The 72089-nt window shown below is 40.4% G+C and overlaps 1 protein-coding gene across 1 annotated transcript; it reads right to left on the bottom strand.

The window, feature by feature from the left end:
* Positions 1 to 55650: 55650 nt before the first annotated feature.
* Positions 55651 to 61387, bottom strand: mex3b (mex-3 RNA binding family member B). Its single transcript, XM_076728670.1, has 2 exons — positions 60766 to 61387; positions 55651 to 58934 (listed from the first exon to the last, which is right to left on the bottom strand). The coding sequence occupies exons 1-2, from the start codon at positions 60986 to 60988 to the stop codon at positions 57529 to 57531; spliced, it is 1629 nt and encodes a 542-aa protein (XP_076584785.1). The 5' UTR covers positions 60989 to 61387; the 3' UTR covers positions 55651 to 57528.
* Between the last annotated feature and the right edge of the window lie 10702 nt (positions 61388 to 72089).

The following is a 72089-nucleotide window of genomic DNA, read 5'->3' as shown; positions in this document are numbered from 1 at the left end:
ATGTGCATATCATTTGCATTTTAAAACGACAACACTGAGCTAGCTAAAAACAATGTAAGGTATAGCCATAGCATCTAGCATGAAAAAACAGTTTGTAATCCCTGCATGTGACTTCGAATGAACACTAACATAACATAGATAACTTGGACGTTAATGAAAACTCACCCCAAAAGAAACTGAAAAGTATTCCTGCAGACTTCATTGCCACTGATCAAAGAAGAGGTTCGGGGGTGCTTTCTTCTCGTCGGGGGCTTCTTGGTGGATGTAGTCATCTCAGAAGTAACTACTATACGTCTGTTCACTTCAAGGTGTCTAATTATTCTCATGTCCTGCCATTCTCAGCAGCTAAAGAATCCATCCATATGTTGTACATAAGCTCTGGAGAAACTTTGCGGCAGCACGACTGTGTCCCAAGGAGGGAATTCTCCTTTCTTCTTCTGAAGCTCTTGCAGTGAAACTCATGGATCTTCTCCATTTCTGTCTTTATCGCCCTCAAATGTTGCAGTAGATATAGCTTCTGATATCTTACACTCCAGCTCCTCCGCTGCGAGGCCAAGGGATTCTTCGTTGTCTTCATCTTCAGCTAAGGTGAACTGCAGAATAGGGATATTCTCCAGTGTAATGCAGTCGCTCTTGTCGATTTCTTCAGTTTCATCTTCTAGTTCGGGTTCAGAATCAGAAGTGAGATCGGCGTCAGCATAACTAGAAGCATCTGTCTTGTTGAAGAAGTACTGCCAAAGATTTGTGCTGTAACAGCCACGATTTAGCTTTTCTGCAATGCGTTTTTCCATGTCCATCTTCATTTGATGATGAAAACACATGCAGCTTCCTACTTTATATGCAGGAGCGTAGCCACGTGGTTCCCTTTTAATGTGCAGCTGATTGGCCGAAAAAAGAACAGAAGCACGTGAATAGCCAAAGAAAGCCAGTATGCTAATTTACTGTTGAATCGCCACACCCCCAACTAGGACCGAGCTACCAGCAGGAATTTCCTCTAAAGCATCCCACATTCAAATACAAAATTAATGGTTTTAAGGCCCGCAGTCCTGTTATTTGAAACATGGAGTGGCTTCTTCATGTTTTCAGCTTACACATTCTGCAAAAAATTGAAAATCACTAATTTTTTTTGAAAAATTGATTTTTCTTTGTTTACACAACTTGTGCCAGGCCGACTTGTTGCTGGTTTTCTTGTGGCTGGTCACATATTGTCTAGAATATGTCCATATTTGCTTGGTTGGATTTATTTTTATAGAGCTGTTTGTTGTCTTGGTCATAAACACATCTTCTTCACAATAAAAGCTTCTTGCTTGTTTGCTTGTGGGAAGTTGTTAATGTGAAGCAGAATAAGCAGAATTGGCTGGAAATATCAGTAAATAGTAAAATAAGTTTGATATGTGAAAGTACAAACACTGGAGTGAAACTCCAAACCACAAAAGAACTCAGAGCTGAACACAGAAGGATAACAGAGCTTTCTTGTGTGTCTCCAGCATAGCCAAACAGCAGCACAGGACACAGCTGAGGATCGGGAGAGACTCATGGATTGGCTATGGTATGCCCAGTTACCAAGCAGGACCACAGCAACATCTTTCTAGGCAGCATGAGCAGTGTCTCACCCACAGCTCATGACCGGTTTCACTGTCTTCACACTGCAGATATATTTTTGCCAGTATGATGTGTCTGTTAAACGTGAAAATTAGTCATAAATTCCTGTATCTATTGACAATCGATTTAAAATTAATATTTAACAATGCATACACAAAAACTGTTTTTGTTGTTTATGATAATAATGATGACAAAGTTTATTTGTATAGCACCTTTCATACAAGCTCAAAGTGCTTTACATGTAGAATTATAATAGACATAAATAATAGACATGGAATGAGCATAAAAACAAGGATAGAAAATTAATGAGAAATAAGTTGGACAATAAAACCCATTTGATATATTAGTATTAGTATTAATAATAGTAATACTAAGGATGAAAAGAGAAGCATCAAAAGTCTCCACACTCTTCTTATTCCTTTACTAGAGTGACAGTTGCCAATTTGAGACTTAAAAGGAGAGAACTTGCCTTGTGTGCACACTCTACCAGTCAGCGCCAAGGCCTCTGAAGACAATAAGCATAAAAGAGCTTCCCAATTTCCAGACAGAAACAGATTCAAAACTGGTCCTGATTACCTGACATAAGCCTATTTCAGCCAACCTCCCACAGATTTAACCTAACTGAGTATTATTTGTGACAGGCACAGACTGAATCTGCCCCAGAAAAAAAACCCATCGTGGTGCTGTGAGGGATAGCAAAACACACACCACACTTTTTTATAAAGAGAATGCATGACATCAGGTGGACAATAAAAGCCAATGAATAGTAGCAACAAAATAGAGTACATAGAATGCATATGAATGCATGCAGTGTAGAAGTGTCAGGCATGTATGAGGAAAGTTGTGGGTAGTTAATGGCTGAAGAGAGCTGGCTTCCCTGATATCTACAGCTAGTGTGTTCCAGAGGTTTGATTTGTAACTGACAAAGGCTGCATCCCCAATTTTCTTTCAGCTATTGCTCAGACCCTACAATAAACAAATGATCGCAGTGTTCTTGAAGGCAATAGTGAACGAGGGATTTTATAGTGTAGCTTGGGGGGGGGGGGCAGTGCTTACTAGCGGCTCAACAGTGGGGAAAAATAGCACGTGTGATAAAACAATAAAATAACTTAAGTAGAATTAAACAGCTGGATAAGACAAAATAAAGCAGCCGAAAAAAGAAAAGACAAATGAGAAGAAAGCAATGTTAATTAGATGCGTTGTAAGATTTCATTTAAAGGCAACAACAGATTTAGAACCCAGAAGATCTTCAGGGAAGCTGTTCCTGAGTTTTGGGCACATAATTAACAAAGGCTCCTCCCTGAGCTGCCATCTTATTGTGGTGGAGGAGTTTGAGAGCCCTAATGACCCTAGGTGCTATGTTGGGAAAATTTGCCTTTGGTATTTTTCCCCTGGTGGGGTCTCCATAGGTAAATTGGTCCTAGGTGAAGGGCCAGACAAAGAGTGGCTCAGAAGACCCTTGTGAATAAAACCAGCAAGGACCAGTGTACCCTGTCCGGAGGGATACTGGGGCCCCACCCTGGAGCCAGGCCTGGGGATGGGGCCTGCCAGCGAGCGCCTGGTGGCCGAGCCTTCACAGCCGACTGCTACTGGAGGGCCAAGTTTTGTCCGGCTGTGGCAGTCACCGAGGCAAAAAATCGGGCGTGGGAGGAATTCGATGAGGCCATCGAAGAAGACTACCGATCAGCTCCGAAGAGGTCCGCCACCTCAGTTGAGGGAAGAGGCAATTTGCTCACACTGTTTACAGTGGGGGTGGGGAACTACTGACATCAACCGCGGATATTGTCGGGTGGTGGAAGGAATACTTTGAGGACCTCCTCAATCTCACCAACACATATTCCTCAGAGGAAGCAAAGCCTAGAGGCTTGGGGAAGGGTCGTCCAATCTCTGGGGCAGAAGTCGGCAAAGTAATTAAGCAACTCCACGGCGGTGGGGTGGATGAGATCTGCCCTGACTATCTCAAGGCTCTGGATATTGTAGGGCTGTGCTGGCTGACATGCCTCTGCAACATTGCGTGGTCACTGGGGGCAGTGCCACTGGAGTGGCAAACTGGGGTGATGGTCCCCATCTTTAAGAAAATGGGACCAGAGGGTGTGTTCCAACTACAGAGTGATCACACTTCTCTTGGCCGTGGAACCATGGACTAGCTCTATATCTTTGCTAGGGTGCTGGAGGGAGTGTGGGAGTTTGGCAAACCAGTCCACTTGTGCTCTGTGCATCTGGAGAAGGCCTATGACTGTGTTTGGGGCCATCTTGTCCCTGTACCAACAGAGTTTGAGTTTGGTCCGCGTAGCCAGTAGTAAGTCGGACCTGTTCCCGATCAAGGTTGGGCCCTGCCAAGGCTGCCCTTTGTCACATTTGTTCATAATTTTTATGAACAGAATTTCTAGGCACAGCCAACTGGTGGAAGGTGTCAGGTTTGACCTGAGGATCTCATCTCTGCCTTTTTGCGGATGATGTGGTCCTCAAGACCTTGCAGCCGAGTGTGAAGCAGCTGGAATGAGAATCAGCACCTCCAAGTCTGAGGCCATGGTCCTCAGCCGGAAAAGGGTGGATTGCCTGCTCCGGGTCGGTGAGGAGGTCCTCCTCCAAGAGGAGGAGTTTAAGTATCTTGGGGTCTTGTTCTCAAGGGAGGGCAGGAAGGAACGGGAAGTCGGTAGGCAGATTGAGCCAGCGGGTGCAATGATGCAGGCACTCAAACAGTCCGTCGTGGTGAAGAGGGAGCTAAGCTGAATGGCAACAGATATCAAAATAAATACAATTTATTTTAAACACAAATGGTGTAACAAAAAGTGCACTCAAAAGGAGCGGGAGAGAAACTAAGGGACCTCCAACAAAGTGGGTCTGAGGCATGTCTCTCGGCTGGCATGGGAACGCCTCGGGATTCCTCAGCAGGAGCTAGTGGAAGTGGCTGTCCTTGCTGAGGCTGCTGTCAATATGATTGGAGTAATGTGGGCCCTCTGTCCTCATCAGAACATGTGCTGCTGCTTTCTGCACTGGCTGTAACTGACCAATAGCTTTCTTAGATACACCAGACAGAACAGCGTTACAGTTGTCCAGCCTGCTGGAGATTAAAGCATTATTAACTTTTCCATGCCTGCCTAGGAGAGAAATGGTCTGACTGGCAATATTCCTTAAATAATAGAATGACACTTTAGTATGTTGTTGTGTGCATGTGATGTTCAAAATTTAGGTTGGAATCAATAATAACACCAAGATTTTTGACGTGATCCTTGTTGTTTAGTAAGATGTTTAAACAGGTTCTCTCTCAACTTTTGCACCAATAGCAGGGATCTCAGTTTCGTCTTGATTTAACTGTTAGAAGTTCTTAGTCATCCACAAGCTGTAACAACTAAATTTCCCCTGTGCGGGTTCAATAAAGTCTTATCTTAAGTGTTAACATATAGAGGCTGGACAGATAGAGCCCTGCAGAATACCACGTCAGGTCTATTTTATTAGAGGGGCAATCATCCATAGCCACATAGAGGTGTCAGTTAGATAAGACCTGAAGCATTAAGAACTGTGTCAGAGAGACCAAACCAGTACTCTGTCTGCCCAGCAGAATATTATGATCTACAGTAACGGATGAAGCACTGAGATCTAACAGGACCAGCACAGACAGCTTTTTTTCATCACTGTCCATTCTGAGGTCATTCACAACTTTTACTAGAGCTGTTTCTGTCCTGTGCTGGGCCCTAAAACCAGACTGGAACTGAAATTTTTCAAATACACTCTTCTCACAGAGAAAATCATTCAGCTGTCTAAAAGCATTTTTTTTTTTTCTAAAATCTTACTCAGAAAAGGCAGGTTGGAGACTGGTCTGTAGTTAGAGGCATCAAACCAATCTAAGTTGTCTTTTTTAAGCTGTGGTTTAATTACAGTGGTCTGGCATTTCTGACCGCTGTATTGTATTCTGGAAGGTGTTCTTATAAGATATCACAGTGATGAAGTTTTGTCTTTCTCCATCTCCGTTCAGCTTTGTGACACTTTCGTTTGAGTTGGTTGATATTGTGTTTTCTCCATGGCGTTTTTTGTTTTTGAGGATTTTTTTTGTACCTAACAGGTGCAGGATGGTCAATAGCTGATTGTAGTTTTGCATTTAGATTAGTAGATACAGTAAATATAATTTTAAACTATATTGGATCTGACTATCTTATTCAGTATTAATGCACTGAAATCAGCATTTGGGCCAAACCACTTCGTTAAGACAAAATGGTATTTTTTCTTTTTTTTACACCATTCTTCACTTCCACAGCCATAGTTTCCTTGTGCAAGATTTTCATATTGATTATAAATTACATAAGTCAAAGTTTTTGCCCAATGTATACTGTTATTGTCCACAAACCTAAAATATGCAGTGGTCATATTTCTAATTTATCCAATCATTACTGGCAGTCCTCGTAATGTTTGTTTATTAACCATTTTTGCTCTGTTCTTGATTGTGGTACGTTATTTGCTGTTGCAGTGAATATAAATTACACATATGTAATAGAAATTTCAATTTTAAAGTGACAAGACCAGAAACTAGATATTCTACTCATTCATTCAGCTTCACAATTGTTTAATGGTTTGTACAAGCAATAAAAAAATTACATTATATTCAAAGAACATTTTTCAAAGGGAATTAAACAACTGTTTTTTTCTGTTGTCAGAGGCTAACAGTATGTTGTGGTTACATTGTTTAAGGCCAAACTTGCCTTTTGCAGCATTTTATTTAGAGTGTACTCGAAAGCAACACTGTCTGTCCACCAAGTGAATCCCTGCAGTACACCTACAACCACCCTCAATAATTCACTTCACTGTAGCTCCTCAGAGTGTGGGGTACTGAAACTGAAATCAAACGGTCACACACATTGCACAGTCTTTATTAGCATTTGACCCTTGTATTGGATAAATCAAACTAATATTTACCTTAACCTTTAAAAAAATAATAATAATAATTAAAGCTGGGCAGTTTGTTTTGATATGGATGTCCTCCCTGATCAGTAAACCTCACTGTCTTATGCAGACCATCTCCAGAAAAGCAAAACTGTAGATGGGCTGAACTTTTCAGTTGGCTGAAAAGTGCCTGGCTATAGAAAAGTAATTCATGTTGGGTTTGGAAGGCAATTGATTGAAAACATGCTGACAAAATGGAGAAACAGAGTTCTCAAGCATGTGTTTTTGCTATTGCTCTCAAGACTGAATTTGTGAGATTCATTTTGCAGTATGTGTCAGTTCAAACTTATTAGCAGCTGTTTCTTCCGTTGAGGCAAGGTAGTAGAAGTAGAAGTAAAGATGCAAAAACTGAGACATACAAAAACATCCCAGTTCCATAGTCCAGTCCAGTTCAGGCTTATGAGTCAATGCTCATAGACCACCACCATATCAAAATGCCCAACTTTACAGCAGAAATTAAAAAACAGAACAGTTTATTTTAGTCTCTACAGCTAATTTACCCATTCATGACAAACATATGGAGGGTGATTTTTTATTATAACTAACTTGTTTAAATCATATTAAGGCTTAAAGTCATGCATAATTATGGGTGTGGTTGCTCTGACTGACAGCTAACTGCTCACTTTTAGCAACCAGGCTTGATCTGCCTGCTCAGCTTCACCCATGCTCCACCTCTTCTTCCATTTTTGGACTCACTCGGAGTTTTGTGCAGACACTGGCAAGATTTCGATGGTGGGAGCCACTTTCACCAAGCCTTACAGTGGCACTCCAGAAACCTATGAATGACATCACATAGACTATGTCCATGTCTTATACAGTCTGTGGACACATCAGAATATATTTGTGATGACGCCTTGGCAGCTGGATTCAACCAGACAGTCAGGGCTCAATATTATTGAGTTGTTTAGAGGGATTTTCCTGCTATTCTCATCAGGCTTAGCTGAGTGGCTTTTTATTGATCACAGTTATGTTGTCTGGTAAATATGGCAGCCTTAGGGCCAGCACTTCAACCAGAGCCAGACAGAGGCATGAGGTTACAGCAACTCACAACAACAATTCTCAGCCTGAGCATTGTACTGTTCCCTTGACTGTTTGATATTTGTCTGTTAAGGTTTAGCTGAAGGATCAATAAATACACAGACAATCACAAGATTTAGATTTACTGTTGCTTTTGTGTTTATGAGATTGGATATGAACCTACATGCTTTCAATGAACATATCATCTATTGTGCACACGCATACACACACGCACAGAAAGGTACATACCAGTGTACAGAGGCATTCCCTCACTAAAGCACTGAAGCTTTGACACTTGGACCAGTGACCAGCTATTGCTGTAAATCAGGCCTTGTTGCCTTCACTTCCTGCCAGGTTTTAAGACTACTAGCAGCCAGACTACAAAGAAGCTGTTATAAGTACATTACAGTACTTTTAATGTACAGTACATACATTATAAGTGACTTACACCAGTCACTTTATCTAACACAAATGTGGAAGAATCCCTAGCCTCCTCACATGCTGTCGATCAACACCACCACTGTTCTGGAAATATGCTCCAGAAGAATGGTGTGTGTGTTTTTTGTGCATTTGTTTATTTGATCATACCATATCATATGTGTGGTGCATGTGTTCTGGATGTGCCTGCCTGTCTGTTCCTCTTTGCATCCAAAATCTAATAGACTGTACTGCCAGATGTCAGTAGTATCATTTTCTGGTTATATATGTGACTCTAAGTTCCCAAAATTCATTTTAAATAAAAGTTCTAGCTCCTTGGGGATTACAGTGCTGAGGTATTTCATTTTCTCTTGGCCACATTTCCATTAAAGTTACTTTTAATGTTAGCAAAACTGAGTCACAGCCTGTGATTTTTTTTTTTAATTCAGTTTGTAACCTGACATACTACAATGAGGGATCTCTTCAGATTTCTGATATACAGAATAATGTCATTTGCATATAATGCAACTTTTTTGTTCCTGATCTGCTATTGTTACCCCATCTATCTCCTTCTGTTGTCTTCAACTCTTAAATTGTGCTTACTATGAATATGTTCCATGTTTCTGCCCAAATTCCTTGCTGTATTGCCCAGTTAAATGTCTTACTTAAAACTAGGATGAGCTGGTCTTTGAATTCCTAAAACTGTCCTGAGAATACATCACTACAGGAACATTTCCCTGCTTTAAGTATTGTTTGTGCTACCCTTACATCTTCCTCTGATAAAGGTTGGATAAGGTCTATATTTTGTTCATCTGTAACTTTGGTACTTTGAGATTTGCTATGTTTTCTGCAATATCATGAATAGAGAGACTATTCAGGTTTTGTAGCATTCAGACCATTATTGTAATATTTGTGTTTGGTAAATACAAATTTCCACCACTTCCTTAAATCAATTATGTAAGTCAGGGTGTTGCATGTTTGCTTTAGTTCATTCAGATGTACTGAGTCCTTGTTATGTTTTTATTTTTTTGGTTATGATACCATCTATTTAATTTTGCTTTCCAATACTAAAACCTCTTTTTCCCTTTCCGTCTTTTTAAAGGAGGCATAAGACATAATTCTGCTCCTATTTCTAGACAATTCTTAATTGCTTGTTCTCTCTTATTGTTGAAAATGTTGTCTTGCAATAGAATGATCTGGTTTGTTTAATTTTGTTATTTTCTATTTTATGTTGAAGGTTTACCTTATGTGTCAAGTTTTACTTTACGTGAGCTGATCGTTTTTACCTGTGCCTCGTTAGTTTTCCCTCCCAGTTTATTGAAGCCTGCAGTCTTTACCAGTTCGTTCCATGTACATATGGCGTGAAGAGTTCCAGCCTTTTCGTAATTGTTTCCCTGGGTTTCCTGTGTTTTCGGACTTTTGCTTTGTTTTTCCCTTGGACTTTGATTATTTTTGGATTATTTAGCTCTGTCCTCGTTTTGTTGGATTTTGTTTGTCTTATGGAGTGATTACTTTTGGTTTTGATCACCTCACCTGCCTCCCCTTCTATAAGTCTTTGTTAGTTTCCATTTTATTTTAATACATTTGTCGAATTGCACTAGATCTACCTTTTTTTTGGCCTCCATTCTGGTTCTACTTCTTGTTCCTCCATTTAATAATTACAACAGTACAAACTAGCCAACATGCACCTACCAGACATAAATTTCTGCTTGGAGGAGGTAAACTTGGCATCCACTATGGACTACTTGTTCACTTCTGTGAACAAGGCTTTAGACCCCAAGGATAGGCTAGACCCAATCATTTTTTCTCAGCACTGGTTTTGGGAAATTCCATGTGTGTTGAAAGCATAAGGGGCATTGATCGTCTTAAAGCCAGGCTGGAGAATCTGAATTCCTCTAATGCCTCCTATTCTGCTCCAAGCATGGGATCTGTTAGCCCTCCTTCAGTCCCAGGTTCCCAGCTATCAGCTCAAGGCTCAGCTCCAGCTCCCCAGCGATCTAACCCACAGCCTCCTAGCCTCCTGCTAGCTCCAACCCCTGAATCGGCTAGCCACCAGCCTGCTAGCCTCCCTTCAGCTCCAGCCCCCAAGTCAGCTAGTCACTGGCCTGCTAGCCTCCTGCTAGCTCCAGCCCAAGTTGGGTAGCCACTGGCTTGTTCGCCCTCCTGCCAGCTGCAGCCATTCAGTTAGTTAGCCAGCAACCTCCTTGCCTCCAGTCATGTCCCATTCCTGATTTTGCCCCCTAGGTGGCCCCCACAAGAAAGAAGTGGGGCTCCTGACCTCACCACTAACCAGCTCTTCGTCCTCACTGCTGTTCAGCGTCAGGTCATAAAACATAAAAAAGCAACCGAGTCTCTGCTCTTTTCATACTATAGCTGTCTGAATTGCACTGTGTTGTCTGTTACTTTGTATGTCCACTATTGGACACATATTAAGATTTAGATCAGTGCCTAAGATTGCCTTAACTTTCAGAGGCTATTATTTTAATGACTTAGGTTTACGGTTAGGGTTGGGGACATTTAAAATAGGAATAGTCCCCTCTCTACCCAGTAATTGTTTATTATTTTACCCTAATTTCATTTAATTACCTTCTAGTATATCAGTGCCATTTTGTCTCAGCCTTAGTCTATGTAGGTTATTCTCCTACATCATTTTCCATTATGTGCTGAGCATGAGGCACAGTTGTACCCCTCCAAGAAATACAGTAATTAATCATTTGCTTTAAACTTGCCAGTCTTGCCCATCCTCAGGACTGGAAGCATCTTATCTTTAATAGGCTACACACCTCAGATTTCCTAAAGATAGATTTTTCAGTCAATTTTAGAACACGCAGAATAAAGTAAATACTACTGGGTTTCCTTTCTCTCATTGATCTGACAAGTTATTTAAGAAGACTGTTTATATCTCTTTAGGTCCTGTATTGTCATATATTGTTCTCTCCCCTCTGATTTAGAGTGGTCATGGACAAATGTACAATTTTGACTGAAAATATATTATTATATTATATTATTATTCATGCAGTTTGCTTCATATTGGTAAGCATTTGGCTGTCCCTTTTTGGATGGAGGCTGGATAGTCTTGATCAAAAATGATTCTTGTTTTGTCAATGTACTGTATATCTCCTTCTTTGCTCATGCTATGTTAAGGACCTGCTGGCAAAAAAATATATATATATACCCCCACTAAAAACATGCAAGAAGATCACCACCTGACCAATGGTGACGCCGAAGATGGGTCCCCGGGCGCCGGTCTGGCTGCCCACCGCTCCTGGTCTGCCGCGGAGGAGGGACGACCAGGATGGGTTAAAGGCGGAAGTCAAATTTCACCTCGTGTACCGTGCTCGCATGTGTGTGTGACAAATAAAGGGGAATGTCTCCCCCCGATTCTTCTTCTTCTTCTTCTTCTTCTTCTTCTGCATATGTTGTAGTTTAAAAAGCAAATTATGAAAGATCTTGGTCTTGTGTCCACCTTTTCTTTTAGAGCCATGGAGTAGCATGCTCAGACTATCTGTACATCTCCCAAGATGCCCAGGTTCCCCTTTATCATATTTCCAATTAGATTTTCATCTTTACTCCCTCTCAGATTCCATGTGTTCTTATATTTTCTTTGCCGCTTCAGCCTTCCAGATCTTCATATTTCTTATTTAATTCTCTTTGTGGTTGTACCACATGTATCAATAACTTAGCTGTGTCTGTCTGTTTTGGCAATTTGTATCTCCACATCATCTACTCTCCCTTCCATGTTGCCCAAGTTTGTTCAGAGTTCTTCAAATTGTCTTGCTGTTTTGGTTCAGAACTGTTGGATTTCTTTTCAGGAGTCTTTAAGTTCTTGTAGGATCACACTGATTTGAGTCTGCTTTTTGTCCTTTACCATTTGGCTCGGCATTGTCTTTACTGTCACTTTTCAAATTTTCAGTTTGGTCTGTCAGTTTGTTGCTGCACTGTTTAGTTCGTCTTGTAATTTCAGGTGCTTGCTTTTATAAATTTTCACAGATCACCTTATTTTTTGTTCATAAAGACTAGAGGTGCATTGTCTTGCAGAATCCCACCTCCTGGAGCAAACATCTGGGTGGAATATGCCTACAGTTACCAGCCACCACTGTTTCCTGATCTTAAGACTGAGGTCAGTGTCCCCTTAGCCCAGTCTTTTGTTTGACATTTTCACAGCACCTGGCAATGGACATGTCAGTCCCTTTTAAGACATTCAGCCAGCTATAAAAAGGTGGTTGACAGCCATTGTGCCCAGCCTACCAAGTGTGGCCATCCACCCAAGATCTTCCCCTGAGTTGAGTCTGGCAAGTTGGCTCCATTGTTTGTGGGTGCCATTCTCAGTGTCTAAGGTCATCAATCCAGTTACAGTAAGGTGAAATCTGCCTGGGTCCATGAGGATTCATTCCATCTACCATGTGGCTTGTGTAAAGCCAGTAGAGTGCACTGGGACCTGCCTCCAAACCCGCAACGCCCCTCCCTGCAGCTCATGGACAAGGGCCTCCTGGCTCTTTTCTGTCATGGTTCCCGGTTGGCTGGGAGTGGTATGGTCCCTAGGAAAGGTCTTGGGTTTCGGCCAGCAACATCTGCGCTTCTAACCTCATCTAGAATTTCCATCATTGCAACCCTGAACAACCTCAGCCATCCATATCAAGGGGGTCGAGGGTACTGTGAGGTCTTGTTCTGTGTATTAAAGGTCATGTTTTCAATAACTTTGTTATTATGATTATTATCACCATTTCCTGTTTTATTTTGATGAACTCACCTGTCTCCTTGTGACAGAAACTTAATTTCCTGTCTCTCACTTCTGTGATTACCTCCGCCCTACTGTGTTACACCTGTGTCTCATTACTTCACCCCCTTGTGTGTATTTGGTCTTCATCTCCCCTTCTGTCTGTTAGATCATCTTAGATCACCTTTGTATCGGCATTCCAGCCATAGTTTTCTTGTCTAACTTTTCCTAGTGTTTGACTACTGCCTTATTTTTGGGGTTGCCTTTGCCCAGTCCTTGTTATATTTGATTGCCTTGTTCTGACTGATCCCCTGTGTACCAAACCTTTCATGCAAGTGAAGTTTTGGATTTCTGACTTTTAGACCTGTCTGTGCGTCTTGCTTTTGAGTGCTGTGTCAGCTGGTTCAGTGGTAATATCTACAGCTTATCAATATTAACTAGGTTATCACTAAAAACTGCTGTGTTTCTGCCTTCTCTGTCAACAAATGATTATTACAGGGTATGTATGTATTAGGGGGTATGTATTATTACAGAGTTGTATGTGTTTTTCCAGCATGGTATGGTCAGTTAATCAATTACTATTACTTAGTCTTAGCAGGGTGATGCAATGCTATATCATGCCCAACTTTCTTTCAAAATTCATTTTTTGTGTGTGTTTCAGTGGAGCTGATAACAATACAGTTTATAATTGACATCTTTCTGTGTCTGTTGCCAGGCAGTCATAACATATCACATACTCAAGATATACATAAACATAATGTTATGTCATTGACAACATCTGTATAGTGTGACTGGCTATATCAACATATCAACATGACAGATTCCACTGCTCATTGTTTCTGCTGTACACACCAGCCGTGCCTGCGAAAATTAATAATCATGTCAGTGTTTCCAACAATCTTTATTTTCCCCATTCACGCTCTGAGGGAGTTGCAGCAGAACAAGCATATAATCAGGATGATGTCTGCCTTTGGGCACACATTGTCAGTCTGATGTAAGTAGACAATGATGGAGAATAACTTCAGCAAAAGTACAATAAATCTATATTAAAGGTAAATGTGTATTCATTAGCTCTACATATTTCCTCTAACGTTATATTTGTTTTTGGTTTTTTTTCCCAACTGCACTGAAAACATACCGAACCTTAGCTTCAACACCAAGGTAGGTACTGAACCATGATTTTTGTTTACAGTTACTTGAGATTAGCAATCTCATATCTGGATGTCTCTAAGATGGTTGAAAGGTCGGAAAATGAGTCTAAAAACTGATGGTATGCTATACAAAATGGCAGACAATACCTTAAAATAAATAAAGCCCTTGGGGTGTGGAACTTTTAAAGAAACCTTTACTTTACCCTGCATGTGTTAAAAAAAAATAATTATTTCCTCACTGCGACAACAAAGTAATATTCAACAACATTTTATGTGAAACAGCATCTTGCGTTTTGAGCTTGTGGTTCAAACAGCAGAGCGAACAGGTAAAAATGATTTAATTATTCTACCAGACTTTGCAGTGTTATATTCCCTTATAACTCATTAAAGATTATCTTAAAATTAAAATTAAAATTATGTTGTCAGTTGATACTTATTTCTTTCTTACCTTTCTTTAGTTCTATTCTGATCTTGAGAAACTGATCTCTCTATTAAAAACATCTTTGAATGCATGTTTAATATTTCAACAAACATAATCATTGAAGCTAACTGCAAAATTTCAGTAAAGACTAGGTGACACATGTCAGCAGCCACAGCTTTCAAACAAGCATGAAGAAGACTATTACAGAATGCATGCATGTCCTGCAAAAATATAGGTTCAAGTGTCTTAAAATTCATTAAGGTAAAACAGAATCCATTGTTATCTAAACACTTAAAACACCTCAACATGCATTAAACAGTCATGAGGAGGTGTGTCAGCATAGAAGGGCCAATTAAATGTTACAGTAGTGAATATAAAAAGTCTGTGTTCCCTCTCAATTGGAAGCCATTAGCGGCTTATAGTAGGACTAAAGCAGTGCAGAGCAAATCTGTTTTACTGTGCTAAGCAATGCAGTGAAAAAGAGAGATGGAAAAACAGAAGCCAGGTCAGAGTGAAGAGAGAGTAACTATGTTATAAAACGTCTTTATCAAGGAGTAGAAAGCAAGGCTCTATGTTCTCATTCAGCAACACTCAATTTCACATTCACACAGCTGGGCCTGCATGCAGACTGTAACCCTAATCTTGGCCATTTATATCAGGGGAACACAAAATTTTAAATTAAAGGTCCACATATGATATAAATGGCAGAAAAATGCAGCAACATATATAAAAGTCAAGATGGAATGAATGGACCGTACACCAGATCCTTCAAATAAAAGTCATTAAATTGTCCACAGCTAGACAGTTGGTTCAACACCTAGTACAGTTTTTGATCTGTCTCCAGGTTGATAAAATACCAGTTGTTAACTTACAAGAAAAACAAATCTCTTACTGAATCTATGCAAACCTTCAACAAATGTTTTATAATTTTTAGTTAATGCTAATCATTGTTTTTGCTAATTTGAATACCAATGTCACCAGGAGCAAGACTGTTCTCCCAAGAAAAACAATAGAAGTTCAGATCAATTGTTTCAGCAAGTGGCCTAAAAATGACAAATGCTTACTTTTCAAGTGACATAGTCCTCTAGCAACTGTAGAGATTATGACAGTAGCAGAGGAGGTAGTCAAAGGACCTTGTTATTTAGTGAGTCCACAGATGAAGGAGGAGGATTGGGGTGAATGGATGGATCAACAAAGCCTTGTTACGGCTGGAGAAATTAGCTGAACTCCAAATGCAGGCCACAGACAATGGACAATTTGAATAGTAAAAAGGATTTATGATCACCAAAAAAGGATCCACACAGAGAGCAGGCAGTTTGGTGGACTGAGTTAGCAGTTTCTATGGGTGATCCCCACAAACTAGAAGAAGCTCTCCCACCCTGTTGTCTTGCCAGTGTTTCATTTAGCAATGCGAAGAACAAAATTACCTTTGCACACTGTTCTCATAGATTTTAAAAACAATAATGTTTGTTGCTATTTTTGGGCTAATGTCTGTAACTTCAACGTGTGTCATACCATCACATTGGTAGGGCTGAAAATCAGCATCACCACCTGGGTGTTTTCATCACTGCCAATTGGAGCTTGAGTCGATAAATCCCCATGACTACTGCCAGAGTCATTTGACCTGGGACTGAATGCCATACCCTTTTCTGCTGAAGACAAAAGATGTTAGTGGGTGTTTGTAGGGTTTTTTGTCCAGTGTGAAAGGGGTATAAACCTCCCTGTTTCTTTTCCATTGGTTCTCTTGAAGTGGTGTTTTTATCAGTGACTGATGGCTGATGATCTGAACACTAACATCTGATTAATATAACCTTGTCACACGATATTTCCCGACAGCACAAGTTAACAAAGACCACTTGAAAGCACAGCTAAACAAGTAACTAGTGTCCCAGCGGATTGTGGCATAGTTAGTGCTTACATCAATTGGGCAGTGTGCGAACAAAAATCCTACATCTCGTGGCCACCTTTAGATGAGCTTTTGTAATGAGAACCCATGTTGGCTAGAGTCACTGTTACTACAGTTGGTTTCTCAGAACAGACTCTAAACAGCAAGGATTGACAGGGCAAGGGAGAGTTGTGTTTAAAGTACTCATTAGAGGTGGCTGGCAGTGTGGATGCATCAAATGTAAGTGGACTGTTTCAGGGCCAAGGGGCCTGAGGGGTCAGAGCAACTGAGTATATGATGTTGATATAGGTGATTTTTCAAAAAAAAAAAAAAGTAGCTCGTATGTGTCTGCTTGGATTTAAAAGTCTGGTAGTCTGGTTCTGCCTGTTTTGAATTTTCAGTATGGCGCTGCTCTTGAGACAGCATGTTGCAGAAGCTTGTGTAACTTGTGTGTTTTGGGGTTTTTGGTGCATCTGATTGCATTCATTATACTTCAAGCACCAAAGGGGCAGACTCCCCAGTTTATCTTTTGTTTTTTTTGTTATTTTTGTTTTTTTTTTCTGCTTCAGTGGCTCAGATTACCATGAGCTGGAATGAGCTTGACAGACTAAAACAGCAAATAACTTGAAATGATGTGCAAGTGTTCATATTAAAAAATATGAGTCCAACTGGCCAGACGGTGGCGCTGGCTCCCGGCATGCTCGTTAAAACCTTTGCAGGTGATACAGAATGCAGTGGCTTGCCTGGTATTTAACCAGCCCAAACAAGAGCATGTCACTCCACTGTTCATATCTCTCCACTGGCTCCCAGTTGCTGCCGGCATTAAGTATAAATCCTTGATGCTTGCATACAAAATTGCCACCAAAACCACTCCGACCTACCTCAACTCCCTCATTCAGGTTTATGCTCCCTCCCGCTCACAACGCTCCGCCCAGGAAAGGCACCTGGTGCTGCCACCTCCAATAAGCTCCAAGACTATATCTAGACTCTTTTCCTCTGTGGTTCCCCGGTGGTGGAACGAGTTACCAAACTCCATTCGTTCTGCAGAGTCCCTCTCGATCTTTAGAAAAAGACTGAAGACCAAGCTCTTTACTGAACAGCTTGTTTCATTACAAAAAAATAAATAAATAACCCTCTCAGCCGACTCTATGCACTTTTTACATTACTTCCTAGCACTGTCTTGTAGCACCTATGTCCAGTTGGACCAGAGAGTTGCGTTAGGGCACTTACTCTTGTTATTCTCTCTGAAGTCTATTTGCAGTTCCATATATCGATTGGTGCAAGTGCGCATGGCCTATCACATATTTACTCATAACTCAAGATGCCCTTGGCCAACTCACTAGAGACAACCTGTGCTATCTCCTGAACATACACGCAGATTCGTTCAAATCACAAATGGTGGGGGGACAAATGGTGGAATTTTGAGTGTGCAATTATTGAAATGCTGCAGGGCTTGTAATGATGAAACAAGTGTGTGATTGGTCTCAGTCCTTTAAACAGAATTAAACGAGCTTAAGTAACTTTGTCACTTTTGTGAAGCCTGAAAGCCATTTCTTGCTTGCAGCTTTAATGTTGGTTGATTGAGCTGCTTCCTTCTGTTGAATGAAAAGGGGCTTGAACTCGAAATTGCTGCTTGTGGCTATAGTTTTACTTTATTTTAACCTAATTTTGTTTATTCATCAACTGGAAATATCTATCTATCTATCTATCAATCTATCTATGTATCTATGTATCTATCTATCTATCTATCTATCTATCTGTCTGTCTGTCTGTCTGTCTGTCTGTTTATCATGAAGCTCCCACTGTCAGCCTTCTACAGGGATTTGGAAAAGTCCACATTTCTCCACATATGGCATCAAGCCAAAAGGGTGTTCAGTTGGATCTACATACATAATTGAACAGACTTTTTCTTTTATGACATTAATGGTCTTATGAACAAGAGCAGACAGACGTCCAAGATAACTGATGGTCACCGCTGTGATGTACTGACTTAATTTCTCTTCACACCTGACCTGACAGCAACTTTTCAATCCAAGGCAAACATCACAAACATCAGGAATGATATGTACTATTGAGTGAAATTTAATAATGATTAAATCATGTTACTACAGATTCAAGTGTACAGCGCAAAGCACTTCAACTCACTTATTAAGTCTCTAACATTAAAGGGCTCATGGTGCAGGACTAAATACTTTCATCTCCATATGGCTCCTGACATCTCTGGTTCAGGCTGTAGATAGGTAAAGCTGGTATTAGAACTATGTTTGGGGTTAAGATCTGCCAATCCAGACAAAAGAGATGTTAAGAATGAAAGCTATGTCTATTATAAAATGCACAAGGACAGGATGGCTTAAATATCTCCTTGTTTTTTTAGAAAGTAATGAATTAAAACAGGAAAATTATTCTTTTTTGAGTAGGACTTTATTTTTTGATAGTTTACTGGCATCATGTCACCTTTCAATTATTGAAAATTTTCAACTGTGGATATATCACACATCAATCCATCAATATGAGAAAATCACATGACTGATGATTTTATGTATTACATATGTATTGTGGTGATGTATTACTGATACAGACATCTTCAGTGTCACTGGCATTTTAAGTGGAGTTCAGAGGTCACAAGGTGAAGAGAGGGGTCACTTTCTATTACCTCCAGTGTCTGATGTTAAACTGTTTTCACACCACCCCATAATCAACACACAGTAGTTCATTTCCTATGTTAAAATAGGAACACCTTGCTCTACCCCATTTCTTGGGCTGATGACAAGATTTTACATAGCCTGGTGTCTGCCCACAACACTTTCAAATGCTGTTTTATAGCCTATGGGTCATGACCAGTAAAAAGCTACATTTCCGCCTCATTTCACAACAGGCCATTATTCCTCATGCCATCCTCTTGTGTTGAAAGGGAGCCGTAATGCAGGTATGCTGCAGTTGTTAGAAGATCAGAACAGGCTAGTGTGTTCTGTTGTTGATAAAAAGAAAGACAATAAAAGTCATTAAAGTGATTAGGAATTGGAGAAATTATGAGGAATTAGAAGTTATTATACCGACAGCTACGTTGGGGTGGGTGTGTGTATGTTTGTGTACTATTTTGCACTATCATGGGTGGGTGGGTGTATGTGTGTGTGTCTGTGTGGTTGTGTTCTATTTTGTACTATCATGTTTTTATCCTTTGTCAAGCACCTTGTGTTGCATTTTTATGTATGAAAGGTGCTATACAAGTAAAGTTTGATTGATTGATTGAATGATTGGGCAACAGTGTTGGGAATACACCTAAAAGTCCTTGTTAGGATGCAATAAATCGTTCTAGCGTCCAAAGAGATTAGATTTTATCTAGTCATCAGTGTGAATTTTGCCACCTGATTTTGATTTAGTGTTAGTTTTAGACTTTCAGTGAACATATATATTAGTTGAAATCACAATTAGTCATAATCAAATTTTCCTCAATGACATTTAGCTTTCGTCACCTTTGCTGTTTACAGTTACTACGGTTAGAGTTGTTCTCATTTGTTTGGAAAATAACTTTTTAAAATAATGCTAAACTGTTTCTCATTGCCATTTTTACTCACTTTACAGCTCTTTTGTTGCTGTTTCTTCAATAATTTTTCCTTTCAATGACCAATAATATAAGCTAACAGGACTGGCAGAAACCTAATGCCACTGAGAAGCATGATCATTCAGAAGCTGCATTCACTCACTTGTTCACTTCTGTTCACTATCTGGATTTAGCTTCAGAGGTGCAGCTAAAATATTTTTAATGCATTAATTCCTTTAGCAAACATTTATAGAAATATGTGCAGCTGACACCTGACATTAATCTTGCATTAATTCTTACCAAAAAAAAAAAGAAAAAATAGTCAACTGAAAGAAATGTTAAAGTTACAATAATTCGTATTTTAGTATTAGCAGTGGATTTAATTCATGCAAAAGGCTGTACTACCCACAGAGAATATGACCAACTCTGCAGCTTTCAACTTTGAACAGCAGCAGTTAAGTTTTTTCAAAAGCGCTAATAAACCGACAGTATGATACCTGTAAAGCACCAAAGAACAGACAAAATCAGCAAAAGGAAAATAAGGTGGACAGTGAATAATTCATTAAGGTTTTCACTGGTTAAATTAACACTCTCATTATTTACTATAATATCACTTTATATAAGCCAAAACATGGATATTAAAGATGTGTGAGTACGCACACACACAGCAAAGTGGGGTTCTCATATGCTGCACACTCTAACATGTTGTGATCAAGGCCACATCTGCCACACACAGCCATGGATCTATTTCTGACACCATACGGCTGCACAATAATCACAATAATAATTTTAGGCCTTGGTCAGTGTCAGTAACAAGACTGAGCCATCATTAGTATGTGAATTGGGCAGCCACTGTATGGGGTCATGGAGGGGATGCTGGCATGATGCTAAACTGCTGAAGCAAGACACTGAGGATGGTTGCATTGTAAGCCTGGCTTTGTTGAGGTTCTTGATGTACGTTAGCTGGTCAAAGTCATCAATCAGATTCATTATGTCCTGTAATTTTAGTCAGTCATTTCAGGTCAGTAGCCATCATAAATAGCTGGTTTGTTTGGGGTTGGTCAGGGCATGGCTGATGGGGTGATATGAGATTTACTGATGGTGAAAGCAGCATTCACAGCCACAGACCTTGCTTATCCCCCACATGCTGCCACCTGCTCCTCACTGGGGGGTGGGATTGTGAAAATCTGCAAGGGGAAGCCAGGCGTGGCAGGGGAGCTTAGTCACTGTGGAGTAGCTAAATCCCAGCCACTAATCAGCACTCCCAATCGGAGAAATGATCAAGGGTTTCTGGAGAGTGCTTTGCCATTTTTGATTTCATCGAAAACAATCAAACCTGCCAACCTGTCCACTGACATGGGTTTTGACAGGAGAGCATTGCTATTTCATTAAACCCTTGACAGTTTTAGCATGTGCTGAAATATAAGAGGCACGATACATCTGTTGCATCCTCAGTTTTTTTGTGTATTTTCTGCCTGAGCTGACACTAGACAAGCCCACCACCTGTCTACATTTAATGCCAAAAGGATATGTGTGCACACATTCATAGACAGGTACACATGTACACACTTAAACACTGCATACACACTGCAGCTGCAGCCCACTCTGCACCTCTCAGCGCAGCTCTCCAGGAGCAACAGTACAAATGAGTCAGGAAAATGTGTAGGTGGACTCTACATTCAACCCAGCCATTAGAGAGATGGAGGTGCATGTGTGTGTGCATGTGTATGTGTGTACATGTGCAAAAAGAGGTGGGGGCACAGGTTCTGAATAGCTTTTAATTTTGGTTATGCTTGTAATGTTCCACTGTGAGAAGCTGTTCATACCCCATGGATTTGTTTTGGTTATTGCAATTACTGTGCTCATCAGTGTATCTGGGGATAAAAATGTGCTGTCTTTTCTTTACTAATTAAAAGATGTGTTCACCCAAAGTCCTAAAGAAACATAATTTCTCTCTTGACTCTTGTGGTATTTAGTCGTGCAGGTATTTTTGTTTTCTGCACTTAGCTCAGAAACTGATAGCATCACAATCTGTCTGCCTACACCATGATACAATGGAATTAAATAAATAATGGAGCTCACAGCTTAAAAATAAATAAATAAATAAATACCATTAATGTCCCACACACAGTGTTGTTGTTGTTGTTTACTCTAAATAATCCACAAATTATCAACTTTTCACTGGAGGTACTCTCTTGAATATTTTAATTGTAATTTCTCAAAAATGTGAACACAAGTAATTTACATTCACCTGAATAATTATCATAGATTGTAGAAAAAAACATGGATGTCATCTCTGTGACATCGCCCAAAGGTTTCTAAATAGTCATTGTGAGGCTCAGTGAAGTTGGCTCTGGCCATCACCATCTTGGCAGTTCCTCACCAGACTCCCAGCTAATCCAAAAATGGGCAAAGAGGTGGAGTGTGAGTGGAGCTGAGGCGCATACAGTTGTAATGAATGGGGACATTAACCAAAATTGGTTTTTGGATCAGACTGCAAACATATTTCATTCTCCTATAAAGTTGAGCACTTTAATATGTGGGTCTATGGGGATTGACTAACTTTTGGAACCATGCTCAAGTGGCCATTCAAGGAACTGAAGCTTTTGACACTTTGCGTTGGCTTCATTTTCCAGTGCCAGAGCTTGCCACTTTGTCATTATGCACGACCATTAAACAAAGCTGTGATTATTCCTATATAATGTTTTATCATTAGTTCAACATATGTTCCTGTAAACCATCGTAAGCAGCATCGCAGTGTAGTATCTCAATCATCATCAGGTTTTTTCTGACATTTGATGAAGACTATTTAATGTACAACAATCATGTTGAAACAGACAAAGCAAAGTGCTAAATAAAAATGGAAATATAAATTGAGAAAAAAAGACCTTCAATATAATAAATCCAAATTTAGTTTGTACAGTGCCTTTAAAATTTAAGCAACAGTGACACAGTGTGGCAGAAAACCACACACTTTCTGTTGCCACTGAGGCTGCACTGTTGACTGCTATCATCTATAACTAGGCAACAACCAGGAGGGAAAAGTGTAATAATAGCATTCCTACATTCTTCCCATCCAAGTCCCTCCACTAATAGTCTTCATATTTTGAACTGGTTTGACCATGTGCCTGAGTGCTGAGGAGCCTTTGATACACACACACACACACACACACACACACACACACACACACACACACACACTATAGTGGTGGTGGTGGTGGTGACAACATGAATTAATTAGTGACTTAACCTTTAGAGTGAGAAGGATTTATGAATGTGAATTATATATGATCATGTATGGTCCATGGTTATGACAGATGCAAGGCTCGACATTAATGTGTGTCTGCTTTCCCAGGTCAGGTAAACTGAAAAATAAATGTGATGTCTTTATCTGTCTCTCTGTGTCAGATAGCCATCCATGATGCCTTGGGTTCAGACTGTCAACCAATCAGAGACTGCATTTCTGACTGTGCGGCAGCTATGATCTCAAACACACCAAATAATGAAATAAGGAATGACCATCTTGTTTTTATTTTAAAATGCTCCTCCAGCCACCCAAAACTGGTTCTGACCAGGGGAAAGGCATGATGTTCTTTATCACCTGTCAGCAGTTCCCGAAGAAAGCAGACATGTACGCTGAAATAAAATTTACTTGCCATGAAATTATTTTGAGGCTTGAGTGAATGATTGTTGATGTAAAATTACTGTTACATTAACTAGATTCTCATTTTTCTTTTCTTTGCTAACTGATATTAGTGAGTCTATCTGCTATCTACCTAGTTACAGCAACCTCACAACATCATGTACACTGCATATTATGTGACAAAGGAGGAGCTGCCATTCACACAGTTGAGGACATTTCATGGCCTCATCAACAGGACTGGAGGGAAACTTCCAGACTGTTATGAGTCTGACAAAGCATATGTATAGGTTGTTACCAGTGCCACATTTCTGGATTAAACACTGATAATGAAGATTAAAATGACATCCACTATAATATTATAATAGATTCTTTTATCCATTGTTCAGATTCATTGTGGACATTCATGACATAGACAGAAAAGCTCCTGAATAAAAATCAAAAAAGCTTGTTGCATCTCCATTCAGATTGCTGGGGTGATGGACAGTGCCACTTTAGAGAATGAACTGATCCATGTTTGCTGTCTATCAGTGGAGGGGCCAGTAAATGCTTTCTTGTCCTTATAAGATGTCAAGCATGGATGCTATCCAAGCAGGTAGTGATGATGGCATAAAACATTGTCTTGAAAATCAGAATTTTTCCCTTATGTTAATGTTTCTTTACACTATAATGATTTTTTTTTTCAGCATTTACGGAAGCTGGCATGAGTGATTGGAAGGGGCATTTGGTGGGGTTTGGCAGCACTGGGGCAGAGTTTAACGTGCATGCCTGTCTGCAGCAGAAGATGAACCATCTCGTCTCCATCCTCTGCGTTGCCTGCTGATTAGAGGTTGGGGTTGTCAGAACTATCAAAACCCACCTCAAGATGGAGGAAATGCAGATGATGTTAAAGAACCTCTATGATCAATATCACTACTTCCCCAAGGCTGCCAGTGAGCTTCAAGTGATTGCTGAGGCACTTGAGGAAAAGGTGCTGAAACGGTCCAATCTTCACAGCGCCCAATGGCTGCCCTTTAAGGAGGTGCACCTTTATCGTTCCAGTAAACACAGCAGTGTGTGAGCATGGGTTTTCAACAATGAGGAGAGTGAAAACTGAATGGAGGTCAAGTCTCTCCTCCCTTCAGCTGCAGAGGATGATGTTTCTCTCAGTGGAAGGGCCCCCACTGGAGAAGGTTAACACTGAAGCTGTAGTGCAAATGCAATGGACCACCTGCCAAAGACAGTGTAGGCCTGGGTTCAACCCATGGGCATTTAGGCAGGGGATGGAGGAGCCTGTCAAAAATTGGACTTTTTTTTTATTGTGTGTGTGTACTGGGGTATGGGGCCAGCTAGTTTGTTTGGCTTGCTTGGGCAATGTTTAACTTAGAATTGTCCCAGCCATTTCACCGTTACCTACGGTGGCCCTGAAGTGCAAAACGCTAACGCAAAAGAGAAAACACGAACACAAATGAGAAAACACGAACGCAAAAGAGGAAACACGAACGCAAATGAGAAAACACGAACACAAATGAGAAAACACGAACGCAAAAGAGAAAACATGAACGCAAAAAAGAAAACACAAACGCAAAAGAGAAAACACGAACACAAATGAGAAAACACGAACGCAAAAGAGGAAACACGAACGCAAATGAGAAAACACGAACGCAAAAAAGAAAACACAAACGCAAAAGAGAAAACACGAACGCAAATGAGAAAACACGAACGCAAATGAGGAAACACGAACACAAAAGAGAACACAAGATTGGACAACGTCACTGCCCGTCTCTTTACCAGGAAGTAAACCTACCTCAACGCATCGGTTTCAAAACATGAGCGCGATTGGTGATTCAGACTTAGTTGGTATTATCAAAGAGTACTTTGATGCCGGGCATACATATGACGTCATACTAGATATGCTGTCAACTTTTCACAACATTAAAATAAGTTTGCGTACACTGAAGAGTCGTTTAAAGGAAGCTGGATTGTTCAGGAGTCGTCCAATCAGCGTCAAGTCATGCCACCCGAAGGTACCTACCTCTTCCGTTAGAGTTAATGTTGTTGTGTTTTCTCATTTGTGTTTGTGTTTTCTCATTTGCGTTTGTGTTTCCTCTTTTGCGTTCGTGTTTCCTCTTTTGCGTTCGTGTTTTCTCATTTGCGTTCGTATTTTCTCTTTTGCGTTTGTGTTTTCTTTTTTGCGTTTGTGTTTTCTCATTTGCGTTCGTGTTTCCTCTTTTGCGTTCGTGTTTTCTCATTTGTGTTCGTGTTTTCTCTTTTGCGTTTGTGTTTTCTTTTTTGCGTTCGTGTTTTCTCTTTTGCGTTAGCGTTTTCTCATTTGCGTTCGTGTTTTCTCATTTGCGTTCGTGTTTCCTCTTTTGCGTTCGTGTTTTCTCATTTGCGTTCGTGTTTTCTCATTTGCATTCGTGTTTCCTCTTTTGCGTTCGTGTTTTCTCATTTGTGTTCGTGTTTTCTCTTTTGCGTTTGTGTTTTCTTTTTTGCGTCGTGTTTTCTCTTTTGCGTTAGCGTTTTGCACTTCAGGGCCACCGTAGGTTACCTGTTTATTGTGTTTTATACATTAAAAATTGCGGGTTAGGGTTATGGTTGTGGTTGTGGTTTTGTACATTGTTACATTATAATGACAAATCCTAAATTTCAGACAAGTATGTTTGGTAATCTGGCAAGTGGATGAAAAGGCATAATATCAAGCCCTGAGATGTACTGTGTTTAAAGAAAGAATATAATGCCTTCAATCATGCTATGGTGTTCTCCAGTCTGCACTCCCCCTCAAGTCAATTTGTTAATGTCATATTATCGAGTCTAAAGAATGACTGAAGTGACATCATCCAGGCACCTCAGTTTGGACTTGGAAACTACAAATTCATAAGAGGTACCAGTGTAATCCATTCAGGGACAGGCTAATGAAAGATGCAAACTGTATTATGGGAAATGTAGGATCAAATGTTTTGGAGTTTGACCCATACAAGGGACTAAAAGTCAGGATATTTCAGCCATTGCTGCTTTGATTTTCTCTATTGTTTTTTAAAAGGGACAGAATTTTGAGCTCATTCTGCACTCAAACAGCAAATGTGTATCATTCAAACAGTTCCCAAAAAAATGCACTATTTCCTCTCTGAGTAATGTTTACTAAAGATTGCTGTACCCAGCTGTTGTTCGTGAGCCTTTAAAAAGAAAGAAACTGTATTTTGGTCACCCAATTTTGGCAGAAGGGAAAGGAAAGTCAGAAAGTATTGACAGATGGACCAACACAAACTGCTGGTTTTGGCTTTCATGGTATTTGTTAACAATAAGAAAATTATAGAATATCACCACCAGCCTTATCCTTGATAATGATAAGGCTGGCACATAGTGGCCTGGGGAAGTTACCAAAAACTAACACATCCAGATGCACTTTTTCCTTTGGCAAGGATCAGTTCTGGACCCCTGCACTCCACCATAGGACATTCATGGGAGGATGAAACAATGTGCCACCCCTCAGGAGGACAGAGTCTGCACCAGGGATTTTAATTACCCTTATCTGGCTCAGATGCATAAGTTCTTAACAATTTTAAGGACACTATTGGTTTATTATTACGGTCTTTGACTACAAATGAAATGTGCAACGTTATCATGGATATGTACATGCTCCTGTTCTGAAATGCATATTCTGAATTACTTTCATGAGATGCAACTGTGTCAACACACTGAGCATTTCACACCCCACATAGAGAACAGTTGAATCCGTAGAGATCAGATATATGTGGTGTGGCCAGTTTCTCATGTTTGAGAAATCCTCAGGAAGATTAACGTACTGTATCTGCGACTGAAAACAAAATGGTTGAATGTTAAGACGATGCAAGTGACAATCCCAGACAGTGTTGGGACAATTGAGGGTTTGCTCTGTTGTACTAGAAAAGCCATCTTATTGATGTCAGTGATGAGTTACCCAGCAACTTGTGTTCAGATATTTTTTTTGTATTACTTGTGTTTTTTGAAAGTACATTATGTAAAAAACACTTTCACACTCTGCTGCTGGGGTCATGTTGCCTTTGCTGCATTCCCCTGACTCTCCTTAACATCTCTCTGTTTTTTTCTCACATACAGTCTGGCTGGTCTCCTGAGTCTGCTTTGATTCCAAAAATATAAAGAGGAACTGTTTACTGAGTGATATCATATTCTGGAAAAGGACAAAGGCCTTAAAAAAGCTCTTCAAGTTGGACTCTTTTTGTTTCCACCCACCTGTTCATTCCTCAATTCACATCCCTGTCTTCATACTCCACTCGGCTCTTCTTGCTGCAGTACATCTTGTTGTCGATACATGTATCTTACTGTGACATTGCCAAGACAAAATACAGTACATTTATTCTGCTAGGTGCATAATTTATTTCTGACTCTGCTATGAAGGAACAAATGGTTCATACCAGCTGCTACATGTCTGTATAGCAAAGGGACATATGATCACAGTATTTCACTCAGTGCTTTGAATATCTGAAATGTAACAGATGTTACAAATCTCAGGGGAGTGTTCACAAAGAGTGGATTGTGGCTGCTTATAGTACCACGAATTGCATATCACTTGCAACCATAAAACATATTATGCTAATAATAATTACAGTGCGAACATGAAGTTTGTGGCTGAGTGTAGTTTGCCCTTGTTTTATGTCTGCTTGTCATTATACATGTGACAACCTGTAAAAGATACACTGAAATGACACATTAGCAATGCGTGTCAACATTGCGGTTTTGAAATAAGGGACATTTTCCAACCGCGACCCCCCTGTCCATTCTACCACCCTTACCACTGTCCACATACCCTTTACATAATAGACAAGGGACACACAGTGAATCCTAAAATCACCACCATGCAACCATTTGATTTAAAATATCAGAGCAATACCCAACTGTTCGAGGAAGATGGCCGCCCACCCAGAGCCTGGTTCTGCCTGAGGTTTCTGCCTGTTAAAAGGAAGTTTTTCCTTACCACTGTCGCCAAGTGCTTGCTCCTGACGGAATTGTTGGGTCTCTGTAATAAAAAGTTTGATCTGTTCCAGCTCTATATGGAAAGTGTCCTGAGACAACTTGTGTTGTGATTTGGTGCTATGTAATTAAAATTGAATTGAAATGAACTGAACTGAATTGAACAATGATTGAATTAACTAGTTCCTACATTTAGGTTGTCAAGAATGAGACCTGGTTGAAAGTGTCATATTTTGAACATCCCTGCATTATATGCATGAAAACACAAAAGGACAGGTAAATTCAGCTCTTAGTTTAAATAGGTTTTACTTGAAGGATATGAACCCAACTTATACATCATGCCTCAGTTGTGATTTTGAGAGAGGCTGCTGGTGAGACAGACAATTGCTACAAGACGGTAGTATAGAGATAGTATAAATGCAGTCAGTGGTGGGGCATGTTTCTGTGCTCATACTTGTCTCTTTTCCCCATTGTATGATGCACTAAAATCCATGTGGCATATTTTACAAAAGGCATGACTTTGACTGACATTGCTCTTCATGTACGGGTAAACCTCCTCCATTGGTGAGACACTTGCACTTTTAGCTTTTTTGGCAGGTACTCCATTTCTCTCACATTCATCAATCTTCTTTCATTGGCGGGTGTCATTTGAGTGAATGACTTCTCATCAATAGACATGAACAGTTACAGACACTGTTACACATACTTAGACCAGCTGTACCGGAGAGGAATGAAGCAAACATGTCAAATAGGTGGTTATGCCTCGCATCAACTTCATAACCAACCTTTTTTTTTCTTTTTTTTTTCCAGGATAAGAACGAGAGGGTTGACAGGTCTGGATTGGCTGACAGAGATCATGACAAAAGATTAAACGCCCCTCATCAGCTGATACAAGGAAGCAGGAGAAGAGAGAGAGAGGAATGGGAATGAATGAGTAACATAAAGATGGTCCTCCTGATTGAACTTGCTTTAAGCTTCATTTCAATCAGGAGGGACTTCATAAGAGTGAATCATTTGTTATTATTTAGCAGTGCCCAATAAGGATGATAAATGTTAAAAGTTTTTGGTTATTAGACCCCATCACGACACAGTTTGTAAATGTGCCTCAGGCAGCTATTTTCTACCAAATGCACCCATGTGACCCGACTAATTTAAATATGTGCAAATAGCATGAAAGCACTGAGATGCTACTTGCTTGGCAGCACAGTTAGCATTGCACGGCTTCTTTTTGTCTTATTTCTGCAGGTTTACCCACTGCAAAAGCCATACAATCCTTTTGTGAATTTGCCCTTCTGTGTTTTTAAGCATCAATATAGAGATGTGCTTCCTGACTCTGACCTAAGAAGACACACAGACGATCACATCGACGTGTATGATTTGTGATTTGAAATACGGCATACAACATAACCTTACAAAACAGTGTGTTGCACGGTTCACTGCATTTACATATATAAGGATGGTAATTGCTTTTTAAACAATCTCTTTTTTAAATATTTTTGTTTTATTCACAGCCTTCAACAAATACCATGCTGGCCTAAAACTGTAGGACAGGGAGGGCTGAAAAGATGAAGATATTTTTTAGACAGCAACGATGGAAAAATTAGATTACAAGAGAGTATTAGTAGATAAAATGCATAAGGCAGAAACCAACAGTTTCAATTATTCAATGTTGTGTTTTACAAACTAAAAGAGGAGGAAAGAGACCAGCACTGCAAAATTTTTCGATGTGAATTGACAATAAATTATTGGATAAGTTTTGCATGACTTTCACAGTAAGGATTACAGCAATATACTGTGAAATGTACTTACGGCAATTTACTGTAATTTCACATCTGTGATATTACAATACAATGCACAAACTTCACAGCGTCAATGACAAAGCAATTACTGTGGTATTACAGTACATTACTGGGGAATTACAACCTTTTGGTGTGTATCATTACAACAAGGCCCTGTACTTTTACATTGTGTACTGTGAAACTAATGCAATGAATTTACAATGTATACTGTGGAAGTCATGCAAAAATTGGCCAGTAATTTACTGTGAAAGTAATGCAGATGAAGTTTCCATTTACTATGAATTTACAATCATTGTACAATTAACCCCCCCCCCCCCAACACACAACTCTGAGGTAAAGTCAATGTTAGCCCAATGGCATATTTATTTGCAAATAAAGGTTATTCAACATAAATGGCAAGAAATTCAAGAATTCAAGACATTCAACTTCCTAGTCCTTGTCAAACATTCCAAAGCCATCTTAAAACGCAGAGAATTTGTGCAGAAACTTGCGATTCAACTGCTGTGTCACAATAACAGTAAGAGGATGGGAATGAGGCCTACATGGCAAGGTGAAGGGATGTCGTGAAGGGGTCAGACGTTCCTCTCAGTCTCAAACATTCTATAATCCACACGCAACAACGTTGTACAAAAATCTTGTAGTGCCAAGTTGTCTTCAACTGCTGCAGCGAAAAAACTATGATGCCCACTCAAAGTCAATCAATTTCCTCAAAAGGGGTTAATTGTTGTCCGCTTCTTGGTCTTTGAGCCTCTTTCAGGATTGATGCCCAAGAAGCACCTGTTAATAAGCAAAGATAGTTTCAGTTTTAAACAGACTTATGTATTGCAGGCAGCATTTATCAAGGTGTTCACCTGTGCCTTTTCCGATATCACACCCTAACAGATTTATAATCCAAACTTGTTGGATCTTCCTCTCACCATAAAATTATTTTTAGCCATTTTTAGCCAAGTTTGTCTGATCCAGGCTGTGGTAAATAGCAAACGCTAATGTTAGCTAGCTAGCGTTAGCTAGCCTATATCAGACCACATGGGCAAACGATACAGCTAGGTAACATTAGCTAGTTAGCTAATAGTGCTAATATTTGGTAATGGTGTTACTGGCAGCCTTTCGCTAGGTAGCTACCATTTGCCAATTACTCCTACATACAGTACTTGAGGCCTTGTCCTTAGGTGGCACGGTGGCACGGCAACACTGTCGCCTCACACCAAGAAGGTCCCGGGTCCCAGGTTCAATTCTCGCTGCGTGCACTGGGGGTGTGTCCTCCACCATGCCTTCGGTGCCTGCTGCTCAAGGGAAAAAAGGGCCTTTCTGTGTGGAGTTTGCAAGTTCTCCCCGTGTGGGGGATTCTCCTTAAAATATACCCCCACTAAAAACATGCAAGAAGATCACCACCTGACCAATGGTGACAACGAACTGGGTCCCCGGGTGCCGGTCTGGCTGCCCACCGCTCCTGGTCTGCCGCGGAGGAAGGACGACCAGGATGGGTGAAACGCGGAAGACAAATTTCACCTTCGTGTGCAGTGTCCTGCATGTGCATGTTGTGTGACAATAAAGGGGAATGTCTCCCCCCGGTTCTTCTCTTCTTCTTCTTCTTCTTCTTCTTCTTCTTCTTCTTCTTCTTCTTGTCACATCTCCAGTAGCTAGCTAAGCTAACCATCACTATTAGCAAATGCTGTGAGAGAACACTCGACAGTTTTGGGCACTTGCTAACAAAATATGAACTGTGTCATGCAAGAAACATTCATTTGAAAGTAAATATTATTATCATTTAAAATAACATGGGTGTACTGCAAACAGAGGTTATGTATGCAGCTCACCTTCTCCATTCAGCCCAGAGGAGAAAAGGGAAATGACATCTTCAGGTTCAGTGCCGAGTTTGGTTACATCATGGGAATATTTAAATACAATATTTCACTGTAATAATACTGCTGAATGCTGTGAAATCCTTGCATTTTTTTTACTGTGTTGCTGTGATATTACAGACCTTGTTGTGATATAACAGGGGTTTTTTGATTGCAGGATTTTACTGTAAAATAACAGTTTAATGCTGTAAAATCCAGGGATACTGTAGTTTTTACAGGTATTCATTGGGATATTACAGGGGAACTTAATTACAACAAGTTACTGTAAAATAATACTGTTAATTATTGTGAAATGCTGGTAATTTATTACAGTGAGTGTTTCCCGTACCACTGCCTCCCAACCCCAGAAAAACAAATTTTGTTGATGTTATTTACTTAATTTATGTGCAGTTCTTTCATTTCAGCCCCTCTCTGTGCTGTTTCACCATGGGCAAGTGCAAGCAAATCAAAGTATTGGACAGATGAACAACAGATTAATTCGGATTATGATGATGAATGCAATTCTCAGCAGTAAAAGAGAACCATATCTGAATAAGTGCAGATAAGTTTACCAGTCAGTGATGTCTATTTTGTATCTCTGTTTACAGCGAAAAAGGATTTATGAGAAATCTCACTGGAATGACAGAACTCGCAGGCACTGTGTTCCTTTGTCTTAATGTTTGTTGTCCATTGGACGAACGGTCAGCAGGTTGAAGTTTCACTGTTGGGCTCTGCTTATATTGTACAGTAAATATGCTGAAACAGCTTGAGGCAGTGCTATAGTATTGTCTAGTCTTCCTGCCATCCTGCAGCTCAACCATCCATCGCTCCTTGCTGCAGTCCCAGCTGCTCCTGCAGGGACTTGAGCTCCACCACCTCCAAACTTCCCCAAACTCACTTGCCTCCTCTCACTTTAACTTTTCTTTTCCCCGCTGGTGATTGAATGGCTTGATTTACAGGCAAGGAATGGTTTGGTTATTTTTTTGTATCCAGAACACAAAACAAATCCAATGTCTGTTTCTTCTCCTTATTCCTCTGCTGTTCTGTTGCTGAGTATCAGAGGGAGAAGGTTACCAGTCTATATTTACCTCAATCAGTAACCTTCCAGCATACAACATGATCCACAGTTACATAAAAATGGAAAATCAATACCAAGCACATACACTCATACATGCCTTCACACAAAACCTTGAGTGGAATCTCAAAGCAGGATTTTTTCACACAAAAGTATATATTCACATACACCTTTATGTATACAGTACACTACATTTGATCACGGTGTCTGTCTTCCTCTGTCTCTCAATCTGTTTTGTGGCTGATAAAACATGTCTGTTATGTATGTGTGGTTTTGTTTTGTTTTGTTTTTGTGTGTGTGTGTTTTGTTCGCTGGCAAATTAATGTAAAGAGCTGCTTAACTACTCTCCTGAATCTGGATAAGCTTGCTCAAATGAATTTTCTCCACAACACCATGTTTAGTTTATTTCAGGTTAACCTCAGTTCAGTCGCTCATCTAAACCATTAACACATGCAGATACTGAGCGGAGTTGGCTGTCAGGTGTCATTAGATTGTGAATCAGCATCTGTGGTCAACAGTGTTTAAGTTTTCACAGGTAGTTGTAGTCTGCCCATATCAGCATCCATTCAACCTTTGGAGCTTGAGTCTGCAGTGCTGAGAGCACTGTCTGTCTGGACACTAAGCCTGCTCAGAGAGGAAATTAACTCCTTAGTGCAGTTTCTCAGTATTTTGCCTCAGCAAAAGACAAAGAGCTGACAATACAGTAGTTTTATTTGTCTTATCAAAATGTTTGCAGATCACTGACCGCAACCACAGAAAATACCACTGTTGGGCATTAGTGACATACATTTCCCAATAGCATTGAGGTATAGTAGCTACTTTCAACATCATATCTTGTTTCTTGTCGTAAGATTTTTAGCAGGATATAACTACCAAATTTATAATCTTAGAAATTATTGCACTGCATCGCACAACTACTTGCACCTCCCCATCTGCTGATTCAAACAAGTAGCCATTTTTGACATTATGGAGAAAGAGAAAGATAGTGGGACAGCAAACCTGACAACAAGAATGATAGTAAAACTTTACTTATCTAGTAATTCTGTGCTGTTCATGTATGTATATTGGTGTCCCTGAACACATGCTAATTTTTTTTGTTGCGTAAATTATTACATCACAATGTGTAGATTGAGGTATGTACTGTACGTATGTGCGTGTAAAGCAATACATGTTCGATCAGTTGACCTTTGTTGATGCTAGTTGTACTTGTATGAGACATAAACTGGTTGTTGAACGTGTTGTCCGACCATTTTGAAAATCTGTGTTTATTTTCTGAATGATGAAACTGGAAGGGAGGCTGAAAACCCAGCTGTCACGAAGAGAGAGGGGATACAATATAATTTAAATATGAGGATAATTAAACACATTTTCAGTCTCTCCTGGAAGTGTTGTACTCCGTTGTTCATATGAAAAGTGACAGGAATAGCTGTGTTAAGGATAAGGAAAAGAGAACTAGAGAAAGAAGTTCCAATGGTAGCTCCTTTCACATTGCGTCAATCATGGCATAAAGCAAGTGTAGTGGCCTTATTAATGGTTTCACAGAGGTACAGAATTTATTGGATGCTGTTGCAGCAGATACTGCACACTCTGGAACCTGACAGGATGCATGTGTTGAAAGAACACACCTATGAAATTAAGTTGAAGGCAGGGTTTAACAGGATACTCTGCTTTCAGCTGGAGTTTGCAACAGATTGCCAAAACTGAAAGCAGCAGAAGCCCTGCTGCTTGCTTAAATCAGGTCATTATTCCTCTTGCGCCCCAAAAGCATCAATTACACTAACCATTCTATCCTCACTCACTCTCAAAGCTTTAGTTTAGTTCTCACAAACCTGTCCCAGCATGCTCTCAAAACCTGGACTTACATGTTGATTCATGCTTATGTTCTCTTTTGTTTTCACCCAGTAGTTTTGTCACTAATGCACTTCCATACTTGCTCGCATACACAGCAGACACAACTAATATCATGCAACTAAACATACTCAGCTGGAGGGAGCTGACACACACACAAACAACAACACACAGAGAGAATGGGTCTTCCCATTTACCTCATGTATGTGTAAGCCCTTGTGCCGCTCTCTGAGCCGGAGGGGGTGACTCCACAACAGCAGCACAGCACAGCAGTTTGCATCACTTCACACAATGTCTGATCAACATAAGAAATGGGTCAATGGGATAGGGCCAGGGATGTGGTGAATCAGTGGGGGTTGGAGGGAAGGGAGCATGGGAAATGTTTTACAGTAGGAATGCTGCAAGGAAAGGGGACATGAAAGAAAGAAAGTGGTGGAAGGGAGAAGAAAAGGAAGAAGAAAAGGAAGAAGGAGATAAGGGGGTAGGAAGGAAGGAATTACAAATTATGTTCCTTGGTGTCATTATTTTCCAGCTCACCACTGCTCTTCTGTGGTGTAACCACTGTGGAGAGGGACAAACCACTTATCTGTCCACAAAAATTCCAGTTTGAATATGATCAATAGGAAATTGGTTATATGGAGGCTTAAGAATGAATATTGTCAGAATATGAGAAGATCTCAAACACGTGTTGGACCATAAACCTATCCAAGACCCACCTACGAATTCCTGGTATCCATGGTCAATCAATGGTGAATTCATAGCATATTCGGACAACATGACACCTACCATCAATTGTAATGTGGTACATCACTCACTCACTCACACAGCGCTTGTGAATTTGTAAGTTCTTCCAAAGGCGGTAGGTAATACTTTGAAAAAGTACAGGAACTTTGGGGGTGGAGCTTTGAGTACTTGCAGCATTTTATTTCAGCCAGTATTTCAAAACATTTACAACTGCATATCAGTTTGTCAACCGATAAAAAGTAGTTCCTGGGACTAGAAGTAGTGGGTATGTTGGGTGGAAACGTGGCCACTGATATGGCATTCTGAGAATATTTCATGGCGTACACAGCCTCTTGCATCCAGTTTATCCCTGAAATGTTCCGGAACATTTCCTATATGCGGTCATGTGTGAATGGCAGCAGGGACTGCTATTCAGGGAAATTCGTGCCACCAATTTCCCGCCTCAAGATGTAGTAACATTTGAGAGAAAATGCCAGTATGGTTGTGTTGTAAATGAAATCAGTATCATTGCAGACACAAGTACATTGAATTATGTCCATCTGACAAAAGACGCTTTCAAGTGAAGCAACCAAACCAATCACAAGGCTCCACTGATAAGGTATCTGAATCTGATACCTGGGCACATTATTATTAAGTCTTATCTTCAGCTTTTGTTTTGCTCTGATGAGACATCTGTAATTTGTGTCCATGTTGGTGATGCTGGGTCCAATTATGGGGAGAACGGTGAGTCTTTTTTAACTCACTAAAAACAGTGTGAATAATTCATTGAGACATTGTGGTTGTCACTTTTTGTTGTCCCCATAAGACAGACATACTCTGATGCAAAGCTTGATTCATCACAGTAAAAGTAGCAGAGAACAGAAAATCGGCTGAATGAAAAACATTATCCTGGCTGATCAACTCCTGTGGCAGCAGCAATTACTGCACCATCAAGCCAAGCCAATCAAGAAGGCAGGCTTAAACACAGCTTGCTTTCACATGCATGCAGCACCCTGGATAGTCATCTGCCAATCACTGACAGGAAGGCTGAATGGAGGCATTGAGGGTCCATACACAAAGCAGCCATGAATTAACTCCTCGTTTGCTTTTTGCTGTTTTTAATCAATCAATCAACAGCCCCAGACAGGCGCAGAATGCATGTTTGAATGTCTGTGTGTGTGTGTGTGTGTGTGTGTGTGTGTGTGTTTGTGTGTGTGTGTGTGTGGGAGGTTGGTGGGAAGAGCAGGCACTGCATGATGGCAAGGTATCTGGGGCTCTGGCCTTTGATATGGAAGACCACTCAGACCTGTTGACAGCTGAGTATGTGAACTCCCACACACACACACACACACGCACACACGCACACACACACACACACACACACACACACACACACACACACACACACACACACAGAAATGCACACACTCACTAGGATATAGTGACAATGGCAACTAATCAGCAGCACTTTCCCTCCTTAAATCATAACAGGTTGAGCTTCCATCAGAGGGATTATTGTCCTTTCATGACTGCAAATACAGCAGCATTCCTTCCTCTACAACTAAGCCTCACTGAAATCCTGTCCATAGACCTGTTAACAGGGGAGAACCCTCACACACACTTGTACTTGCACAGTGTGAATGCGTACTCAGACATTACACTCTAAAGCATAATGCACAGTAGTTGGTGATTAGCTGTGAAGATTAACTCTTGAAGTCAGCAGTTTCTAATCAAACACAAGAGTAATACTTTTTCTTCTGTGTACGTATCCCACTGTGTGCATGTGTGTGTGTGTCAGGATTATTAACCATTGCCTGGAATTTAAAAACAAGCCATAGCTGCAGCATCAAAGGCTCAGGGCCATCTTCTGGACTCCAGTGTCAGAACTAAGCCAGTGAACCCATTGTCCTGATTGTCTGCTCCAGATTAGCTGCTTTAAAAAATGACATGCACATGAGCACATTATGAAATTATGACTCAGATTTGGGAGAATCTGAAAAATTCAGGCTGTTGGACAACAGTTAAAGGAGGTTTTCTGAGAGACGAAACCAACAAAAACAAACAATGCCACAGCAACGCTCACACACACACACACACACACACACACACACACACACACACAAAGAAACAGCATATCATACAGAGCAAGACCACAACATTAACTTGATCTTATTAAGACAATTATCAACACATATCTCATTTATCACCAGGCCTAACAATGATGTAACCACATATTTACACATAAAAAGGCTGTAAAAAATATTGAATCATAGTTCTGATTCAATATCTGAGTAGTGTGGAAAGCAAAAAAATCCTCAGACTCATCAGAATAGGTATTTGCAAAAACAAATGTAAAGGAATCCACCTCATAAAAGATCAACATCGTCCTGCACAACAGAGCAAGCGCTTAGCTGACAGCACAACTTCATTTAAAACACATCTTTTGAACCTTGTTTCAAAAGACAACAACAACATGACAATACCAAAGCAAATAAACTGCTGACTCAGATTCTGGAGAGCAGAAACAACATTCATCTGACTCAGCAATGCCCCGAATCTTAAACACTTAGCAACCACACAATTATAAATGATTAAAAAAAGAAATTTTAGAAACGTATCTGCTGTTGTCATAGAAGATAAATACAAATGATACATGATTTACTTAACCTTCTTTCTTTTAAATTAATCATATATTTCTTATAGTAAGCTGCCGTTCAAACAGCTTTGATATCGCACTTTTATTTTATTTATTCGTTTTTTTTGCGTGTCCAATCAGTTCTTAGTCAATTAGTAACAAGTCGTTATATGAATGAAGAGAGCAGAGAACGTGTCAATGATCGCACCCAATAAGTTTCCCATTACCACCCACAATATAATTTATGAAACTGTTATGTTTTTGCCATTTGTTTGGTCTGTTTCCTGTTTTACTTTGAAGGTTACTCTCCTCATATGTCATGTTTCATTGTACTTCCTGTCTTTGTGTGTTTACTCACCTGTTTCCTGTATCACCTGTGTGTGATTCGATAGTTCGTCTCTTGTGTATGTAGTCCATGTGGTTTGCCTCTGTCAGGTGTTTGCTTTTGTTACCTCCCCTTCTCACCTGAGTTCTGTCTGGTTTGTTCTTAGTTCTGTTGCCTGGCTGTTTTTTGTGGATTTCTATTAACTTTTCATTATTAAAGTTCACTTTTGTTTCTTCAACCTGCAGGACTGGTCCAACTCCTTGCTTCCCTGCACCCCCGCATACACAACTGTGACACAAATATTGTGATTAAAGATTGGTTTCCCTTCAATTACAACGTCAGAGCGTAGACATATAATTTGCTTTAAAATTGTATTTCTACTTTCTTCTCTCTTACTAGAGCATGAAACTTAAAGTCCAACTAGTATGGACTGCTTCTTTGAAAAACAAAGATATATTTCCAATCAAGTTATTCAGGTTCTGTTTTCTTACAACATAGATCTGTTTTTAAACAAGCCAGGGAACTCTATTAAGTCCATTAGTCAATGAAAGTTTAAATGAAATCAAACTCAATTAAAACAGTCAGTTATCTTAGATTTTTTATTTTTCACATATTTAAATAAAGGGATTTGGAGCCATTTGGTTTATATTTATGGATGTGACAATTTATTTTATGACAAAGAAGCAAAAGAACTTCAGCAGCCACATCAGCTGACAGAATCTCCTAATTTCACCACTGTTTTAGCCTTTAACAATGTGATTTACAGAATATGTAAAAACATACAGTTACTCCAGAGATATCATCAAGCTTTTTATTCCTCTACATTCTTCTTCCTTCTTTTACCTCCAAAGGATGCAGCACATTGTGAAACCTCAAAATAAAAGTACACAACAAATAAACAGCAAAAAATATACATATGATGTACACAAAATATCCTCACAAAAATGAAAACAGAATTTAAATATACAGTTATAAACTACAAGACCTTTGTTTAACAACCTCAACAACAACTATACAATGTTAAAATTGATTCATCATTCATTCCCCTTGGATGAAACTTCTGAAATTGTACACTGAGAAATCCTTTAGTGAAAGAAGTTAATGTCACCCCCTCTAAGCCCCAGATTGACCTCATCAAAACCAATAAATGATAAATTCATCAGTGAATGTTTGGCTTAAAAATGCCTGGCTGCTGAGTGATTTACGTCTCCCCTTTTGATGAAGCTGTGGTCTTTGATGCTGGTTTCACTTGAGCGCTTGCTTTCATTTCTATGTGCTTTTTGGCATAGAAAGCTGATCATATCACATTTTTGTTGTACAGGTGCATGAGCTCTTCAGTCTCACCTGTGACTGGATAAGTGAAATATTCAGTTCAAGCCCACTAACCACGACACACCACATCAAATTACATAAATTACTTGAAAACTACATTATTTTTTGCGATATTTGCTTATTAGCTCCTAATGAAACATATTAAGAACTTGTTAGAACATTTTATTTACACATCAAGCAAAGACAGAGTAACATTAGCATTTTAAGTCATGTTGCTAGCGATCTGATAAGTTCAATATTCACTCTCCTTTTAGCTCTGGTTTGTTCTCTACCAAGTAATATTGATTACTACAGCTCTCAGAAATAAACCAGAATTTAACCACTTCAGACTTTGTTTTTTCAATGCCACAAAATAATGTCAACAAGAATGAGTGGGTGGTTAGAGCAGGTCTCTGACATGAAGTCCCTTCGAAATGTTTGGCTTTGTGGTCTAGCTCTACATGAGGGTAAGCTTGATGCTGCACAGGGCCTCCCTCCTCGACACAATACTGTACAAGCTGATATCAAGAGAGAGAAACCCTGCAGCACTGAGCACAGACACAAAATACCTTAGAGCACAGACACACTCTGAGGAAACACACAACGATAATTACTGATCCAAAGACTTACTACGCCTACTTAATTGCGCTCCCTGCTTACAAAATCCCAGGGCAAGAGGAGACAAAAGGAGTGCATATGAAAAATGCATCAGGGAGACCCTCTTATCTTTCATTAGGATTGCTTTGTCTTGTTCTGCCAGCCACCCCTGTTATTACGTTTCCTCTCCTCCAAACAGCCACACACTAATGACTCATTCTGCTCTTTCATAAACTATTCTTCTAAAACAACAGCCAGACATCCTACACACATATAATCATGTGTATAATCTCGGGATGATATCTCTGAATACATTTTTGGAGCTTATCATTGACAAAGAGATGTTTAACACAGAAGACAACAGGCATAGTATCAGTATCAGCATAGATTGGAGGGACAGTGTGACAAAAGGCATTATAATGTATGCTAGGATGTAAACATACTGTCTGCAACTGTGTTCAGCAGGCAGTGCATGACTTCAAAAGCGCAAGAATAGAATTCAGCAGGAGATACTTTAGTAAAGGAGGAAAAAACGATTCAGAGCATTTCTTGCTACAGAAAAGAATACCGGGCACACAGTGGCCTCATGCTGCGTAGGTGTCATGATGCGATATGCACACCCTCTCCATTCATTCTAGCCTCTGAAGCCATGTGGCTGAGTGATAACATTTTACCCTGTGAGATCTGTGTTGAATCTCTCTGACACCTCCCCCAACACCTTCTTTCTCTCTCCCCTCTCCTTCCAGGTTCTTGTTCCGGGGTAATGAAAGAGAGGCTGCATCTTTCTCATGAGATATGCAGTGGCTCTCATTCAGTAGCCCGAGACAATTTACTTACTAATCTGTGCCACAGTAGGCCTTTTGCTGTCTTTGCGTGGTGGTAGAGAGTGGGCTTTGTCTCTGAAATGCCTGTTGTATTTAACCCTGAGCGTTGTTCCTTCCCCTGAGTTCCTGCCAGCAGCCAAACATTGGTAATGCAAAGTGTCTTCAGCCATGCTGACAGATAAATTAGTAAAATCTCCTTCTGCAGTGGAATCAGGGAAAGGAAAAGATGGTCTCTGAGCAACTGTAGACAATGTGTTCTGTGTGCTATGTTTCTATGTTTTATGCTTTTTATGCTCGTTGCTTTTTTTTTTTTTTTTTGTAAAGGCAAAACTCCTATCAGAGTAACATTCAAATCATGCCTCAAGAGCTAATTTGAACTACAGGTGCATAGTGAAACTTCGGGACTCTAAAGGTACCAGTATGAGAATGAGAGGTAAATTGTAAAGTTGGATAAAAGCGCTACATAAATGCAATCATTTACCATTCAACTATTTCTGGCACCTTTCATGTGAACAACCAAGTGCAACATAGTGAATGCCTTCCAGGTTACACTGTTATCCCCATATTTAAATGATAACATGTCTCCCCCTTTCAGTGATGGCTGGCTTTTCACTTTGCCATCAAGGGGGCCATTGACAACAGCTATAAACACTTTACTCATACTCTACTCATCTATAGTTCCAGGTTGTTAGAACTGGGCTCTTTTATTTGCAGTTGTCATCAAGGAACAGAAGAATAATAAACTATTAAAAGAGCAGATAAAGCATAAAAAACAATCATAATAAAAAGATGCTAATAATAATTGGACCCTCGTGACCTGGCCACCCTCAGTGGCCACATGAGGTCTCCTACCATACCACCTTAAAAACACCCTCCCACCACTCATTTATTCATTTTCTATCTTATCTCTCCCTTTTCCTTTCTCTTTTGCTACTTTTCTATTTCTTTGCAGACAACTACATCCACCACACATGCAGACACACACACCCACACAAGTCATGTACAAAGTTACCCACAGCACTCATGTTTTTAGTTCACACACTAGCACTACTTTTCATTGTCAGTTATGATTGAAATTGTGAGTTGTGTTCCACTTATTTTAATATTATGTTTTCCATATAAAAATGGAAAAACGGAAAACTGTGAATCTCACTCATAATCAGACTTGAAGATTCCACCTGTGCAGATTCAGGAACATAATATGGACAGCATTTTTATACAGTGAGTCCCTTATATGACCTTAAATGCCTGAGATAATATACCAAACCATACTGAAACCACCGGTTGCATCTTTGAGTAAGATGTTTCAATTTAAATTTTTGTTTTTTCTTTCCTACTGCCTTTCTCCAATGTCTCCATACAGGGAGATTTCTGAAGCTATAATTTAGTTATACTTCAAACCAAATCTTTAAAAGCAGCTCCCTAATTTACAGTTTGATTTAAAAAAAATCTATTTAAAAGCAATTTCCTAAGACAGCTAGATACTGTAGTTCCTCCTCAAATGTTACTGAATCAGGAGGAAATGCATTTGTTGGGGACTATTTTCAGCTGTGGATTATTCTGCATTTGGTTTTGGTTGGTTTTGGTTCTCGGGTGCAGTGACTCCCAACGCAGGGGTTTGGACACCCCATTAGGTTGCAAGATAAATTTGATGTGTAAAGCAATTATAAACAACATAGGAAAGAAGAAGCAGAACCAAGCCTGATGGTTCTTAATTTTCACTATTTCAGGGCTTCTAAAACATCAAAATGAAGCAAGATGAGAAAGGAACGTGACTGATTGGTGACCTGCTCACAGCTCAGGAATCCTTCCCTTAATGATGGTCACAGGCAGGCATTGTCTCGCTGTAGATGAAAATTCACAAGCTCAATTTGAAGTTATTATGATTCTTCACTTGGGGACCACGAATGTCTATGAAAAATCATCCTTCCACTGACTGATTGACTCAAGTTAGTTATTAATCCTTGACATTTGCAAAAATGAACATTCTCCCATAGAATTTGCTGACAAGGAAATGGAGTAGCTTTGAAGGAGGTGCGCTGTCCACCAGGTATACTGAAAATCTGAAGTGTTCAGTTCATCAGAGATGTTTGTTCAAGTCAAGAGGATAGCAAAAGAAAGAGTGCTCGCTTTGTGAGATGTGACACAGCTCAATTCTGTCTCCAGCCTGCAGACTCACTTTGACCCACTAGGAGAGTGTTGCATGTTGAATTGTGCTGGCCATTTGCATTACTTAAATTCCACTCAATTTACTGCAACAAGCTATGTCACTGACACCCATACAAGCATATAAAACACTTTTTTATTTACATCAATCAATTAGTCAATCTTTATTTTTCACAGTATCTTTCATAGTGCTATACACATGATAATAGGACAGAAATGAAACAATGTGAGACTAATGCACACAAGAAATAAAAATGATCCATCCACTGTTGAGGGTGTTGTATGTCTGACTGAGTCAATATAATCTAAAGTGTGTGTTTGTGGTAATGAAGGAACATGTCACCCATTGCAACATTGATGTATTTTTAATAGGGAGACGATATATCAGGCTTTGATACAATCATAGTACTTGTGAAAACTAGTACATACATTATAGTGATGTAAAGGCAGAAGTGAAGTAATGTAATCCTAATAATGGTCGAATAAAGCGCAATCATAGATAATTGACTGATAGATGATAGATGACTGTAAAGGATCATGCCAGCTTCTCTTCACATTACCAAACCTGAGATCAAGTTTAATCCAACACTAAATTATTTTTATTTTAGTGGGACTAACATGTCAGCAACACATTTCTGTGATCTAACCAAGGAGTATGACCCCAATATAATGATAGGCTGGGGATGTAGCCGTTGGGTTTACACCATACACATCAAAGTGCTGAAACGACTGTGCAGACGTCTGCCAATGAACAGGCCGCAGCTTATACTGTACTGTAAAATTACAAACCATGTGACGTCTCAGTCTTGAAAGAATTAACAGAGGCTGCCTGCAGGCATGCATCACTTTGGCATGCAATGGATACATGTATGGATAAAAGTCTGCCTGACTCTGGCCAGCAAGGGCAAAGAGAGATATGTTTCAGAGGAGATACAAAAGGAGCAGACTGAGCCACAGAAAAGAAAAGTAAGAAAAGAGTTAAGAATGACAAATGGAAAGGCTAAAATACTCCACAGACAGATTAAGATTAACAGATTAATTTAAGACTTCATGGAATGAACTTCATAGCGTCATAGCAAAATAAATCTTTGCTGGACATTTGACAAACTAATAAAATAAGTAATGCTACACTTCAAGAATAGTTCAATGTGTTTTTTTCAGGTAATGAGACGAAAAGATCAACAGCAGTATTTGATGTCTTAAATGTATTCATGTATTACGTAATGAGTCAGGACATGGTTTTCCTGACTTAGCATATAAACTAGAGGCAGGAAGAAACAGCCAGCCTGACTCTGTCCAAAGTTCAAAAATACTTCTACCAACAAGGCTTTCATTAAATAACATCACAGTTTTTGAGTTGTTCAGGAGTTTCAACCACATTTCTCAAGACCATGAGAAAGCTTCAGAAAACTCATTTAACTCTTCAGATTACCTTAAATCAAAAACGAAATATTATGTTCACCTCATCTTATTTACACAATGTATCACATGTATTTAACATATATATGAACGGGAGAGTTATGCAGGTCTAGCTCTTTCTTCCTCCTCTTATACTAATCTAGGATACTCATGTTGAGGACTGCTCCATAACCAATGCACAGACATAAGATTGATAGTGATGTTCTCTTGGAAAAACGATGATTTCCCAAAACGTTAAACTATCCTTTGAAATCATGTTGACCTAATCCTTGCATCAACATTCATGAGTACACCATAAAGCTGTTATGAAGCTCCCCATCAGGCATTGTGAATGTGTATTCAAAACTGATGGCAGAAAACCAGGAGAGAGAAATAGAAATTGCTGTGCCCCAAAAGACTGTCCCACTCTATCAGTCTAATTTCATCTAATCTAATTCCATCCATCAAAGGTGTAAATGCAGCAGTAGAGGGACAGACTGGATATTTTTATATTCTGCTTGCTGCCATGTTGTGACTGAACCAGCAACAGTAATGGCATTTGCATACAGCCCTTCTACCAGGACAGAGTTCAGCTCACATCTTGTGAGTATGGGCAACGATCATACTGTAGTCAGCCACAACACAAGAAACATTTGGAGGGAACTTAAATGTGGCATTTTAGCATATATAAGGAGGGGTAAATGTAGAGGTAATTAAAAAAAAAGGCATATAACATGTAATGATTTGCTTCCATTAAGAGACTCTCACAGGAGTGCATCTTTCCTCCCACATATAGAGTTCTCTCACTATTTGTGTGTGTGTGTGTGTGTTTGTGTGTGGGTGGTGGTGATGGTGGTAGGGGGGTGAGAGGTGAAACTGGCAGGGAGACAGAGGTCGCCACTCTGTGCGTGTGTGTGCGTGTGTGTGTGTGTGTAAGTGTGTGCAGAGATATAGAGACAGAGGGCAGACGTTGGCCTGGTATGTCTCCGCAGATACACACTCTGTCTGGCATAATAAAGACCATGTGGAGTCAGACAAACTGTGACCGCTGTGCTCTGTGAAGGATAAAAATCTATTATGCACATAGAGGCAGGCACGCAAACACACACACACACACACACACACACACACACACACACACACACACACACGCACACAATTCTACACACACAAAGACACATATAGAGAGAGAGAAAAAGACACAGGGAGAGAAAGAGAAAGAAGCAGAGGAAGAGAGAGGAGAGGGAGGAGAGGGAGGAAGAGACGTGCCTCAAAACCCTGCTCATTTATAATACATATGCTGAGCTTGGGCTTTGAACAACAAACCCAGTTCCCTCCCTCCTCCTCCTCCCTTAGCAGTGGAGGGGAAAACCCACAGCCTGATCTGACTGCTTCTTACAGGCAGGGACATGCTGGAGGAGAAGGTTTAACCATTGTGAGGTTTTGAAGTCAGCTCATATGGACCACACAGAATACCTAATATCAGATTCTGCATATAAAGATTAGAGTGAAATATATGCAAACATATTTTTTTGTCTAATCTTTGCTCTGTATGAGTGCTGAAGAACAACACAGAAGTACATGTCCCACATCATCTGATGTCAGAAGTCAGATGGGGCAAGAAGTTTAAGTAGTTAGATGATCAGAGAGATTGTTAACAAAGGCACAGGTTAGCCAAACTTATTGAGAAGACATCAGAAATGTGAACAGTAATATCATTACCCAAATTATATGTTGTAAATATCCATTACAGAACAACTTCCTAGGTCAACGTCAGCCCTCTTTAGTCTACTGTATAGCTTTCCCATTCAAACCTGCTGGGGAGACACAACTCAAGGTGTCCTGATGAACCTAGAGTAGAATGCAAGTATAGTAAAAGACTGCAGTAGAACATTAAAGTGATGGACATGCAGCTCAAAGTTATTCCATTACCTGATGTTTCAGCAACGTGTCCTTGTCAGAGTTAAACAGAAAGATTTATTTGTTTTATAGAGATGATTTTATACCTCCTTGCCCCATAAGTAAAAGACACGTTGACATCCTTTAAGTCAAAATGTTGTCATGCTCTGCCTTAAATTTGGCCTACTGTACTTACCTTATAGTCAGTGATTTTCTATATTAGCAGCTATATTGTTGCTTTTTATTTCTTACTGACCATGCACTTTTCAGGCTAATACAATGTGGCCACACTCTGTCTCTTTTGCTCCTCCCCCTGGGCATTAGGTGTACTATCAACAACTACTACTTGCAACACATATATGTATATGCATGGACTCACAGGACAACGGACAAGGACAACGGGCAGACTCAGGTACTGAAGGTGATTCATTTCTTATTAAATTGCATTTGAAAATAATTAAACCACACAAGTGGCTTGTGTGAGAGTGAGGCTTTATGCAACAAAATGGCCTTGAACTGCAGCAAGACACGGTGTCAGAAATTGCACTGTGGGAAGATCATCAGCTGCTTCTCAATTATATTTTTAATGTTTTAACCCATTGATCATAATTGCCGCTTTTACTAGTTTTATACTATTTATCACAGCTCTTTTGTTTTTTGAGACATCCCTGCTTGCATTCTTATTAGGTTACACTTTCTTTACTGTTGCTGCTACTGCTTGCCTAGGCTCGTTGTTAGCTTGGTGGGTAAGCTAACAAAATAACTATGGCCTGTGAGGGTGATATACTCAAGAAAGCTAACAAAAAGGAGGATATTCGACAGCTTTATGATGAACTGCAGAAAAAAGACTCTTTAGGCAATACTTGTCCAGGGCCTTCCTCCTGCTCGACATATAACCATCAGTTGTCTTGGGACGAAGTGGTGTTCTGCAAACACTATGGCTTTCCCACCATTGGTAGCTAGCAGCCTTCTGGTGGCTTGCTGTTCCTCTGTGAGGCTCGCCTACTCAGAGACCCCATCTACAGTCAGTGACCTCAACACACAATGAGGAAACAGGTTATTCAGTCTCCTGTCATGAGAACCCACAGCCATCATGTCCTTGTCCCCTCTATCCCCCAACCATGTAAATAGTGGGGAATTCCATAATCAGCAGCCACTCAACATTTCCATGGACCCACGGTCCCTGTCATCCTGGATAAACTCCCGGGGCTGCTGTGCTCACCCCCATCCTCTATAATTCATGTGATTGTCCATTTGGGGAAAAACTGTGACTTTAATGACCTTTTAAGCTTTTTAAGTACTTGTGGAAAGTCTGTTTTTATTTCTGGTCCTGTTCCCACATTGGCCTGTATAGCGGGGCTAACCCTCAATCTCCACTCTTGGCCATGTCCGCCTGCAGAGCACAATATAGGTTTTATTGACCATTTTAATCTGTTTTGAGATTGTTTCTCCCTCTTTTGGTCTGACGGAGTCCATCCCATCTGGCTGGGAGGCTGCATGCTAAAGGCTAACTTGCAACATGCAATGTACAATGAAAGAATTGGATTTGAACACTCACCTGGCCTGTTCCTCCTTAGTCATCCCCAGTACTCTGCACATCATCATTTATTAAAATGATTGACTTTTACTTGTCTCCAGTTTCGTCTGTCTGAATTGTGGCAACCTTTAAACACCAAACATAACAATTAGAAACCCCACACTATGAATTGCTTTGCCTAGTGAACTCAGACACACTAAGTCTCTGGCTTCTTTTAAATGTCTTCTTAAAACTTTTCTCTTTTTGAAAGCTTTTGGAAATATTTGATATATGTTTTATTTATTTTCTTATTCAATTTATTTGATCTTATCCAGTTAATTTTATTGTCTTTTCTTCCTCTGTGTCCATGTCCTATGCCTTTTTCTCATTTGATCTGCCTTGTGTTTTCTTTTTCTTTTGTAAAGAACTTTATAACATTGTCAAAAACAGTATTGTATAAATAAAGCTTATTATTATATTATAATTAGATATGTATAGCAGAACTACAGATCCTAAGATCTCAGTAATTATTTCAGTGAAATTATGTCTTCATTAACAAATAGTGGCTTAAACAAAGTAACACCAAGTTGTAATAAATTCAAAATCTTTAAGAAGCAAATGCTGAGGTAAAGGGCTCACTGTTTTGCCCTCATCTTCGTTGTTATAACCTGTATTTTGCACAAAAAGCTGGATGTGCGAGAGCTGTTTGTTGGGAAAAAGTGTGTTTAAATGGGTGAATCACATCAAGTAATGCTAGACTACAGAGTGGTGACAAGCTGGGAGTGCAGCATGAATAAAATATAGACATTCACTCTGCAAAGGCATGTAGGAAGATTTTGTGTGTGTGTGTGTGTGTGTGTGTGTGTGTGTGTGTGTGTGTGTAGGGGTGTGTAGGGGTGTGTACGTGTCTGTATGTGTGTGTGTGTGTGCGTCTGTGTGCATACGTGTATGTCCAAATGGAGATCCATTAAACACGAGATGTAGGTCAAAGCATGGAAGATGCCAGACATGCTCTGTTGTTCCTCTACTGTTAACACAGACTGGCACACCAGACATGTTCGTCTGCAGCCAAATGCTCAGCCAGATGGAACTTTTTAAAATATACACCATGGATGAAGAGTTGTCATCTCACTCTGTTCAAGTCTATCCAACTGATGGCTCAAAGATCAAGCCTGCCATTCTCGCTCTACTCTGTATGTACCCATAGAAGAGGTACTACACGCTTGAAAGGACGATTCACACCAATTTCATTTACTAGCTTTTATCATCTGTCTCACAGAACAAATACTTCAGCCTTTATAAATGTGTCACTCAGAGCATCACACTGTTCACAGCATTTCACTTTTCACGTCCACCTATCTGATTCTGACCACCTAACTGTAGTCACTTAATTAATGTAGGAACTATCCGAATCCTTGATGCTCTAATATTTTAAAGCAAGTGGTTGCCTAGATGTAATTTTAGGATTTACTATGTTTACCGTTATCTAAATGTATGGGGTATTTGGACAGCAGTAAGGATGGTGGGACAGCGCAAGATGGGGAGCTGGAAAATTCCCTTATTTTCATATCCCAATGCTGACAGGTATGTATTAGATTACATTAGATTAGATTAGATTAGATTAGATTAGATTAGATTAGATTAGGTTCAGCTTTATTGTCATTGTCAGAGTGCAACTCAGAGACAACAAAATGCAGTTTAGCATCTAACCTTAAGTGGAAATAGTTAAATGACCAAAAAAAAATATAAATACGTGTAAATAGTGCAAGTGGCATGACGTATACACAGTATATACAGTATGAGGTAGGTGCAGGTAGTGCAAGTGATTTCATTCAACCATAAAAACATGTGCAACATGGTATGTAAACAGGTGGCATGTGCAACCAGTATAAGTGGCAGATGGGGTATATATAAAATATAATAAAGTGATATGTGCAGGATGTGCAATATGGCATGGGCTTGGCAATGTTCTTCTTGCTGTAGTCTCTTGGTGTGGAAGAGGGAGGAGACAATGTCAATGGGAGGGTGGTGGGGGGGTTGGAGCGGGGGCCACAAGGTGGTAGAGGGGGTGTCAGTGTCAATGGGAAGGTGGTGGGGGTTGGAGGGGGGGCTGCTGGTGGACAGAGTTCAGCAGGGTAACAGCTCTGGGGAAAAAGCTGTTCCTGTGCCTGCTGGTGCAGGAACGGAGGCTCCTCCTACCAAATGGTAGGGGGGCAAACAGTCCATGGTTGGGGTGGGAGCTGTCACTGCTGATGCTGTGTGCCCTTCTTAGACACCACTTGCGCTGGTGGTCCTTGATGGCAGTTAGCTGGGCACCAGTGATGTACTGGGTGGTTTTCCCCACCCATTGCAGAGCCTTCCACTAGGAGGCTGTGCAGCTGCTGTACCATACTGAAATGCAGCTGTTCAGGATGCTCTCTATGGTGCAGCGGTAGAAGTTGACCAGGATCTGACGAGCCAGGTTAACTTTCCTCAGTCTCCTCAGGAAGTAGAGGCGCTGTTGAGCTTTCTTTATCAAGGTGGAGGAGTTGAGGGTCCAGGAGAGGTCCTCAGAGATGTGGACGCCCAGGAACTTGAAGCTGGAGACACGTTCAACCTCAGCCCTGTCGATGTGAATGGGGGTGTGACTGCAGCCTTTGGTTTTCCTGTACTCCATGATGAGCTCTTTGGTCGTCTTGGTGTTGAGGGTCAGGTTGTTGTCGGCGCACCACATCACCAGCTGCTGAATCTCATCCCTGTAGGCTGACTCGTTGTTGTTGAATCATAGTAATGTGGACTCATTCCTTGGACCATGAAAATTTGTATTGGATCTATATGAGAGGATTTTTTGTGTAACTTACAAGTTACTTCCATGTTGTCCTGACGTTAAAATCAAGAATTTATGATCAACTACTCATGCATATATTGAGCACTGAAAAAACGAAATATTAGGGTCAGGTGTGATCAATTAGGGTTGTTCTCCAAGATCAGAGACACCTGTTTAACAGTGATAAGAAGATAAGAAATCTGGCTGCAAAGCAATTCTTCAGAGCCTTGAGGATGGCCAAATCCTTACACCAGAACAGCTGTGTCAATGGTACAACACCCTTGTCAAGAATGTAAAGTTTGCCTTTGTGCCAAAGGACACCATGGAGAAACCAAGAAAGAGCTTGAGCCATGGTTCAATGTTGCTACGGCCATCCAAGGTACACAAGACAACCATTGCTTCATGCCTCAGGGACACAGCAAACTGAGGATCAGTCGATGTCTGGTGATGAGACATTCTTCATCTCAGAGTCTCCACAAGCCCCACAACAGGAGATCCAGGTGGTCATTATGTCACTTGTATGATGACAAGTAGTGACTGGGATTCTTCATTGACTTGACTGAAGAGGACAAGAATGTGATGAAAAAATGTATGCACCCAAGCTGGGCCAGCAGCATCCTTTAAGTGGCCTTCAACAGATGATTTGTGTAGGATGCCAACTGTATTTGTTCTGTCTGCTATCCCAGCTCCAGCTATGATTGGCAGGAGAACACTGTACAACCTGGACATGAAGACCACCAGAGACATTGAAATGGCTTTTGAGCGCTTCCTTTCTACAAATAAGTACAATTGATTGAGGAATAATCACATTTTGCATTATTGTTTTCCTTTGTTACTTGTAGGGCTGCATTCATCTCTACATTATTTGCAAAATTGTTACATCGCAGTGATGTGTTTAATTAAACATTACCCCCTGCAAAGTGGCACACAGCACAAGTGCCATTGTTAGTTTCCAACAAACACAATTGCTTAAATGCCCAATCTGTGAGCCTATGGATGTGTTGATCTTAAAGAAGAGGTTTAGTCAGGTGCATTGTTGGCACATTGCTATCTTAAAGTAGCAGAAAGCGATTGTGCCATTGAATAAATGGCACAATCGCAAATAGGGCAGTAAGTATTATGAGTAAGTTTATCATTTCAGTTTCTGTCTTCATTGCTCATTACAGGTCTATGCATCAGTAGTCCATTGGGCATAATATGACTCGTATCTTGTTCAATTCAAATATGAAGACAGAATTGAAGAAACCTGTAGCTGTGTGCACAAAATGCCCTCATACAGCCCCTTTCATACAAATTTTAATGGTCCTAGAAATCCACACCACCATTTCAGCATCTGAAATTGGTATCAAATTGCAACCTTGGCTTGTCATTCTTACTTTATTTTACACTCTGATCAATCATCAAACATTATGGTTTTTGCAAGAAATATGGAAAGGTTCATAAGTATAAATGCTGGGGGACTGCCTGGGGCCCCAAAATCATCCATTTGCTCTTTTTTTCCATTTTCAAGGGCCACTAATGTAATATATGACATCTTCTTGTGCTTTTCAATCATTTGAATATGTTGCATGCAATTTTGTCAATGCCCCCACCAAATTACATGGCTCTAGGAGTTGTATTTCTGAAGATACTCTAATAGAGAGCGAAATGACAAACATCCCAGGAGCAAAGAAGAACTATGTAATTCTCGAAATTCAGTAAAAGTACTTTACAGAGTTTACTTTTTGGTATCAAAAAGAATATGTGTAAAGCTTGTAAAAATTCTAAAATGTAAGCAAAACCTCTATCTAATTTGACACAGAATGACCCTAATGTGAAACCCGAGACATTTAGCACACTGTTTTGCGCTATTTCTCAAATTAGTCGAACTAGTAAAAGCTGGCTGCTGTGGTTTAGCTTCAGTTTGAAGGAATGGTTACAGTTTATAGGAGTTCATGGTGATTGCCAGTGTTATTATTAAGGATTTGCAGACTGACACTTGACACCGATAACATCTGAGCAAAATCACGCTAATTCCGAGGCTTTATGACTCCATGTAATAGATTTTAAAAGACAAGAGGAAACGCTATGTATGTTGCTAGTGAGCTACAGCTAGTTAAAGGTTTTGTGTGAATAAACAGACCCTGTAAAAACACTCCAACATAGTGGTGCAACCAAAGCCTCATGAATGCCAACAAATTATGAGTTTTATTATTGTAGCTGAGGAGAGACAGGAAAGGAGAGAGAGAGCAAAGGGCTGTGGGTCTGAATCAAACTTGTGACTGGTGTTAAGGACTCAGCTTTGATACATGGGGCGCTACTAGATGAGTTACCCTCATGCCCCAGTTTTATCTTTATTAAAATGGCACAGTGGCAATGCTGTTTGAGACAAGACCGCAGTAAATACATATTTTAATTTACAATGCATGTACAACAGCTGCATCATTTGTCAGCATTTCAGAGAGACAGAAGAGAGGAAACCTCTGTAAGACAATACAACGTGGGACAAAGGTGAGTGCAAGAGAAGCTATCTTACTGTGGTGGAATGTTGGCTCTGGATATGCACTGCTGTCATGTGGTTTATTCCAAGCATTACTTCAAGGTTTTAATGACTCATTAGCAAGGGTGGAAAAAAAGATGACTACTAAGTTACAGGAGACTTTTTCTTCTTTAGATTCATTTGAGATTTGATGCAGGTTATTCTCATCACACAAGTTATCTTATAATACTACACCAAAATCTCTAGTGCATATCTTAAATTGTTTGGAAGTTAAGAACTTTTAACAAAAATGATTAAATGAGCCTATGAGGTTACAAAAACTGAAGCAAATGTACAAAAAAGCTACACAGCAGTAATGTGAGTCAGGTCTGTACTGTATGTTATGCATTTCATTCCTTGACTAGGAGAAGCACAGGCCTTCTTTGAGACAATCTTTGACCACTGGAAGCATTATGTGAACTCCATATGTTGTGCACTTGGCTAAAAACACTTGTCAGCTCTTTTCCGCAGTGGTAAGATTGCTTCCTAATAATATGGTTTATAGGGCCAGTTTTTGTGGGCCTGCGTTGGATGTTTCCATTTTAAACTTATCATTAGAGCCGGCTCTCTCCACATTTACTATCTTGCAGCAAAGCATGTGTTTAAACGTCAGTGTTTCCAACAGAACCACATGAGATGAGACTGCACTTCAGCACAAGAGAAGGAGATGGGGAGGGAGGAAAAAGCAAAGAACAGGAACTGTTCTGTTATGACGGACAGAGGAGTATTCTAAGTGATGCCAGTTTTCACACACACACACACACACATGCACGCACGCACGCACGCATGCGCACACACACACACACACACACACAGTTAGCTTTTAACACATCCAGCAGATTGCAGTTAAAATTAAATCAGGGTGTGCACAGGTGACCCAGATGCAGATTTTGACTAATGGCTTTCAAACACCTTTGGAATGCAGGAGTCATAGTTGGTACTTTACTTTTATATTCTATGCATTAGTAAAGGATCAATCAACATGGATTTGGATACAGGATTGAGGCCTGTTTCGTTCAGTCTTTATACTACAGTTCCAAGAGTTCTCTGCTCACTGACAATGCTTTTCCTTGAACCATGGCCTCTTGAACAACATTAACACCACCATAGGACACAAAAACATCCAGTCAGTTATTTCAGGTCAGTTAGCAGCTCCTCAACACCAGAAAGGTTAAACCGTTGTCAGCTGATTGCTGCATGTTCACACCCTCAAAGTCCACTTTCTTTTATCACAGAACAAAACAAAAACTCGCCTCTTCAAGCTAAGTCAGTGATCCATTGTTGCTCTTATATGCCAGGCCTGATATCGTTCATCAAACTCAGGGCTCAAAGTCCTAGAAACCAACTGGTATTTCGACCTTAGCAGAGACAGAGAGAGAGATTTTTCAACAAAACATGCCAAACATTCCCTCAGCCCAGCTTCTAATTTGTGAGGATTTGTAGCTTTCTCTATCTATTTTCAAGTGAATATTTTCAGGTTTTGGACTGTGGCTTAGACAAAAAAAAGTTGATTAATGGAAAAAAGATTACCACTTAAGTTTGTCCTTTAGTGTTGCATATTGCCAAACCAATATTCCCACAATTTACCATAAACACATTGCCACAAAGAAAACATGGGGCCTTTGCCTGCTGTGCATGGTTCATGATCCAGCCACAATAAATTTCTTCTAAAATGTTGCTTTAAAACCTTAATTCCCAATCAACCTTAGTTACAATACAGCATTAAAAAACAACAAAATTAGTATTTAAAATCAGCAAACACCTGATCTAAGTAAGCAACTCTAGGAATCTGATCAAACACTTGCTGCCAACTTTGAGTACACACGGGGGCTGCCACTAACAATTATTTTCATTACCGATTAATCTGCTGATTGTATTTTTCAACAGATCAATTTATGACTGTCTATTAAATGTAGTGTCTGAAAAATGCTCATCACTTCCCTGAGCTGATCTCTTGAAATGTCTAGTTTTGTTTGACCAGCAGTCCAAAACCCAAAGATAATGAGTTTACAAATAAATAAACCAGAGAAAAGCACTGCTGTGAATCTGGGGCCACAAAATGTTTGGAATATTTCTTTACTTCTTTTTTTCTCATAAATGTCTCATAAAACATTTAACTGATTGGCAAACTTGTCTGTGATTTTTTTTTTTCCGGTAACTAATTGTTACAGCTTTACATGAAAGTTTTGAGGAACTGGTGCCACAATAAGGTTGTTTCTCAAAATATGAGAACCAGCTTATTATAAACCAACAGTGAATGACATTCATCAAAGATCACATTTTGTCAAAATTCTCAGTATCACCATTAACCGTTTCATTGGTCCATTACCACCCAGGAGAACCCGATTATTGTCTTTGTACCAGGCTGTATAAGAATAGGTTCACACAGCACTTCTAATTAGTGATAAGGCAGGCCATGTCCCCTCTGTCTGGCCGCCACCACCTACACTCAATAATTAGGCCACCATGATAATCCTGCCACCTCCAAGCTTCCATTAGGAAGCAGAGAGGGGTTAAATGTTCAGAAACTACTAACAATCCTCAACAGCCTCCCTGCTCACTTCTGCCTGTGCTGAACTCCAGCAGAACAGAACCCAACAGGTCAGGAAGAACACGAGAAGCAGACACCCCCTGAATGTACCATTTTTTATTGGACTTATATAGAAATACTTAAAAAAACATGAAGTAGCACCATTACTTAAGTTTTACTTTTTATCATGTATAACTTTAAATGTCAGAAAAATAAAACTCTTGATACATTTTCAAATCTTGTCTCAGCAAATATAATATTAGTATTTGACCATGAGGTTAAAGGCCCTTTATCATAAAATAAAATATACTTTGTTCTTAAATTTTGCTCAATAAAGTACATTTACGCTCAAGTAACTTCACCTACATATACATAAACAAGTGGTAAACAAATGTATTAAAATAGAAATACTAAAACTATAGTGGTGCAACAGAAGCCTGTAATTCCCACTGGAATCTAATTCATACAAATTTTAGAAAGCATAAACAGTTTCTTTGTGTTCAACTTACTAAGTTTTGTACATTTCAATGTTTCATAATAATATAGAATAAAATATGCTTTATATTACTGAATAAAAAATATGCTGGGTGAAGCAGATTTAAAAGACATTTTTTGCTGAACCTATAAAAACTCCATCCCAACAGAATACTGTCAAATGCAATACACATTTTGTGGACTTGGATTTCCTCCCACAGTCGTGTGATATTAAAATAATACAGTGATCAATGCCATAAGGCCATACTAAAAAATAAACAATATTTCAACCCAGCTACAAAAAGTTCACTGAACTTAAATTAAAATATCTGTAAACATCTTTGCAATAAGAAATATAATCTTTCAAGTCAAAAAAGAACAAAATACTTCAATCTGTATTAATGTCATTTAAAACTTTCAACTTGTGGAAATTGATTCTATACACGTAGGATATGTTGTTGCTCTCCCTCACATGGTTTCTGACCTCAAGCTGCAGTATGTTTGTAAGTCAATAGTCCTGTTTGGCTGGAAGCCTTCCATGTTTCCCAGCCATGGCCTCCCCTCTTACTACATTCGATCGGCAAAACTGGAAGGCTCAGCCTGCTAACAGTCTACAGTTTGACCCACGTACCTCTGCCCTGACCCCACTGTGCCTCTTCACTTCATAAATATAGGGTACAATTTACTAGAACTATTGATTACTATGCTGTAATATTTAAAACATGCACTTAGATGTTGAAAATATTTCCCAAAGCTACAGTATATTATAAACAACTACAACTGAGCCCAAAGAGGGTGTCTGTCCCTTCTCCAGGATACTGCAGCCTCTTTCATACAAATGTACTGTATATCTATGTACACTTTCCAAACTGATGATTGGGTGATCCCATTAAAGCAGTATGAAGAGTCTGTTGTTGCTATTGTAGCCAGTCTCGCTGATGAGACTGTCAAAGTGTTACACTTCTTATGAAAATATACGTATAGCCTGAGTGACGCCGGTGTGGCAGACAGGGCATTTGGGCTCGCTCCTCTCACAGATACGATTGGCACATTCCATACAGAAGAGGTTGTGCCCACAAGGGACCAGGGCAGCGATGACCTCGCTCTCAAAGCACACCGAACAGTCACGGCTGCCTTTCCGGCTGGTGCTGGATGAGGTGGAGGAGGAGGAAGAGGAGGAGGACGACGAGGCTGAGGAGTCACATGGAACCCCAGGGAGATGAGGGCCCGGCAGGGAGGCGATAGTGTTGGAGTAACCATTGAAACTGAGCGGGCCTCCACCTGGGTCACTGCGCACCCTCCTGGCTAAAGGGTGCTCGGTGGGGCCTCCAGTGTGGCTGTGGAGAGGAGGTGACAGTCTGGGCTGTGGTGTACAACCATTACCCCTTCTCTGACTCACCACTATCCCATTAGCATTAGTGGAGGTGTTGGTGGAGAACATGGCTGTGGTGGCGGTTGGGGAGCTGCCTCCAGTGGAGGAGGGTGTCATGCGACTATCATACTGGGACCACAGGAGGCCTGGCGGGGCTGGCGTGGGGTCAAACCCAGGCGAGGAGTCAAAAGTCAGATCAGTGCAGTCAGGAGAAATTACCTCACTTCCGTAAACAAACCCGTTGCCATTGGTGTTGACGTTGATGTTGTTGTTATTGTTGTTGCCATTGTTGTTGGTGGTGGTGTAACTGAGTGCAGGGCTGGGAGGGCTGTAGTCGGCCATGCGTGAGCTGTTGTTACCAAAGTAGGAGTCTGTGGATGCGCTGCCCAAGGAGGAGGATGAGTCGTTACGGTAGTTGGAGAAGGGTTTGCGCACTGAGGCGGGGGTCATACTAGCACTGGGCTTGGACCAGAGAGTCGCATGCCCATGCAGGTCAAAACCCACATCTGTCCCATTTGCGTGGAAGTCATTTTCATCCTGGAGTTCAATGAGGCCCCCAGTCCTCATTGCGATATGGGCTTCAATCTCTTCACGTGCTCGGTCCACATTCTCTGGCATCCCAGTCACCTCGAACACTGGCTCTTTGTCTCGGCTGGGTGTCACAATGTAGGTGTGCGTCTGCTGCTGGATGCGCTTGATGGTGGCACCCTTGGGGCCTACAACCAGCCCCACCACACGGTAAGGCACCCGCACCTGAATGGTGGTCTGTCCAGGCAGGTTAGGTGGTCCTGGGACTGGGGTGCCACTCCCATTCAGGCTGGTGTTTTTGTTCCTGGAGGCTCGGATCATGGAGAAGTGCTCAGCAGCAGAGATGATCTCCCTCCTGGCCATAGCCACATCCTCCCTCCTGCCTGTCACCACAAACACAGGCTCCTCGCCTCGAACCGGGGTCTTGATGTAGGTGTTGGTCTTTGCTCGCAGCGCTTTGATCTTGCAACCTAAGGCATGGAAGCATAATGCAAAAGTGAGGGCACGTTACACAATAACAAAAGTTTGAAATATGTCATGTGTTAAACTATTTATTATGAACTATTCAAAACAGCTGCTGGGTGTTCATCATTGCAAAAGGCTAGTGGCTTCAGAAATTGGGTGAAACCACCTTTTTGGAGAAGAACAAATTCAAACCACATGCTGTACTACCATGAACATGCAGCAGCACTAAAATAACTCACACAAGAAGACTTTATGATAATCCTTGTTTCATTAACTACAATATAGATGACATCTAAATCAGCTGTTCTTAGACTTGAGTCTTGTTCTATTCTATCTGCATAGTGGGGAAAAGCTACTTATGCACTTCTTAGTCTGGCGCTGGTTCATAAAGTTGGATTCCAACACCCTCAAGCACATACACACATCACTTCATGATCAAAATGGGACCAGCTGAGGAAACAGCCACAGAAGAATGACACAATTAGCAGAGCAAAGCCAGCTGAGTGGGACACGGTAATGTAACCAGGGACCTAGAGGAGGGTAAAACCACCTAAAGACAGTATACACAACCAATTGAAATGTTTGACACCAATTTATAATGAGCAAGTATCAAATTGATGTAGGTTAAATGAGGACAGGGTCTCTTTTATGGGGTTTTAAAATAATCCCAGAGCTCATGGTTAATCCACATTAATTTATTCCCCATATACTGTCTAACCTTACAAAGGAGGATGGTTGGTGGAAAAGGTTACCTAAATACATACACATATGTCCCACTGTCGCTTTAAGGTTGAGGCTGGGAGTTAGTGGATCCTTACAGTTACTTTGTTTTTCTGGGAACAACAGCAGCAGGAGCAGCAGCAGCAGTATTGCAGGGAGGGGAAAAGATTCCGCATATGTAACCAGGCACCAGTACCGCCCTGCAGCCCTACAGCTGGAGGACTGTGTTAGCAAGGTCTGTGCCGCTATGGGCGTCTGCTGCCTGTACCACAGTAAGATCACGACCGTTAGCCTAATTTGATCCTGCACTGCTCATCATCATAATCGGAATCGATTTGCAAGCAGCTTCTCAACAAAGCAAGACACACATCTGGGGTCAGCGAGTGCCAGCGCTCCCTCTGGGCTCTCAGCTCGGTGACCTACATGTCCTAATTTACCAGATAATGATGAAACTAACCTGTTATGTCAGCGGTCATCGCTTCACATTAAGTGTTTTTTTTTTCTTTTTTTAATTTAATTTAGATTAAGGGAGTTCACGGAGCTCCGGTACGTGTCGGTCCCTTTCATCAAAACTCCATTCAAAATTCTAACAATTTAATGTGCCTTTGCTTGCCTACAAAAGTATGCACACCATGAAATACGACTTAATGTCTTATCAGAGGTGGTACATGGTACTCTTTAAATCAGCATAGACAGAATCATCCCAATCGGCACTTTTTTCACGTAATTGTCAACTTCTTGAATAGATTCATGCTTCCGCCCACCACTGTGCATATCTAGAGGAACAGTGTATAACAGTAACAAAGTTGACGTGTTATTGAATCGCTGTGCCGAATTCACGTTCGGCTTCTCTATATAATTAGACATATTTAGCCTACATATTTAAATGTGATAAAGAAGCCCTGTTTAAGCCCTAGTGCAGACAAGCAAGACTGTGTAAACACAATGCATGCAGTATTTGAGTGTGCTGGCATTTTGTTCCTCCCACACAGAATATCTCGGGACGTGCTCATACCTGAAGTGTTTGGGTGCATGGCCGTCCCTGTACTGCACAGCTGCATGACATGAATATATATATATATATGCTAAAATGTGTAGAAACACTGAAACACACACCCTGTCTGCCCACAATCTCAGCCACATGCTCGGAGCTGGGAACCGGGACGCATTCGGTCATGTTGACGCTCTTTTTCCGGGGCTCCTGGTTGTTGTCGTACAGTGGGTTCTCGTCGTTGTCCAAGCCAAGCAAGGAGAGCTGATCCAGGGCGATCTGCAAGGCTCTCTGGTCGTCCAGTGCATCTCCCTGAACGCTGCTCTCTGCGAAGAGCGAGCTGGGCATCTTTGCGACTGTGCAGCGTTGCGGGATCGGATAAAAGGCAAAAGGAAGGAGGGTAAAAAAAAAAAAGGGAGTGATCTGGGGAGAAAGAAAGGAGAGAGGAGGAGGGGAGAGGCACCGCACCCGGTTTTCAGAGACAACTGGTCAGTGCAAATAAATCAGAGCGGCTGAGGGGGGAAAGAAAAACAGTGCAAGGAGCTACAAAAAGCATCCACCCCCTTTGTTTTCCCGATAGAAACCGGATGTCCCGGTCCGAGCCGATCCGGGCTGTGCTGTTGCACGGAAAAGACAGCGGAGAAAAAGCGTGTTTATTCCAGAGCCGGCGGTGGGGATAGTAATAATATTCCTTCCTGACAAAAAGCCCCTCCCCGGCTGGCTTCCCTTAGGTCCTCTGTTGCTTCTGTCTGAGTCCTTGCAGCAGAGCCAGACGGAGATGTTCGGGTGACGTCATCATTTGGGCAGGGACGATGCGGTGCTGTGAGGTCATTTGCATATCCGCGAGCCGATTGGCGGGACGGGCGAGAACTGGGCGGAGCTGTGTCTGAAGACACGCCCGCCTCTTTGTTGTCAGTTTCTGTCTTTGTCTCTCACTCCCTGTCTGTGTGTTTGCTCTTCATTCACACAGTTCTTTAAGATGTTTTGTTGGCATAAAATATATAGTATGAACTGCCATGAACAAGAATGGATATTATGAGAAGTGAGACGATCAATAAATCAATTGGCATATTTATGACACACATAATCTGTAATCTGTTTTTTCCTCCAGGTACCATTTGTCCTGTCTCAAACTTGTTAGGTACTGGGATACAGCATGTTCAGAAATATTACATATTGCATATAATAACATTACATATTATTACTGTACTGTATTACTGTATGTTAGCATGCCTGTTTGGCCCACAGCGGCCACATGCTGTAGCCCAAGAACAGTTAGAACATAAAGAGCATGGGATGATACAAGCTGCTCTTTCACAATATTTTAGAATCAAAAAAACGTATTTTTCAAATAAACTGACTTGTTTAGACAAATTGAAGGACTAAGTATTCCATGCCTGGTTGCAAAAAAAATCATCCTCTATTTAAGCTAAATAAACTACATGTAAAGGAGATATGTTTTCTCATTGCAACAACATAGTCATTTTAATTTCCCCTAAGTCAAGTATTCTTGTGTGTCAGCAGTACTCATGATGAGTTTAAAATATTTTCATGTTACTATCACTTAAGTGTTCTGATAATGTCACTTTCCTACAGAATTTTTAAACATTTATTATACAGTGGCAATATGTAATAAAGTTTGAAAAAGGAATTTAATACACCGCAGATCCAGCACTGCAGTCTTGGTGACAAAAGCCACAGGCAGTTTGCATATGATCTGCCTTTTCTCCTCGGTGTAGTTTGGTATTATGAAGCCTTAGAACATTGCAGGGGTGATGGGTTGGTGGCCTTTGTGGATGACCATAGACAGAGAGAGGCAGGAGGATGGTGGAGGTGGAGGGGGGTGGCCAACACAAAGGGGATTTCAAGCCTATTCAAAACCGTTGAGACCAGAAGCACTTAGCTTTGTCACCTCACTCCTGGAGCACAATACCAATGCTAATGAGGAACTGCTCAGGAACTAGAGGAGGTGATGGGATGGGACCCTCTTGTTAATATTTGACACATCAGCTCCCATTACCATCCCCTCCTCATTCCTAGCAATCCTTATTCTATTCACTCTATGCAGTGAAAGTGTTTCCCATACTTCTTAAATACTGGTCTACAAATAGACAAACACCAGAGAAGATTTTGACTCATGGAGAGGATTTCTGTTTCCAGCATTGAATTGGTGCAGAATGATTTGGGTATCCATTCTATGTTTAAAACTTTCATTCCCAAAGAGACATCATGAAATTTCTGGAAAGAAGCATACTATCTTTTCAATCCAAATGTTATTTCCTAATATGAAGGTCTAAATGTGTTTTTCAAGCCTTAACCACACTGCTAGAAATTAAACTTGAGGTGGAGAAACCTAAATATATTACGAGTACCAATCAGAATGAATCAAGTACAGAAGTGTTGACACTTTGTATGAAATGCTTGGTCAGATTCTTGGCTGCTTTATCCTTGATCAGATATTTCCTGATTTGAATCTGAATCTCTTTTAACTTTTCTTTTTCCTGAACTGATCCATTAAATTGTTCATGGTTTTTTGTTTAGTTTTTATTGTCTTTTTTAAACAAAGAAAGTCAAATGTTTGAACATGCTCAGTATCTTTTAACCCTTTGGCAAAAGACGTTACATGGGTGCATATGTCTAGCGACCTGTTCAACCAAAGAAGAAGTAAAACTATCCCATAATTTAAAAAAAAGAAGTAATGACAAGAGCAAAGTGTTAAGAAATAAACATACAGTAACTTTGTTTAGAATGAAAAAAAAGCAAAACATAATTACCCAATGACATACAGCATACTGTAGTCTTTCTACATGAAAATGAACCTTACAACCACAGTAGCTGTCTCCACATGGAAAAAAGTAGCTGGCAAACGATCTCACTTCAAGGTCCATTGCTGTTGTGGAGGATTGTCTCAATAGCACACCATCTACATCAGCACATGAAGTCATTAAGTTGTCACAGACATGTAGATGTTCAATTTTCTGTTTTTCTAAAAGAATTTCGTGTTCATGTTTGTCTTAAAAGTTGTGGCTCATTCTTGACCTTGTAATAATCAGATAATTATCTAGCGATGATATCTAGCTAAACCAAATCACACCAATGCAGAAACATATATAAACCTATGTTGGAGTAAGTCAGGTTCAACACTTATTGCGGCTGAGTTTATCTACATTTCCATCTCTCTACTGTTTATTTGCATGATGAAATATAGTTCTACTGAACTGAATCAAGAGCGTCTTTTGTTGTGGTATTACATAGGCCCACACTGTGTCCCACAGCTCTTCCTTAAGCCCAGACGGATGCTGATTGCAGCATCATTGCTGATATTTGTTGTTTGGTATTAGACGTTAGCCAGCTGCTTAGAGGCGATTACCCGTATGCCTTTTAATGAGAGGAAGAAAAGCTTAGCCTGCTCTAACCCAGAGAGCGACGGAGGCAGACAGGGCTTAGTGACCACTCTGACAGTCACTGTGCTGTAGCTGCAGGGCTGAAGACACAGACACTGGGTCACGGTAAACAGCAGGTCAGAGGATACAGAGTAGCCTGTCTGCACACTGCTCTGTCACACTCTGACCTCATACACATACATGCATACTACACATGCTTCCTGCGGCATCCATGGGTTATGTAGATCACAGTACTGCGTTATTAACAGACCACGTGTGGCTGGTTCAACTACAGTATTCAAACAAAAGCTACTCCACAGAACTACAAACACACTCCATAATAATTTTTGCCTTTAATGGACTTTGAGCCAGACCAATTTTCCGGTTAATGGGTCGAATAATTTAACTTTTTAGACTGTTTTAGCTCATTTTTGGGGGGGTTCTGTGGCCAACAAACACCTCTTGTTCACCTTATTTCCAGTAGCAACATCCATGGAATCAATGAGATGGTGTGATCTGACAAGTACCTGGGTGTTCACCTTAATAATAAACTGGACTGGATGGACAGTACAAAAGTACTGTGTAAGAAAGGCCACAGCAGACTGCATCTACCGAAGAGACTCAGGTCTTTTGGAGTACAGGGGGACATTCCTGAAGATCTTTATTAACTGGCACCAGTCATCTTCTATGGAGTGGTCTGCAGCAGCAGCGGCATGTCGGAATGAAGAGACTTAATAGGCAGATCAAGAAGGCCAGCTCTGTCCTGGGATGGCCCCTCGACCCAGCCCAGGTGTTGGGAGAAAGGAAAATGTTGACTAAGCTATCATCCCTGATGGAGAGCATGTCCCACCCTATGCAGGACACTCTGATAGCTTCAGGCAGCTCTTTCAGTGACAGGCTGCTTCACCCACGGTGTGTGAAGGAGAGAGTCTGCAGGTCCTTCCTTCCTGCTGCTGTCAGATTTTATAATCAACACTGCTCCCAGTAGACACACACCCAAACTGACAAATTCACTCATGTGCAATATCAGTGTATACCAAACCGGCCAAGATCAATATTTCTTATGTGCAATAATGTTATATTCAACTGTTGTCTGTATTACTTATTATATTGTTTAATTATTTATCATATCTTGTTTTTTTTTTTACTGATGATTCATACCAGTGCACTATCCTGTTTGCTGCTGTTATACTGCAAATTTCCCTGCAGTGGGATTAATGAAGGATTATTTCATTTTATCATATAAGAAACAGAGTTCGTGCAGAGACCAGGAAGGCAGTAGGATGTTAAAGTGAGAGTGTATGATGGCAGGGTTTTCACACCGCGTTTGAGTGAGTCCATTCAGGACATTCAGTCATTAGACAAATGACAGCTGATACAAACTGGTTTGTTTGAAGCACGCCAAGATCTAAAGGGTTCCATCCATATTTTCATAGTTTTGAGGGCATCACTACATATCAATAAAAAAACATTTTCCCAGTATTTTTGTCAGAGCAGAAAAGCCTCAGGGACAAACCTACCATAGGACATTGAAAGACCCCTAATGAAACCCAGCTGAGGAAGGTTTCATTGTGTTACAAACTGCATTTCCTGAAGCTGTGGAGTAAAAAATGCAGGAACCTCCATTATATCAGAGGTGGGTGGCACATTCTGCGCTGTGTAACAGACAGAGAGGAGAAACAGCAGGGAGCAGACACAGATGGAGATGGAAGGATGCAGTGCGCTCGTGTGGTTTATGGACCGGCTGGCATGTAGCATACACACACACACACACACACACACACACATAAATAAGGTGTTTTTCACTGTGTTGCAAACATTTCTGTTCTGGTGCTGAAAAATGAGCTATTGGTTTGTAGCAGGTTAGAGGGAGAAAATTGAGGTGTGTGTGTGTCTGTGTGTGAGAGAGAGAGAGGGAGAGAGAGAGAGAGAAGGAGAGTGTATATGTGTGTGTTTGTGTGTAAACCACAGACTGTAACCTGATCCAGACTCAAGGTTTGATAAAGGAAAATGGGACATATTAGTTTTGGTTGTGGTGCATTTTAACACAAGAAAGCTTCTTTCCTTTCAGGTTTTAACATCGCTGAAAGCAATCAGTGAAATGAGATGATCTTTGTTCTAATCAGGGGAACCATTTGTGTTTTAGTATTTAACTTCCCACCACTAATCCACACACTGCAAAAAAAACAAAACAACCAAAAACCCTCGAAAGAGTTCAGTTGAAAGATGATGTCTGTCAGTGAAGATGTCATCATCGGGAAGAAACTGTATTTACATCAAGAACATAGTTGGTACATGTCTGTTCTGCACGGAAAGCAGGCAAATAATGGATGACAGGAAATTTCTACAAATTATTTGGATGACAGCTGGAGAGGTAAAGGAGGTAACTGAAGTTGTGAGGTCATCAGTGTGCATGTTTTCTCTTTATGTGTGCGTGTGTGTGTGTTTTTTCATATATTCCTAGATCCTAGTGTTGAAAAGAAAAGATTTTTATTCCCACTCCATGCAGAGGGGCGGTCTGCTCTGAAATGTTTGAAGCTATAGAAATGGTGCAGGCTGTATGCTGAGATTTGCAAGTATGGATTTAGCACTGTTTGCCTCTCCCTCCCTTTTCTTCCTCTGCCTCCTCCTATTTCCATCCCCTCCATCTGCTTCTTCCATGCCTCGCCCCTTTCTTTCTCTTTGCGCCCTCCTCTCGTCTTCCTTACATGTCAGTGTCTCCTCCCTCTCTCCCCTCCCCTGTTCGCTCTGACACACTGAACTGAAGTGGCACTGCTTCCCTGCACTGTGATTGGCTGCCTGCCAGACGCTGGGTGAGCCAAGCAGCACAGCGGCAGGGCAGCTGGAGCCGTCGGCCCACAGTGCATCACAACGCAACGCTCACCCTCCTCCTCTTTCCCCTCGACAGCAAGCCACATCCAGCCACAACTCAGCTCTTTGTCTTTGCTTCCTTCCCTCTCCTTCTCCTCTCATATTCAGTCAATAGCTGATCAGCTCATGGTGTCATGTGAAAAACCCACAATTCCGAATTGACTGATTTTAGCCCTAACTAACGAACCCGAAATAACAACTGGCGTCTCTCTGCTATGGCACTCTCTCTGAAGCAGCATGATGTTACAACACAATACAAAACCCATGAGGGAATAAGTCAGGCTCAATTTTTGGGTCATCAGTAGGTATGAATTTTACATGGGAGACCACAGCAGTCAATGTTTGCTTCTTTTAAACTTTACCATGACCTTCCTCCAACCTTAATCAAGTTGTATTTTTTTTAATCCTGATTGCAGTTTTTTACGTTTTCAGAAATAACCATGATCATTCCCATTTTAAACTTTCACCCTTTCTATTCTTTGATCTCATTTACATTTATTCCCTTTCTAATCATGATCTTGAACTTTCCCTGTCGCTGTCTTTCCCAAACCCAAACATAACAAAGTAGTTCTTTAACCACAATAGCAATTTTCCCTTGATGATCATGATCACAGTTTTCAGTTTGCTTCTTGCTATCCTTGCCTATCTTTCACTACATTTTTAAAAATTGTGACCTCGATCTTTCCCTTTTTATCCATGATCACAAACTTTCTCTAGGCTAAACTAAATAGCATTTCCAACTTTGATCATGATATTTTTTCAAACATGACTGCGATCTTTCCCTTTTTGTTAATGATTGCAATCTTTGCATTTTTATCAGGATATTGATCGTCTTATTTTTAACCATTGCTTATAACCATCTTTCCTAACTGTAACCAAGTTTTTTAGAAGCATGATTGTGATCTTTCCCTTTCTGTTATGATTGCAACAATTTTCTGGCCAGAACCAAATTTTTCTTCTAGATTATGATCTTTCCTACTATTTCCTTAAAATTTCCAGTTTCGCCATGATTGCATTCTTTCCTTAACCATAACCAAGTGTTTTAGTTGCCTTAACATACCATAACCATAGGTGGAAGGTCAGTTAATGCTTATATGAATCCTTTTTAAGATGGCCGTATTCATTGTTCTTGAATTCTTCACACTGACAAACACCCTATTTTGTCATTTAAGTATGCGGACGAATTGGAATGAAGACGAGAGGAACAAAGCTGTTTTTCTCAGTTCTCACTCAAGCAGCAGCAAAATGTTCTAGAGTGAAACGCTAATTTCCATTTTTGCTGAGCTGAATCAGTTCCCTTCCACCAGAACCCCATAACCACCCCCACTTGCCCCAGACACACAGTGCTCGCCGGTCACTAGGCAGCCCAGTGGGAAACCTCTTCCCTCTTCCTCGCCAATTTCTCTGCCAAATGAATATACAAGGCCGGTGTATAAACAGTAATGGGATGAGGAGGAGAAGAAGAAAACGCTCCATCACTTCTCCTCCTGGTTCAGCAGAATTTAGTGATCTACACTTGTGAATGGAGCTGGAAAATACATTTTAAAAAAGCAGCAACACTTCGAAAAGATATTTTTCTGGGCATCTGGCCCTGTGAGACGAGGTGTCTACATGTAATGTGTTTCATTTTCATATCCTGGTCAGTGATGGATTCATGTATTTAGTGCTGCAGTGAAACATATGAATAGTTTTTCAGATGTATGCTGCTGATACTGGCCCGATTGAAAATCAGCTTGGGATGGAAGCAGCTTTTTCATCCAATTGTGATATAGATATACTGCAGTTATCCTGACAGTTTTCTGTTGAACTGGTTCTACTGAAACATCCAGATCAGACTGCACAAGTACACAAGAACACTACCAGATACTTAAACTCTATCAATACAATAAGAGAATCCACAGTATAGATACTTCATGACATTATTCTAAAATCCATGTAAAATGCATAATAAAAAGATGTAGGAAAATGAGACAATATCTGTATCTAAACTCACATAATGTTTACCAACTAATGCAGTACATGTACTACCCTCCATTTTGTCAAAATTCTATCCAAATTCTCAGTGTAAAATAATGTATTATAAAGGTACCTAAAGATTCCAACAATGGAACAAAATGTTCCTAAATGTTTTTTGCTAACATTGTGAAAATGAAGGTTGTGTCAGTGATGATGATTATTCGGTGTCTGAAATCCAAAATTCCATAGCCTTCTTTAAAACAGCACAGTCTGCAAACTAGACTGAGGGGCAAGTGACAAGTTGTTTCTGTAAAGCTCAGATGAAATACTACCACTAAAAGACTCAACGGGTCACCAAAGTCATCAAGTTTCAAATTCCACTGGTTCTAGCATTAGAGATACTATCAACACTAAAATTCAGCTGCTGGCAGTTTTAGAGCAAGAATGTCTATATTCTCTTGGAAAAAAACCCACTCCAAGTGTTACTCTTACACAGCCACAGTATATTATACACCAACTAAAGTAAAACTATTGGTATTGTTGCTGGCCTTAAAATCCCCACACTGGTCAAATCCCCCTTCCACAGCCAGGGCCGCAGGCGTTCCTATATAAACATTAGATCATGGTTTCTGGCTTGCTTTGGGTGGAGCTGCCGGTCCAGCTGCATGCGGAGATGAAGGGATGTGAGGTGGATGGATGATTGCTCTGGGCAAGCTGGCAGAGATGTTACATTACAGACATGGAGACAGAGAATGGGCTCTGAGTGATGTTTCCATGGTGGAAATCGGATCCTAATGGAGTAGAGAATGGCACCAGTGGACAAGATACAGTACAGCTAGAAAATAGAGGCTGCATCCATTAGTGTGTGATAGAGATAAGTTGCAGTCAGCTTTAATGCCTCTTTGGCGACTCCTTAAATCACAATGGAAAGATGACTCATGATCATGTTTTTGTTATTTGTGGTGCATGGTTGCATTATATGCCAGGTTTTAAAAGTATGCAGTGTACATTGTATAACAATAACAATGATGATAATGATAATAATAATAATAATAATAAGAAGAAGAAGAAGAAGAAGAAGAAGAAGAAGAATATATACTTCTATACAGTTTAAACATCATCAATGTTTTCATTAATGCAAAGTGTCATGGTACTCACAGTACAGGGGTGATGGGAATGTCATTGATTTGAAGGTTTTTTGTCAACCCAATTTACCAAAATGTTGGAAAAAAATAAATTTTGATCAGATGTTGGCACTAAATGTCAAGTGCCAGGGTTCCCTTGAAAAAGAGATTTTGATCTCAGCGGGACTTTCCATCTTAAAGCCAATAAACTCGTGCTATAAACAAAAACTCTATGGCAAACCTTATCAGTATCACCATTGTCACATCATTTAGACATATTAAATATTTAATAGGGAAAGTTAAAAAAAACGAACAAACATGGACTAATCTCTAATATTTATAATTCTGCATTGAGCATAGAATGGCATGTAAGCCACTTTATCAACCTCATGGCCAGTACTTACTGGAAAAACAGGGCAATTGCCAACTGTATTGTTATTATTTTCTCAGACTTAAGAAAGCTCCCATTCAAGCCATGAAAAAAAAAAACGTAACTCAATTGTTTCTACAAAGACATATTACTGTTGAAATGTTATATTTTGCTGCGAGAACCACAGATAAAATTCCATTCACCTCCACTGTATTATGAATGACAGATACCTCATAAACGTGCAAATAAAACTGAGCATATCTGTATGACAGGTGATTTGGTAAGGTGATGCTTCCAGGAGCTGACATAAACACTCTTTTAGAGGGACTGACAAATGCAAAATACAGTAAACACTGAATAATTACATTTATTGCTATGAAAATGGTTACATTTAAACCTAATAAACACATGCTTGTTGTGTCAGCCACAAATCACTGTCAAAAGACTGGCCTTCAAGAGTCTCTTCATGACAAATACTCAAGTACTGCTACTAAATGATTTAACTATCCAGTCCCCCTGCCAGCTCCAAATTCTCTGCCTTGGGCCACTGTGCTGAATGGCTGCATCTACAAGCCCCTGTGTAATTAGAGGGGACTCCCACCTGAACTAAATGTGGGACCCTCATTTGCAGAGTATGAAGAGGTCTCCACCCTTAACTCAGGAGCAGCTTGGCCTGCACTGAAAGAAAGTAATTTACTGCCCTGTTTTGCAGCAGTTTTTTTTTTTCTTTTAATTGGAGGCGGATTGTAGTGAATTTGGCAGCATGAATCCCATCTTTGTCCAGGTGACTGCACTTGATTGCTATTTTGAACTGCTTTGTAGTATGCATGCATGTCACTGGGTCCACCAGTGTTGGATTACTCCGAAAAATGTATTCTGAGTTGATACTAAATCGAACTTCAGTCCTTTCCTCCACACTGCCTTTTGAAGATGTAAAGCAGACCAATCAATCACAGTCATTGACAGCAGACCAGGTCTACAAAGGGGAAGAATATATTTTACTCGAGTGAAATGTGCTCATTTAAAGTATACACTATTTAAAAAGATAGGAAGGGTGAAAAACGATTGTTACGTGATATATATATCTATATATATATGTAGATAGATATATATATAGATATAGATATATATAGATATAGATATATATATAGATATATATGTGTGTGTGTGTGTGTTTTGTTTTGCTTTTTTGTTTGTTGAAAATAACCAATATTCAATTGTTAAACAATATTAACAATAAACAAGGTATTATTATAGGTATTATTTAGGATCCTACTCTTGGGTTCAGAAAGCACATCCAGAAGGTAAGTTATACACTGAAGTATATTCACAATATTCCACTAAAAAACCTTTTGCAACTTTGTTCAGAGCAAATAATCAGAACTTCAAGGTCAACTGCTGGGTGAAGTGTGGAATCTCTAAAAGAAGCTCTGTTTTTGTGCATTCAATTTAATCATTATTTACACTCAGGGAGCACCTGAGGGCACCATGAAGGCCAAATCACGCAGACACTTGCTATCACTGAGTTTCCACAATAGGTTTTCCCTTCATCTCTATGAATTATTCCAGACCAACTGACACTTTGGAACAATGTTACATTGTCTGGTGCTAGCAGGTCCACAGCTGCATCAAGGCACTCCTTCAAAAATTCTCCTTCTAGTGTGCTTGTACACTACAAAACGTCCAAAACCTGCCGACCACTGTCTCTGTCAGAATGCGGTTTCATGAAAGCTGCTTGTCGGGCA

The sequence above is a fragment of the Chaetodon auriga genome, chromosome 1 (genome assembly GCF_051107435.1).
Source record: "Chaetodon auriga isolate fChaAug3 chromosome 1, fChaAug3.hap1, whole genome shotgun sequence".
NCBI lineage: Eukaryota > Metazoa > Chordata > Actinopteri > Chaetodontiformes > Chaetodontidae > Chaetodon > Chaetodon auriga.
Note: the sequence above shows the minus strand (reverse complement) of the source record. Positions and strands in the feature narration are given on the sequence as shown.

Bases quoted from the DNA above. Each gene is read 5' to 3' on its own strand.
- mex3b (XM_076728670.1), bottom strand. From the start codon at position 60,988: ATGCCCAGCTCGCTCTTCGCAGAGAGCAGCGTTCAGGGAGATGCACTG. The intron at 58,935-60,765 runs GTGTGTGTTTCA...TCCATGCCTTAG, and splicing joins TGAGATTGTGGGCAGACAGG to GTTGCAAGATCAAAGCGCTG.